The sequence below is a fragment of the Homarus americanus genome, unplaced genomic scaffold (assembly GCF_018991925.1).
Source record: "Homarus americanus isolate GMGI-L3 unplaced genomic scaffold, GMGI_Hamer_2.0 scaffold25483, whole genome shotgun sequence".
In the NCBI taxonomy this organism is placed as follows: Eukaryota; Metazoa; Arthropoda; class Malacostraca; order Decapoda; family Nephropidae; genus Homarus; species Homarus americanus.
In genome coordinates, this window is record NW_024726235.1 from 5731206 (window position 1) to 5803294 (window position 72089).

Sequence of the window (72089 nt, forward strand, 5' to 3'; positions counted from 1 at the left end):
AAGCTACTCATCACCTAGTAACTCCTTAGCACTGCACTGTACAACAATATATATATATACAGAAAACGCATTGTGAGTTTCTAACCTACCTCAATCTTGAGTGTGAGATATCTTACATGTATGTACGTATGTGAGCCTGTAGGGGTATGAGATATTGGTTCACACTCAGGATGGGATGGAGAATGGAAACTCACAAGGTGCTCACTGTATACATATTGTATTGGATGTACAATGCAGCTTGTTGCTGGGTAGGTAGCATGGTAATAAGCATTGACTGGAGAGAGCTGGGTGGTGAGGGTGCCCAGAGTGAGGGCACGCCGCTTGAGGGACGCCAAGGTCGCTGGCTGGAGCGTCAGCCGCATGCCTGGCGCGGAGGAGGAGGTGTTGCTTGCTGGTGGCACTGGGTAGAAAAGAGAGCTGGTCACAGCGGTGTCAGGCCTTATAAGGCGGGGCTAGGCGTGGGTAGATAGTTGACCCCCGCTCCGTGGACAGTGCCGGAGGCATAGACTGGGGGGATTCGAGAAGGTTCGGTGCTTGTAGGGGAGGAATCCACTTCAATACTCCTCTTCCACTCCGGGAGCAGCGAGAGGCTGGAGGTTGGCAGGGTTGCGTGCCACATGTGAGGCAGAACGGGCGGTGCATCCCACATGTGGGACATAACGGCGAGGGCGTGGATGAGCCGGCCGCTAGGGGTGGGGGGCAACTCTGTCTAGATACACGAGATCTGTGGGAGAAAAGAGGGAGAAGGAGGGTTGTGGAGGCGATGAATGTTGTGCTTTCCTTGCGACAGGTACAGAGTCCTCAGATGCGCCTGCTGGGGTGTGTGGGCCTGGGTCAGGAGCAGGGGCTGCGTTAGGAAGAGTGTCCATGACAGCAGCAGGTTGCATGATAGCAGCTGGGTCCACGACAGCAGCAGGGTGCAGGACAGTAGCAGAGGGGTACCTGAGGGAGAAAAGAGGGGTGTGTGGGTCCGCGTCAGGAGCAGGGGCTGCGTCAGTAGGAGCGGCAGGGGGTACTGCTGGGCCGGGGGCGGCGTCTGAGGCAGGGCGGGTGTGCTGGGGTCGGTAGGACGTGGTGCTTGGGGCAGGAAGAGTAGCGGCTGTCTGCTTAGAGTAGCAGAGCTGCTCTAGGGTGTCTAACCTGCGGTGTAGAAACAGTAGTTGTAGAGCCGATGAGAACTGCCTCTGCGTGGGTAAGCCAGTCTTCCATGTTGCTTGAAGACTGGGAGAGTGATCAGTTTCCCCTCATCCTGTGCGAGTGGTCACTCCGGGGGTCACCAATTGTAGGGTTATGAGATATTGGGTTCACACTCAGGATGGTATGGAGAAAGGAAACTCACAATGTGCTCACTGTATACATATTGTATTGGATGTACAATGCAGCTTGTTGCTGGGTAGGTAGCATGGTAATAAGCGTTGAGTAGAGAGGGTGGTGAGGGTGCCCCGAGGAGGGACACGCGGCTTGAGGGGCGCCAAGGTCGCTGGCAGGAGCGGGAGCCGCCGGGTTGGCGCGGAGGAGGTGTTGCTTGCTGGTGGCACTGTGTAGAAAGAGAGCTGGTCACAGCGGTGTCAGGCCTTATAAGGCGGGGGTAGGCGTGGGTAGATAGTTGACCCCCACTCCGTGGGCGGCGCTGGAGGCGTAGGCTGGGGGATTCGAGAAGGTTCGGTGCTTGTAGGGGAGGAATCCACTACAAGCCCATACAAAGAGATAATAGACAACCAAAGAGAATTGACAACTGGCCACATACTGTACACTACAATCTGTCAACCCAAGTTCTTTACTAAAGATTGCATATCCCCATAAATCGAGAGAATATACTTTAGTAATTCAAATACGTATCATCCAAAAAGGTTTCACGCCCATCACATCTTGGGGTACTTTTCGCTCTTGATAATGGAGAAATATAAATAAATATATTTACTTTAAGTTATAAAATTCTAATGAAAGGGAATTATAGATGATTGCTTTAGAAATCCAAATACTGTATTGGTAAGTAAATATTTATAATGGCGCTCCCTGACAAAAGAGACTTCAGGGCTTCAGCTACATCCGCCTAGGATGACAACTATTGTCCAGTCGAAGGGTCCTCCCACCCACCCTGCATGGTGAGGTACAGTATATAGATATTTTTAAATTAATGTCTCCGCCAGTTTTCGCAGTATTTTTACACGCATTTGAATTTGAATCGAATTATTGGTATTGCAGTTATAAATTTGCAGCATGGCGAAATTAAGACTGGAAATAGATGAATTTTCGTTTTAAAAATATTATTTTGGCGTTCAATATGTAATGTTACTAAAGTGACAATTTGTTGTTTTCTATACCAGGATTGTCATATTTTGTTAGGATATGAAATTTATATCATTATAAATGTTAGGAGTGCTTAGGGCATTCTGTTGGGGCCTACACCAATACTTACCTCTCGTTGTTTTTGGTAAAAGTGTAGATAACGGCTACTTGTATTCCAGTGCAGGATCCTCTGTGTGCCTATGGTGCAGCATAAAATACAACACCACCACCCAATTCCACAATTTATCCATTCTGTTTTAGAAGGTCTCCAATGTGATGGTTTCCTCAGTCAGACTGTTACACACTCAGTGTGAACGATGCCTTCCTTCTTGTAGTGTTGGCCAACTTTGGGTATAATATTTGTTTGTGTCCTCTTGGACCTGAGTATGTTGCAAAGTCCCTCCACAGTTGTACTAAACTCCTGACTTCAGTCTCATAGTAACCATTTAAAAATCTAAAAATCTTTTTTGTCTGTATCTGGGACGGTAATTATTTATGGCTTCACAGCCACTGACTTTTCAATGAAAACTAATTTAAAAACGCCACAATTATACTGTACTGAAGTCAAGTTCACTGGATGCGAGTTTCCCATCTGACATTTGTCACCCTTTTTGTATATAGCACATATCACTACTTTTTTCCATTCCTCAGACACTGTCCCCTCCTCAATCAGCGTTTAGATAATATTGCCAATGGCTCTGCTGTAGTGTTTGCTGTTCCGTCTTCAGTATAAACCTTGGGTGTAAATCATCTAGTCTAGGAGATTTGTTTATTTTTAACTCTTTCAACACCTATTTAAACTTTCTCCTTGTTTATTGTTAGTTTCCAAAGGATATTGTGCTAAAAACATAACTGAAGAACTTAGCTAGCATGTTTGCTTTTGCTTTGTCGTTGCCATTTTTGGCAGAATTAAAATTCCTTAAGTGCTCCAGTGAGAAAATTGGTAATGGTAGAGGAGACGGTTAGCACCCGAAAGACTTTATGGAATTGCACCAAAATTCTGGATGATACTGTACTAAACACAAAAATTTAAACGATTATACACAGAACCTAATAGAACCTGACCTAACTATGTAACATAACCTTACCTAAGCAATTTACTTGAAGCAGCATGGTGTAATTTTATGTTGTTTGTGGATGTAAGAGTACGATCGGTTGTTACAGTGAAACACATATTTCTTTTTCACTGTCAGTCTTTGCCTCATTTTGAACACTTGCCCATCCTACCAACTAGTCCATGTTAACTTGAACTCTTAGAGATGGTCTTCATCCTCTACAACCACAGATAACTTGTGATAAGACAAAGAACTACCCTTACATGATGCCACTACTGCATACCTGTAGTTAATTTACAAGATGGCTAGCTTGTCTCTCCCCTTGGAGAAGAACAATAAGTATATGAACATTCAGTTCACTTAGAATTCAATGCTATTGGAAAGAAACTGGAATTGTATCCAAACCCATAATATGGGATTTGAATCTAACTACTGTACTGGTAGTATATGAATTTTATCAAAGAATAGGTTTAAGAACCAGTTGCTATATTTATGGTAAAAATATAATATTTTTGGCCTACAAATTACATAGATACATAAAATTACTGCCATATGATCAGTTCTTCGCGTACTTTGCCCCTTAACTTCCCTCATCTTTCATGCCTTGCTCACTACAGGTGATTTATGATCGCTGATAGAGAAAAAACAACTTAAAATTACAGGGAAAAGTTGTATCACCGTTTACATTTTTTCATCCAAACAAAACCTGAGGAAAATATGAATGAATTCTATAAAGTCCTTCGGGTGTTAACCGTCTCCTCCACTATTACCAGAAATATTGTACGAAAACTTGGTGTTGGTTGATATTGAAGTTGAAAGATACAGTACCCTATTACGTATTAGTTTTCAAACCAATTTTTTTTTGCTTTTTATTTTTGCAATGTGAATGAATACTGTATACAGTATACTACTGTATATCCTGTAACTATGACAGAGCCTTATTTTTAATTGGAGCATTATACCAAGGGAGCCTTAATATGGGTAAACACTGCTTCTACTGAATGGGGTTTGAAGTTTGGCCACTATTAATTTTCCAAAACTTTGAAAGAGGAACAAAGTCTGCTTGGCCATGTTTTAGCAGGAGCAGATCCAGGGGGGTCTTGGGGGTCCGGACCCCCCTTTTCATCAGAAAATTCCAATATTTTTTTCTTTAATGCAGTATTGTAGTCAGGCATTTTTGTACAGTAAAAAGTAATTGTTAATGACCTTAGAATATCTTCTAATATCAAGTGTACAAGACTTCAAAATGGCCATGATATTGGTAAGATTTCCAAAAAAAATTTGGAGGGGGCTATCAGTGCCCCCCACCCCTCAAAAAAAAACAGCTGGGTGGGCTCACCATGATTCCCCACTCACAACTTCTTGGTACCCCCCCTCCCCCCTTTTGATATTCCTGGATCCGTCCCTGTTTAGCTCGTTGCGGGGTCTTCTTATAAGATATGTGAAATTTAAGGGACTAACTACAGGTAAAAGAAAAATGGGGTGACATACCTGTAGATGATTGCCTGTATTGTACTGTATATGTAATGAATTTCCTAAAGAACTGCATACCAAACTTAACATTCACATAATGTGCACTTTGTTACACTGTTGTATTTGTTTTCAGAAAATCTTTAAAGGCAGTCATCCTGATATTTCATTTAGTAAATTATCAGTTTTGAAATTTGAAACTACAATGCTCCTCTTTCAAGCATTTTGGATTACATGACTGGTACACTCAGTTTTATTTTTTCCACTGCAAAAGGATTCTGCCATATTTTGGACAATGTTCTCAGTGTTTTTTTTTTAAATGGGATTAGCCCATCCAGGGTACAGGTCAATGACCCAGATCAGGTCCTGGGGGGCAAAAATATAATTATAATAATAATAATTAATAAAAATTAAGTAGAAATATAATATAAAATATACTACTATAGGGTACTACTACTACTACTACTACTAACAATAATAATAATAATAATAATAATAATAATAATAATAATAATAATAATAATAAAGGATCACAAATAAATACAAAAATTAAAAAAATCAATGTTGAGAAATGATATGTGTACAGTATGTTGTGTTGTCAAAGTAAGAGGAGCAATTGAAACCCTTTAATTGTGTGTAAACTTTTGCAGAAAGTTAGATCAGCAACCTGGGGCTTGGTCACAATTTTTGTGATGCCATACGACAGCAGGGTCTCCCATTAGACAGTACATTATGCTTCCAATATCTTCCCATGTGGTAGTACCTCTCTGTTTGATAGCTGCCTATGACCTACTACCATGCAGTCCTGAGTATACTATATTACTGTATACAGCAGGGTCTCAGCCAACAATGGTTTATCCCACACAGATTTGATTGTATCTGCACATGGTTAAATCAATTTGAAAATACGCTTGTCAGCTAAGCAGCTCTGTAGCCCCGGCCACACACTTACTGGTACTGCTGCTCACTTCTCAAACAACGATACCAGCTGCCCATCTACCTTCTTTAGTGCATAAATTTGTTTGCAATGCTGAGCAGAGCGAGAATTCACATTACTGTACATTATAATTTTTCTCAATTTTTAAACTGTTTTTGCTGTGTACTCTAATGCGAGCAGTCTGCTAGTGGTAGTACAGTGAAGAAAGCATATAACAATGGCGATTTTGGGCATACTACAGCTGCCATTACAACTTAAATGAGTCAATCATATGCACTATTAATGCTTGTAAGAGAAATTTGTGTTTGCATAAAGGCTTCCTTTAATTGAAGATGGATAAGTTATTAAGTGTGTGGTTCAATGATCAAATAAACAGTAAAAGCTGTGTTGATGTTGTAGTTATACAGGAAAAACACTTAATTTATACAAACCCGTGATTGTCACTGAAGGTTTTGATTGCAGTGCATTAGACATACATCCTGTAATACATTGTAGGGGGTGACTTCAGTGAATATGACTTATGTGTCCATTCCAACTAAGTCACTTGGGTAGAGTATGTCTGGCTTGTGGTTGTGAGTTTGGGATCCACACTGCAGTGTTTTAGTGAAGGATTTTGGGGATGAAATCATGGAACTCCCATTGATTAAGAGGCGAAAAAATAATAGTGAATAAATACTGTACAGAGTGGAAAGTGGTGGAAGTGCAGCTCACTCCCTTCCGATATTACACATGAAAATAATATAATTGGAGTAAGAGTACGGTATATTGATGATTGCTGGAGATTTTATTTTTTGTACATTAGTGAAAAACTCAGACATAACTACTGTAGATATGTAATCTAAATAAACAAATGTGCATGGATATCTACTTCTCAAAACATTAAGCTTATCTGTAGTCATGCTGCTTAACATAAATTTTGTCCCCAATCATTGTCAGCAAAAAATTGCTGAGACAGAGAATTTACCAACTACTATTGTACAGTGTACATATTCTTAAGAAGGTTATCAAGATTGTTTTGTACTCTAATCCGGAGTCTAGTGTTCTATTTTTTCTATAAGATTTTCAGACATGTTGGTTAAAGGCACAATTTGGTACAGTACTTTACTGTACTGTGTTTAATTAATATTTACCGTATTTGCCGGCACATAAGACGCACCCCTATTTTACAAGGATATTTTGTGTAAAAAAAATTTTTAGTACGTTTCATCATACATTTGTTAAAAGTGATTTTAAAGTGGTTTTGTAGGGGAAAACATGATTTTGTGCATGTAAATACAATATACACTGGAATCAAGTAGGAAATCATATATAGTAACATTATACTAACCCAACTCTACCTCTGATCAGAGCAGCTGTGAGGCTTGTTTATATTTTGGTCAAGAGAAATACCTACAGGATGTGAAACTCGTATTTTTGGCTGTGATGTTTTGTGTTGCCGCGATTTGCCACCAGGGTGTAGCACCATCACTATTGGTTTGGCGTCATCGACTCATTGCAAATGGCTGAATAGCGGCTGAACATTCTGTTAACATTTCTTTAATCTTTCTGGGGGCATTTTTCATTTAGATAATAAACAAATGTTTTTTAAAGGTAACACAATCGTTAAATAATGTAAGACGTGTAATCTGGTGTGAGTTACGTGTGTTGGGGAAGGAGGTACAGTGAGATGTTGTTAGCTTCCCTCTGCTGTTAAGCCAATGTAAGCCATTATTTACGTCTTCGGAAAATTTGCCGTAAGTTTGTTATACAGGTAATAGATTGTGATAATTTGGCTTGTTTTTCAATATTTTATTATTAGTAATACAGTATAAGTATTGTATTAGTAACAATTTAGTTCTTAGTGGCCTGCTTGTCCCAGACTCCCTAGCTAGGCACCTCTGCTTACAGCGCTCGGCCTCCCATCCATAATACAGGCGCATTAGATGCAGGGTAATTTTTGATACATTTTTGTTTTTAAAAATGCGTCTTATGCGCCGGCAAATACGGTATCCTCTATTCAAATTTAAGATTCAAAGCTGTTACTGTACTAAAAACAGAGGGTCAGTTTTCCTTACCTTAGCCGAGTGTAACACAAGCACTGGTTATCATAAGTTTGGAATTTTGTGATTAATACTGATAGGATTAGATAACAGATAACAGGAACTATGAGACAATAGCTTCACAATAATGTACTTGATATGTACGATTGGCTTTTGGTTCACCGACTTTCATTGTGGGTGTTTTTCAGTGTCAGTTGACATTAATTCTTTTGCTCTTTGGAAGAACTATCATCTGTATATACAGTACTGTACAGTACTGTGCAGTATTATGAATGATTTTGCATTGAAGACTCTTATGGTCTTAAAGTGAAGTTGAAGTATAATATTTATCTTCTTTTATTTCATGGGCATTCATATTTACTGTACCATTAAATGCTAAACTTTTTATAATAGTGAATTTTATGAAACTAAAAAATCTCCAAAATGAGTGACTTTTTAAATGAGGTTTTTCCACCACTAGAAAACCAACCACTGGAAAACCCATCTTCTGTGTTAATGAATGAAATTACTCCCAGTTCATTTACAATAAAAATTGCTGAGAATAAAGAGGACGACAGCCATGGAAAAACCAACTGCCAAGACCAAATTTCTTCAACAATGCATAAAGTTCATCCCAATTCCAGTTTGTCAGAAGGTTTTGAGGCTAAGAGTGATAATTACTATATATCTCAAAATGCTTTTACTCGTTCATTAGAGAGCTTCAGGCCAAATGAATATCAAAGTAAAGTCCATATAGACTGGCACAATTATAATGAGATGTTACATGAGAAAGGGATGGAAGATGCAGACCATTGCAGGGAGTCATCAGGAAGTGGCTACCTTTCTTGCAATTCGCAGGGTGAAGAGGTAGTAGACGGCATCATGTAAGTCTTTTTTTTTTTTTTTTTTTTAGAACTTTCACTCTTATATTCTAACTTTAGTCATAATTGAACAGTTATTGAATAATTTAACAAATACATGTACAGTTGCCAGCAAAAGTTCTCCCACAGCCCTGTATAGCCAGTTTATGGGAGGACTTTTGCTGGTAACTGTACATTACTGTACATTTTCCCCATTCAACAGAGATGGGCTTCATAATGTTTGGTTTGTTTTCTTTATTTTCTTTATCACTATAAATTTTAGATGAGGTTTTATACAAATTAATAAATTTTAACAAAGATTTGGGTGAGAGTTGGTACATTTTATTTTCATGTTTGAGTTAAACTTTTCTCTACATTACACAGTTCTCCAGTATTAAAAGTGCACACTCTACTCTGCTTTACTAGTCAGTGGTGGGCACAGCTAAACAAAAAGTTAGCTTCGCTAACCGCTAATCCGCTAACTAAAAAGTTAACTTCGCTAACGCTAAACCACTAAACAGCTAAAAACATTAGCGGAAGCTAACACTAACCGCTAACTTTTATTATATGAATTTAGCTTCGGTTTGTTTGTTTTTGGCTCTAAAACCCTTAAAAACAGACCTAGAGAGCTGAAATTTTCATACATTGTCTTGTAGCTTAGACATAGAGCTTTCCAAAAAGGTATAGCATGCCAAGATCAGATGATGATCAAGGTGTACACAAATAATTAAATGAACAAATGAAATTAAACATTAGTTTACATTCAAGTTTCAACATATACTTTATAATCTTTATTTACTGTACGAAAAGACAGAAAGTATTAAACGAATCCAAAAACTATAGTACTGTATAGCATAGGTAGCAAATAGCATCATGCCAAGATCAGATGATGATCAACTTATCAAGGTGTACACTGTACACAATTTCACAAATAATTAATTTGCATTCTCATACAACCTATCGGCCTTATTCATTATTCATGTAAATATGCAATACCAACCACATACTCATTATACCAGTGCATTTTTATACAGTGATCCCTCGGTTAACGAGCGCCTCGGTTAACGAGATTTCGGTAACGATTTACCTTCCATAAGATTCTTAACTTCGGTTAACGAGCAATCCCTCGATCAACGAGTTTTTTACAAGCCGACTTCAACATGTTTTCGCTTGCATTTGGCGGTCCACCAGCAGTAGTATTAGTCCGCCAATGCAGTACAGTACTCGGTTTTAGGGCTTAAATTCCTTACTATTTTAGTAAATATCAAGAAGTTTATACTATTCAATAATTTTAAAAGTTTAATATTAACTTTTTTAGTCATTTTAACAATTATTGAACATAATTGAAGGTAAAGAAACTAGTTTCTGGCATGCCATCCAGCCTGTTAACACACCAGACAGGCGTTAGTCTCTCTCTGTTTTCAGTGGAGGTAACATCTTGCTTGAGACTCTCTTCAACTAAATGCTTTTTTTCTGTGTTCCAAGCAAATTATTGGTCATTTTGAAATTTATTTTACATATTGACAATATATAATGCAGTGCAGTGTTGATTTAAAGAAAATAATCTTGAATTACACCAAGAGAACTAAAATGTTATGGGTGAAATGGTGCCATGGGATGACTTCTCTTCTTCCTTCTCCTCCACCCCCATTCTAATTCCCATCATCATCATCATCCAGGAGCCTTCTACATACACACCTCAAAGTAAGTGTACTTTTCTACCTTTTTTGTTGAATTTAGGCAATTTTCGGTGAGCTGGAACCAATTACCCAAAAATCCATTGAAACAATGGTTTCGGTTAACGAGTTTTTCGGTTAACGAGCAACCTGCTGGAACAGATTGTGGTCGTTAACCGAGGGACCACTGTATAACTTATTATTGGTCTTAGTCATTATACCAGTGCATTTTTATATAACTTATTGTTGGTCTTAGTCATGTAAATAAACAGAAAATTTTGTTTGGCGCACACCTTGGATGACATCATGGTTGTGAACTTATGCAGTACTTAGCATAATCAAATATATTGACACAAAAAAATCCTAATTAAATTAACAAATGAATGAGAAATGAAATTATACAATAGTTTACAATTACATTCTATGATTCTTTCAACATACACTAACAGTCTTTATTTACTGTAAAAAAAAAGTATTAAACTAATAATCGAAAAATTCCATTCACTCCGGCTGCAGTGGCTGGGCCTTCTCCATTGCCTCGACGTGATGCTGGTTGCCCTTCATAAACATCAGCCTCTCAAAGTTGCCATCTGACAGGGTGGCTCTCTTGGCCCTCAAGATATCTTTGCACGTACTAACACGCAGTCAGCCAAGCGTGCCTGACTGGCTGTTGGAGACACGCGTCGTGGCGTCACACGCTTACAACAGACAGGAACAAACATGTATAAATTTTGTTAGCGGAACTAAATTTAGTGGAAGGTAATTGGTCCACTAATGGTTTCCAAAGTTAGCAAAAACGCTAATCCGCTAGCAAGAAAGTTAGCTTCGCTATTTAGCTGTTAGCGGAACACTGCCCACCACTGCTACTAGTAAAGTTTAAATATGTACATTGTCTGCTGGATTATTAAACTAACAAATACATTCAGACTGCTAGGGTAAGGCTTACAAACTCTGAGGGTTTCTTACTAAATCAACTTATCTGAGGGTTGCACTGAGAGGATTACAATACTGTATTTGGCTAAGATTTGATGCTCAGTTTGCTTAATTAAAATGCTAATGCATGCAGTCTGTGTGGCATAGATTGTGCAATTATTATAACCTTCTGTGAGTATTTTGACATAAACAATTTGTTTCAGTTTGGGTGTTCAGTACAATATATACTGTACTCTAGCATAGTCCTCAAGAGTTCTTTTCCAGCTTCTTCTGTTTATCTGTTTTTGTTAACATGAGTCACCTATGGAATTCATGATAAAAATTTAAAATATTGTAAACAGAACATGTACTGTAGTATTTAATAGATACATTGAAGTATCATATGTCAATTTAGTATGTGACATTTACATATTTTTACAGATTTGATATTAATCACATAATGTCACGCCCACGCTCAGAATCTATTGCATCTCTGGACTACTACCGTACACGTGATACTCATTTGCAGGTACGAATTGTTTTTCTTGTACATATCTTGTACTGTAGTTACCTTTTATGCTTCTTGCATATGTTCCATTAGTAGGGCACTGATCAAGAAAGATGATTAATGATATACAATATTTTCCCATTTTCTAGCTTATGTCCTTCACCAGGCAGCTAGTCATTATACAATCTGCATTCTGACAACTCCAGTTATTTAACCAGGGATGATATTTTAATCCAATTATAAAATATAACTTCTTGAAGTTGGATTCATTGAATCTTTTAGTACTGTATAGACTTGCTTGGGTTTATTAAAAAGAATTGAAGATGGGTCAATTACCATTTATTTCAGGTTTCAGCAAGAGAAGAACTGCAGAACCAGAGACAAGACAGTCCAAATAATGGAAGACAAATGCAGCAGTCACGAAGACTCCCATACTGGCTGTGGTTCATCATAGCTAAAAGTCTGGGCATCAAACTTTCTCCTGAAGACAAGCCAATTCTCGCCACAGTCCTGTATACCCTCACATTTATGAGTGCAATAAGTAATACATTACAGTACTTTTACAACATCAAAGAAAAAATTCTCTTGAAGCTTTTCTAAGGGCAGATCCAAGGGGGGGTCCTGGGAGTCTGGACTCCCTCATTTTCACCAGAAAATTTCAATGTTTTCTTTAATGCAGTATTATACTCAGGCATTTTTGCATTGCAAAAAGTATTTACTAGTGACTTCAGAATACACTGTCTCCTAATATCAAGTGCGCATGGCCTCAAAATGTCCATGATAATGGGTGAGCTCGCTGCGGTCATCATGTTCCCCCACCCACAACTTCTTGGACCCTCCCTTTTGATATTCCTGTATATGCCCCTGATTTCTTATCACCTAACATTGCACAGTCAAACCAGTATTAAGTACAGAACTGTAATAAAATTTGGTAACCTTGATAAGATTACAAAAATAATTAAAATTTGCTTCAAAGTGGATTACTTATACTCTACTCTGCATTTAATAGAAAATTCCAGATCTGTAAACAAAACAAAAATCTTTTACAATCATACGGTTTGGGGTTACTGAGATAATTTTCTGAAATTGCTCAACCCCTGGGCCATTTTTTCTTGAAGAAATTTTATTTATATATATATATATATATATATATATATATATATATATATATATATATATATATATATATATATATATATATATATATATATATATATATATATATATATATATATATATATATATATATATATTATATATATACATGCGCCCGTTAACGTCCTAGATACGTTCTTGGAAACGTGACGAAATGGACGTTGTCCGATCATCACATAAACTTTTTATTTATACTTACGTGTATGTGGAATACTATATACGTACATATACACTTTTACTCTTAAATCACTACTGTAATGTGATACAGGTGATTAATTTTTATCTCTTGTGCAAAATACATGACGTTTATATTAAAATTATTCACTGTTTTACAAGGATTCCAGCAACGCCGGGCAGATGGGGGAGAGAGAGGGAGGGAGCGAGCGAGCGAGGGGGCGTGGGGGAGGGGAGGTAGTACGTTTGACAGTTGGCACAGGCCCAGGTCTAACGCTGTATATTTATCAGTTCTTAGGTGACTAAGCTTCTCTCTTATAAAAAGCCAGTGAAATGACCTGGGTGAATATAATTAACATTGCTGGGATTCTTGTAACATACTGATTAATTTGAATATAAACATGCTATAATTTGCACTAGACAAAACAATTTTAGTACCGTAATCAAATTAGTACATGTGCACTCCAGCTTTGCACTAAGGTCATTTATTTCTATTACGTTTCTTTTAGTATGGTGTGTGCATGTAAATGGATGAAAATAAATGAAGAAATCTATGTAAATCTACCCAAAAATACAGTTGAAAAACTTTTTTATAAAATGTACTACAGTACTGTACACTAATGTACAACAATTTTTATCTCTTGAGCAAAATATATGACATTTATATTCAAATTATTGGCTGTCTTGCAAGGATTCCAGCAATGCAAATTATAATCTCCTAACTTTAGTCTGAGATATTATATAAGATAAAAACTGTAAGCCTAAAATTCTGGCTGGGGGTGAGGGAGGGGGCCAGCCAGTGAAGAGTTGGGGGGTTGAGGTGATAAGTTTGAGCCGAAGATCTCTGTGTGTTTATTTAACAGTCCTACTAAGCTTCTCTCATTTTAAATTGCCAGTGAAATGACCTTGGAGAATATAATTAACATTGCTGGGATTCTTTTAAGATACTGATACTGAATATATACATGTTGTAATTCGCACTAGACATAACAATTTTAGTACCGTAATCAAATTAGTACATGTGCACTCCAGGTTTGCACTAAGGTCATTTATCTCTTTTACGTTTCTTTTAGTATGGTGTGTGCATGTAAATGGATGAAAATAAATGAAGAAATTTATGTAAATCTACCCAAAAATGCAGTTGAAAAACTTTATATTATAAAATGTACTACAGTATTGTACACTAATGTACTACATTTTTATATCTTGAGCAAAATATATGACTCTTATATTTAAATTAATCTCTGTCTTGCAAGGATTTCAGCAGTGCAAATTATATTATCCTAACTTTAGTCTGAGATATTATATAAAATAAACATAAAGAAATCACCAATCTTTTGTCTGGGAACACAATGAGGGTGATAGCCAGCCGAGCGTGGGATGAGGGGGGGAGCAGGGGGGTGGTTGCGGGAAGTGAGGTGACAGTGTCTGGTGTTTGTTTATTTATTTTAGATACCCGGGTAAGATTTGACAGTTGGTGCTGAAGGCCTGCATGTTTATTTATCATTATTTATCATAATTTGCCACCAAAACAACCTGGGTGAATATAACTTACATTGCTGGGATTCTTGTAAGATAGTGATTTATTTGAATACCTGTATAGACAATCTATATTTGCAATAGACATAACAATTTTAGTACATGTACAGTACAGGTCCATTGTTAACCGAGGGACCACTGTATTGCAGTGTACTTGTACTGTACAATATTGACTAAATTCACTAGATAACGTACACAACTAATGGTTGGTAAAACTTGTCAAGTAAGTGAGTGTCAAGTCTGTCAGTATGAGTGGCACGTGTGAGTGCTTGTCCCCCATCATAGGAGTCCGTTTTCTCTCGCTTCAGGATGCCTGAGTCCGTTTTCTCTTAATCTTAGAGTGCAGTGCACCAGAGACTTCGTTATTCCTCAGTAATGACACAGAATTTGAAATTGCAACCCCAATTTCAACTGGGGTTGCAATTGTTGAGGCAACTAGATATGTCTGATTACAGCATTTGCGTTATTGTCAATTTGTAGGTGAAAGATTTTATCCTCAATAGATGTAGGTTAGCATTACACCTGGAGGCAAATGCTTACTAGAGCCTAAGGAAGGATATTCCTTTGACACATAATATCTGGCCAGTATGGGAAGACTCATCGTGTCTCCGTCAGGGGGTCGTGGAGTGGTGGTCCAGCAGGCGTCACTGAAGTGTTGTTTTTTTTTGGGGGGGGGGGCCACGGACGTTGTTCAGTTGGACGTTAACCGGCGCATGACTGTATATATATATATACAGTCAACCCTCACTTTACACGGTCCCACTTTCCACGTTTACACGGTGCCCTGCCAGAACCCAGGATGCTCACATTCTGCGGTGGGTGTACCCCTTTACACGGGTGAAGTATAATTTTTTTATTTAGCTCATAAAATTCATACAAATTATCCGGCCAGAATATAATTTACATTGCTGGAATTCTTACAATTTGATGATCATTTTGAATATAAACCTCATAGGTTTTGCATTAGACATACAAATTTTAGATATAATGTTTACTCTGAGTAAATATGTTATCTTTTGTGCAAAATATATGACATTTATATTCAAAATATTCCTGGTCTTACAAGGAATCCAGCAATGTCAATTATATTATCCTAACTTTAGTCTGATTTATTATTTATTACTAAAAAGGTAAACAGCCTGGTATTCCCACACATTTATCTAGTAGGGACGTTGGTGGGGGGTGGGGGGAGGGAGGGACCGGCGACTGACCACCCGGCATGTGTGAAGAATATTTTTTTTTTTTTATTAACTGAAGATTTTTATTTTAGCTCATAAAATTCATACAAATTACCCGGCCAGAATATAATTTACATTGCTGGAATTCTTACAATTTGATGATCATTTTGAATATAAACATCATATATTTTGCATTAGACATAAAATTTTTAGATATAATGTTTACTCTGAGTAAATATGTTATCTTTTGTGAAAAATATATGACATTTATATTCAAAATATTCCTGGTCTTACAAGGAATCCAGCAATGTCAATTATATTATCCTAACTTTAATCTGAGGTATTATTTAATACTAAATGTTAAAATCTAGTTTTTTCACCCACTCTTTCTCTTGAAGGGAGGGTTGGGACGGACTGACCATCTGGCTCGTTGGAAGAGGGGGGGAGGCAAGGTGGGGTACTTTGATTGACAGATAGTGTCGTGAAGAATATTTTTTTTTTATTAACTGAAGATATTTGTTTTAGCTCATAAAATTCATACAAATTACCCGGCCAGAATATAATTTACATTGCTGGAATTCTTACAATTTGATGATCATTTTGAATATAAACATCATAGATTTTGCATTAGACATACAAATTTTAGATATAATGTTTACTCTGAGTAAATATGTTATCTTTTGTGAAAAATATATGACATTTATATTCAAAATATTCCTGGTCTTACAAGGAATCCAGCAATGTCAATTATATTATCCTAACTTTAGTTTGAGGTATTATTTATTACTATACCTGGTTTTCCCCCCAAAATTTCTCAGAGAGGGAAGAGCCAGCAGTGTAGTGTGAGAAGGGGGGAGGGAGTCGTGTCCATTATTTGAATGGACATTAACTTGGCGACTGTATTTCTCTATTTCTCTTAAGTATTAATTGTGTGCATGTACCATCATAAAATTAAGATGTTATTTTTACTAGAACATAGGTATTGTGTTGGAAAAAGTGGAGTTTGGGGGTCAGCTGGTCTCTATTTCATTTAATCCCATATGTTATGTTATTCACTTTACGCGTTTCTCACTTTCCGCGGTACCCTGTGGGTTACATTAACCGCGTAAAGTGAGGGTTGATATGTATATATATATATATATATATATATATATACAATATGTATGTATGTATATATATATATATATATATATATATATATATATATATATATATATATATATATATATATATATATATATATATATATATATATATATATATATATATATATATATATATATATATATATATATATATATACAGTGAACCCTCACTTTACGCGGTTAATTGAACCCACGGCGGCCCGCGTAAAGTGAACAACATAACATATGGGATTAATTGAAATAGAGACCGGGCCGACCCCCAAACTCCACTTTTTCCCGACACAATACGTACGTTTTACTAAAAATAACATCTTAACTTTATGATGGTATTCACACACACATAATATAGAAGGGAACAATCAATAAGAGAATAATATACTGAAGGTTAGGTTAGAAAAAAACAAGGTTAGGGTTAACACTTACGTTAGTAGAAGAGATGGGTCGGCGTACGGGAATGGAGGCTGGTTCCGAGGCAGAGGGCAGGCTACTGGCCCTCAGGTGAGTCTTCATCACTGTCATCCACACTTACTAGTGCCTCCCTGACAAATCCCTCAAAGTCATCATCACTGTCTCTGTCACTATCACTGGCTTGGGCTGGCTGTGGTGGGTTGCGGGCGAAGAACTCGGTTATGCTTTGCTGACGGCTGGTGTTTATGTTGTCGTGATACACCTTGATGTAGGGCTCCATAGTCTGCAACAGCTGGGTAGTGAAGATTTCATACCTGTTAGCATCAGGGTCGTCGGAAAGGAGGAGCTTGACTTTCTCAATACACTCGATGGCACCCCTTACATTACTATCGGCGTTCTTCTTGGGATGACGCACCACCTGCCTCTTCACTGACGTCATCATCATCTACCATCTCGTCGGTAGTCACATCAGGATCCCTTATCACCTCCAGGATGTCGTCGTTGGTGGTCTCGGAGAAGCCTGCAGCTGTAACACTCTGCGCAGCTTCTCTGGCAAGGTCCACTGCTACTGCAACAGTCTGAACCTCACCAGTCACAGATTTACTCTTCCTCCCACCCGGAATACCTTGCAACACATGTCTCCATGCGTGACGAACAGTTGCTACAGACAGCTGATCCCATGCCTCCACCAAGAAGTCCACAGCTTTCTTGACATTGAATGTTCTCCAAAATTGTCTCACAAGTACTTCTTGCTCTGCCAACTGTTGATCCTCGTCGTCTTTGATCTTGCTATCGGTGTTGGTGTCACTCAGGTTATGCAACTCTTCCTTGGTGTTGGTGTAGTCGTTCAGGAGCTTGAATTTCTTGGCAGAGAATGCAGCTTTCACATTACAGATCAATTCTTGGTCCATGGGCTGTATTATAGACGTAGTGTTGGGAGAAAGGAAGACCACTTTTACGTTGGGGTGACGATCTAACAGTAGGGGCGAGTGTCCTGGTGCGTTGTCAAGCAGCAACAAAATCTTGAATGGAACATTGTGTTGCTCACAGAATTTCTTAACGTCAGGAACGAAACAGTCATCAAACCAGGAGAGGGACAGAGTAGAGAACATCCACGCCTTACGTGCGGTCAGCCAGTGGACATTTAGCTTGGTCATGTCCATGCTCTTGTAGGTGTGCGGCTTGCGTGCTGTGTGGATCACCGATAACTTGAGTTTACAGGTACCGGAGGCATTGGTGGTAAACAGGACGGTGATGCGCTCCTTCTGCAACTTCCGGCCCCGACACTTGCTGGCATTCTTCACAACGAAGGTCTTGGAAGGTAGCTTTTTCCAAAAAAGACCAGATTCGTCCATGTTATACACCTGGTCATCGGTGTACTGTCCTTCCTCCATAATCTCACGTAAAAACGGAGGAAATTCCCTAGCCGCAACACGGTCAGCACTAGCTTCTTCACCACCAATGTTAATATTGGTGACCTTGTTCCTCTTCTTAAACCTCTGTAACCACCCAGAGGAAGCATTAAAGGGTTTGGGCTCTGCAATTCCCATCTAAGTTGTTAAGTAGTGGTAGAAAGGCTTTTAAGTCCTCATTACATGGCCAAAGACATACAGTATTACATCATCTACATATTTAAACCAAACTGCTGATGGTGGTAAACTATTCCTTGTAGTTTCTTCTCAAAAATTTCCATATATAAGTTGCTCATTACTGGTGAAAGAGGATTACCCATTGTCATGTCAAATTTTTTAGCATAATATTCTCCATTTAATTCAAATTTACAATCCTTAATGCACAGTTTGATAAGTTCAATGAAAAACTTTTTTTGAGATGGGCAAGAATATTTTCCCCAGGGAATATGTGAGGAACTCGAGCAAATTATCAACTGGGACCTTTGTAAAGAGTGATGTTACATCAAAACTGACCAGTTTAAAATCATAATCAATATTATTCTTAATATTAGAGTTTGATATGTTGCTAACTCGGGGGTTTAGTAGAGAAACTAGCCATTTAGACAACTTACCGGTATAAGTGATTGATCCGAAAAAAATTTCATTGAACTTATGATGGGAAAGTACAGAAAGACAGTACAGTATATGAGAAAATGTACGATATATAAATGAAAAAAGAAATGCAGACATTGTACAGTATCATACACAATCTTAACATCTAGGATGGTTAGGTAGGGTAGAATTGTATTTTTGCATATTGACAAGAATTATAAACAAACCATAAAAAACTTGAATGGCTAAAGTTTGGGTTAGAGAAAATGCCTTTTAACAGAAATCCAATCAAGAGAGAGCTCACTGTGTAAGAGGTCACTTTTGTGATAAATCAGGAAATGGCCCTGAAATTAACTTTTATGGCTGAACCCTGACAGGTCAACATTTGGTCAACTTCTGGAATCTTTAATTGTACAGTAACTGGTTCACTAGACAGGTGTAGAGTGCACAGGCTGATATGATGTCACAGCTCCTTATCTTTTACCTCGGTGGTTGACTGTTGTTTCTGAAGATCCATTTTCAGGTATTTGGCTATAATGGGACTGCATTAAATATTAATGAATTAATCCTAGCCACTCATGTCTCGAGGTTATTATGGATTTACAACCCTTGGATTCAGTGCTATAATACAAAAGTTGCTTATTTCAGGCTTGGTAATGAAGCAAAATTTCAGTGTCAAATTTTACGGTAATCCTATTCAGCACGCTCCCAGCTTCAAGATGGCTCAGACATAGATGAAATTATATGTATAAATTTTATTTTAGTCTAAATTATTAATGATATTAATGAAGAATTAAGTCAAGCAGGAATGTTAAACCTATTCAGAGTACAATGAAGGAGCACTGGTACATAAATTTTGTCATCAAATTTAATTTCTTCCACAGCTTACTTCCTAAGTGACTGGTGGTTTACTGCTTCTGATATTGTGAGCGACTACACGAAAACAACGGTCATCGATGGCACTATCAGTATATTTTTTACTTTGCTTTGGGGAGCTCTCTCCTTGTATGCCAATAATCTAGCCTACAGGTGGGTACCATCTCACGAATTACATGTGAAAACATTGTCTCAATTAAAATTAGTTTTAGGTCAGTCTCTTTTAGATACAGTGGACTTTGTGAGACTGTATTAAAATTTTAAAGTAGTTATGCAATATAAGAAAATATTGATAGCCTAGTGTCAGTCAAAAGAAATTAGTGTTAATCACTCATCGCGACTACAAGTTGCAACCTATATTAACCCTCAGTATTGGTGGCTTGTACTCATTAGATATTTATAACTCATTTGCCTCAAGTTTACCACTACAGTATTGGCTGAGAGATAAGCAAATCTTAATGCTGCAGCAACTTGTGGAACCAGACCTTTCCTTGTCCTTCTTCAGCCGTGCTGGATTTCCAGTACAGTAAGTCCTCACTTAACGCCGGGGTTACGTTTCTAAAAATGCAACGTTATACGAAACAATGTTAAGCAGATCAATTTTCCCCGTAAGAAATAGATAAAATACGGGAGTTATGTTCCTGAGCCTCCCTTTGCCCCATGAAATATATTACATATACAGAAAATCATTGCCATTTCTTTAGAAAATAATGCATACATATACAACTACTACATTTGTATTGGTACTCACCGATGGGCGGAGGTGGTAGAGCGAGTGTGTGGTGGGTAGTGAAGCAGAGGAGGCGGATGGCGGGCGGAGGAGGAGGGTGGTGAGTCACTGAGGCTCTGCGCCGAGCCGAGAGAGGGTGATGCGCCGTAAAAAGAAGTCCGTGACGACGCAAAACGACGTAGTATCTGATCACCGGCACGTTAAACGAACTTTTGGTCTTTTAAGTTTAGCGACGTAGTACCGAAACAACGTTAAGTGCGGACTTACTGTACAGGCCTTAGTCCAGATGTCTCACATTTTCAAAGCAGTTGCTGTTTCCACCAGGTCACTACAGGCTTCTCTCCAGCTTGATATTATGTCCACTGTAGATACACAGCATGCATATCGGACTCACTTTCAGTTTCTCACTTGCTTCTTTTTACTTTTTCTGTAGTACCTGTAATTCAGTTTCTCCTCCTAAAATAATGTATGCCAATTAGTTTGAAAATAAAAGCTTATTCAACTCAGAGTCTACAGAAAGTAGCCAAGGTGGACATCCACTTATTGATTTGTTGGTTTTAAAATGTGGTTCCAGTCAGGATAATGAGGATAGGAAGGCCTCAGGATATGGGAGCTAGGTAAGCCAGGCAACACAGGGAGTGGCGCTGATCTATTCTGTGGCTCTGCTCAACATTAGACCGATTAATAATGACTGTTTTTTCCTCCGATGAATTTAAGGAGGCATTAATACTGTAAATCTTCATCACTAATTTATTAAAATTGCTATTGTGTATTGCCCTTGTCACCCAGGTACAGATAGGGACTTCATGGATCAATTTTGCTTGTTTTTTGAGACTTTTTTAGGAAAGAAAGGGCAACAGTTGGTCTGTGGTGACTTTAATTATTGGGTCAATAACCCATCTCTGAACTTTTTTCCTCTTGAGTTCTTGGAAATTCTCGATCTAAACAATTTTTCCAATCATGTGTCTTGTCAAACACATTTTTCTGTACACACTCTACTGTAGGCCTAGTTTTGTCTCCTGCTAACTGTAACCGTGTGTTAGATGTTGCAGTTGACCTGATTGATCCAGCAGTCTCTGACCATGCTTTAGTTGCTTTTGGTTTTAATGTCCCAAGACCCTCTTCTTACATTTAAACAATTACTTTGGGGAACTATAGAAACATTGACCAGACCATGATTGATCAAGAAGTCGATCATTCTTTGAACTGGATCGACTCCTTTATTATGTCCTTTGATGAGATGGTTAAATTACATACTGATGTCTTCCAGTCCATTTCAGACTGTTATTGTCCAGAGGTCACAAAGAGAATTACAGTACAAGATGACTCTCCATGGTATGACTCGTCTATTTGTTCTCTTCATAGGGATCGTAGAATTGCTGAACAAGAGTGGCATAGGTGGCAAATAGACCTTACTAGATCAGGGTATATAACTATGAATAGGGCTGTTGTTTGTTCCGTGAGGGCTTGTGCTTAACCAAAAATGTCACTGTTTATGTCATTGATGCAGGTACAGTACTGGTAATAAGATGGCTATACAGATGCCATCTCACAGGTCACTTCTTCATCCCTTCCTAACCATAAAATTGGGCATCACAGGCCACTACATATCTTTCTATTGGTATTCCTTTGTTATGTCTGTTGTTGCAGATTGTTCAGCCACAAGAAGTTTTTGGACATGTTGAGACTTCATTCTAAAACAATACTGAAGATGAATGCTTCCATTGTGTTGTTCGCACTCATGCTTCTTCTTGCAGTCTTTAATAATATTAATGCCTTCCCGAACTTCAAAGATGAAACTTGTCGAAGAGGTGAGTAAATTTACTTGTTACCATTCATTACTTGTTGGGTGTTTACTCATGTTTGGGGCTATAAGGTATTGTTTATGCACTAGTATCTAATTACCGGGCATTAGCTAATTGTAAACAAACCAATTTTAAATAGTTATTCATTATCAAGTTATTAATGTAAACTATTTTAACTATCAATATCAATCTTTATAATGTACCTGTTAGCAAACTAATATTTTTTTAAACCTTCCTAATTGTAGCAAATATTCAAAGAGGATATACAACTAGTCATAAACAAATTGAAATAAAGGAAAATTATTGCAGTGGATGGTATAATACCGGAGCAAAGGGTGAAAAAAATCCTCTTGTTTTCCAGTGGCCCTCGATGTGTTAGTCTGCAAAGTGAGGTATATTTCACGAGTCGTGTTGTCAGTGTTTGCAGTAATATGGAACTACCTAGTGGCTTTTGTTCTTGTTTCCACCTGCCGCACCCATGTCATAGGTATTGTGATTTTGTTTCCCTACATTAGATACAGTATTTCTATAATTGTTATATAGGTATTTGTGTTTATCCATTAAGTGCTTTGGAATTTTTGTCTGGAAAATTTTACATAGAACTAATTTCCCTTTACATAACCCATTTTTATAATGGAATGTTACAGTAAATAACAATGAGATATTTATATAGGCTGTTGAGTTGTAGTAGAAAATTTTATTGAACTAAATAGGATATGCTAACATATATTTACCTGTACATATACAGGGAAGCCCCGTTTTGTGATGGTTCAAATAACGACGATTTGTATGTAAAGCTATCTAATTTAGGGCCTAATTCAAGTTACACTGAAATTGTATTCGTATTTACGACAAAATCCGTACCCAAAAAAAATTTATACAGTACAGTAGAGTACAGTACAGTTAATATTAAATAATAAATAAACAATAATATAAAAATAAATAACATTTCATTTAAAAAAATACTCCATACAAGGTAAATGCACACGGAGGTTGGCGAGCTTCTGACCTGATGCTGCTGACGTATTCAGTAATTAGTTGATGACTTGTTGTACTGTACAGTTATGTGTGATCATACAGACAGTATATTGGCCCTCCATCAAAGTTGCACGTATATCGAGCAGTGGTCCTGCCCACCCTGCTATATGGCAGCGAGACATGGGTCACATACAGGAGGCACCAATGGTAATTATTTGTCTGCGATGTGCTGATTCACCTTACACTGCAATATTGGCAGACACATGTCCGTTGCAACTCGAGGCTTTCCTGTAATTGCTTTTTTATGTCACTTGTGGATAATTTTTCCATGAATGAGGTTATTTATAGCTGGGTTTCTTGCATTAAGATTATTAAATTATCCTCCAGTACATGTGCTAAGTTATAAAATTATCACCCATATCATTCTGAGAATTGGTTCAAATGATACATGTTTCCATTTGCAGGGATCCGCAGGTTTATGCAGGCACTAGAGCAGGACTCTCGTGTTTATGAATCAAGATATATGGGTTTAGCGCAACAGGCAAACACAGACAGGCCAGTACTAGAAGGTAATATATGACAAAATATAGTCTTGGTACTCTATTGCTGTGTCACATTGGCAGTATGTAAATTCATCCTCTACTATGAGGCTGATAGTGTGTCAGACTAGTCAGCCTACAATAGTTTCTCAACCACAATTCCTACAATAACTTCTTCCTTTGTTTTACCTTTCCCTAGCTCCAAAATACAGTACAGGTTGTACCTCTCTAGTCCGGCATTCTGTGGTCCGGAAACTCCCGTGGTCTGGAACAATTTTAGTTTGTCCAATAGGTAGATAGGCAGCTTTTTTTTTTTTTTTTTTTTATATACTTTTCTGAATTATTATTATTATTACAGGAGTATTAAATTTTTGCCTTTCAGGCCCCAATGTGGGTCAGTGACCTATGCCCAGGTGGGCTAATCCCTGTAAAAAAAAAGAACAACAAAGCCGCGGGAAATTAAGGTTTGTTTACATCCGGCAGTTCGGCTGCTCTCTCTCTCTCTCTCTCTCTGCTTGTCTATACAGAGTACAACATTTAACCCTTCAATATATATGAGCAGTAAAAAGTGTTGCTCTCATATTCTTATGTAGAGTAATGACGATATATTTTCACATGTGCGCACTTACATACGCACAGTCTCACTTTTTTTTTACCATTAATGGTTAGCTACTTATATTGTTCCATTTATTAACATTAAATAACATTACAGGTACTTCAAACAACCATATTATTTTTTTTACATTAATTTTACTACAGCTTCAATCAGGGTCTTATTTTCTTCAGTTTTATATGTAGAACCAGTCAGTCACTGGTTTTGTAAGCCTTAACATAAACAATGCCGGCAGCCGTCTCGTCTTCTCGTGTGTTTTAATATTCCACGTATTATTAATAAATTGTATTGTTAATTTTGCACACACAAACATTTATTCAATAAAAACAAATTCAGAAACATTAATTAAAATATATATGAACAGTAAATAAGTGTTGCTTTCATATTCTTACGTAAAGTAATGATGATATGTTTTCACGTGTGCGCACTTACATACGCGATCTCTTTTTTCTTTACCATTATCGTAAGCTACTTCTATTGTTCCATTTATTAACATTAAATAACATTACTTAAAACAACCATATTAATTTTACTACAGCTACAACCAAAGTCTTATTTTCTTCAGTTTTATATGTAGAACCAGTCAGTCACTGGTTTTGTAATCAACGAAAACAATGCTGTGTCATTTCCTCTTGTGTTTTAATATTTTACGTATTATTAATGAATTGTTTTGCTCATTTTGCACACATAAACATTAATTCAATAAAAAAGACATTCAGTAATAAACAATAATGAATCTTTTGTACATAAGAGAAATGACGCGGTTTACACGATTATGTACGTCGTCTGCACGTTGGCGGGCCGTTCAAACCCGTCGAAATTCAAGTTTCCGCTGTCAACATTTTTATTTATTTTATTTTTTTGTGTGTTCCAATAAAATACGTTGAATTAAAAACTCGCGAAATTTGAGAAGCTACTATACTACATTTAACCCTTCAATATGTTTTAAAAGAGACCATGATGCAGAGAAAGTGGTGTTAGTGCTTCCAAGCATAAGCACAAGTCACTGTCTATCCAGGAAAAGGGTGAATTTCCATGGTCCGGCAATTTCTATGGTCCGGCACCGGTCAGGTCCCGAGGTTGCTGGACTAGAGAGGTACAACCTGTACTGTACAGTATCTTCAACCACAGCAGAAGAATCCTTTTGGCTCTGGATATTTTTAATCCCACTTACTTTCCTTAACTACTCAACAGAATCCTCTACAACAGACGAGGCAGAAAATGCCATATACAGCATGTCCTTAAAATTTGCGGGGGGGGGGGGTCTCAAAATGGCTGCGAATAGCCAAATCCGCGAATATCATTTGCTGACCAGAGGAGGGTGGGTACATATTTACTCATGTGCAAATAAATGTATATTCTCTTTATGTCTTTACCCTTAGGACAATTATTTCTTTTACTTGTACATGTGTGTGTGGGTGTGTACACACAAAACACATACAAGTTCATAATAATGGGAAAATCCTCTCACAAATAATCAGAAACAAGACAACAAAATGTATCAAAATGTAGAAAAAAAAATGTTAGTCCACCCTCAAATCATCTCCATACTTTGTTCTTAAAGTTGAGCTGGTTGGGTTACCATACGGCAATTTTTTCCTCATAAAAATTACTGTCTCTAGAACGAATGGTATCTGAGCGCCAGCTGGGTTAATACGTAGATCAAACTTACAGAATTTCTTTCATAGTCATCTAGCCAACCCGGCATGGAAAATGCCGGCAACTTTTAAACTGTCTGCAGACATTCTTGGGTACATCCAGGGTGTCATATGCGAATAATCATGGACCGCAAATTAAAAATTTGCGAATTATAATGGCATGCTATACTCTATGATTGATCCGTCTCCTGGTAAACTAGAGTGCCCTATTGAGGAAGCAACCATTACTACTGCTTGTGATAAAAGTAACTGACATAAAGATGGAAAATTCTTTACCCACATAATATGTCCCACTCCTCCTCCTCTTGTTTGGTTAAGCAGTCCAGGAGCTTTTGTAATACCTTGAGTTAGCTGAGTTTGTGTTGCAAGAGCTACTTTGTTTAAGGGTAATAATTAGAAATGACAGATTTTTGTGATACCCCTTCCTTTTTTCCCCCGCTTATCAGCTTATTAGCTGTTTAGGCAATTGGTACAGGAGGAAACCAGACTCCGGGAAACCTGTGATGTTTGGTACAGTTCACTGGATATCACTTTTCTCACATGTGTCTGGGCCTAGCAGAATTTGAACCCACTACATATTGGTGAGAGATACACCTGTTACTGCTGTACCACCAACACATGCTTTAACAAGACTTTAAGCCTTTTAGGACACCAGTGTATCATGCTGGCAGTACAGGGGGACAAAGAAGGGTACTGGGTTTATCCAGAAGAAATTGCGGTGCAGTACTCATGGAAAAAAAAATAACCCAGGCAGATGTGGGAGGCATTGTAAGTTGCCTTGTGACCTGCTTGGCTTCAATCTACAACTGGAAAATAATTTTTTTCTTCTTTTCTTTTCAAGTATGAATAAAGATTTTATTTTCAGGTATTTACTACCCATTGGGCAGTTTTGGCTAGAGGAGTTTTGTCATCCTTAAGTTCTTCGATGATGTTAGACTTTTTGGCTTCAGAACCTTAACTTGAATTTCCACTCACTTATGAACACAGTATTGCATAGGTCAGGGGTGGGCAATTATTTTTGATGGAGGGGTCACTTCATGAATGGTGGCACACTTCGCGGGCCACACACTTAATGTAGATGCAAATGTATTATATTAACACAAAGTAAAGCCTTGTATTTGTAAATACAAATGCAGTGGCGAGCCACAGAAATAATTTGGCGGGCCAAATGTGGCCCGCGGGCCATACTTTGCCCACCCCTGGCATAGGTGCATTACCCATAAGGAGAGGAAGTTTCTTTTTTAACGATTTGGGGTCTCTGGATCAAAGGGTAAAGGTAATGTGTTGTTTAGTGGTAGACCCTGCTGCCATATGGCATCACAAAAATTGTGACCAAGACCCAGGTTGCGGATCTGACTTTCTGCCTCATTTGCATACTATTGCAGGTCTCAATTGTTTCTCTCACTTTGACAACACAACATACATATATCGTTTCTCACTCTTGATCTTTTTTTCTTTTTTTTATGGTTCTTTATTATTATTATTATTATTATTTTTTTTTTTTATTAAAACATTTTTGCCCCCCAGGCCCCGATGTGGGTTAGTGACCTGTGCCCGGGTGAGCTAATCCCTGTTTAAAAAAATAAAATAAAATTTTTAAATGCTATAGTATAATTTGGTGTCCTATGCAGATCTGTGTTTCCATGTACAAAAGAACTAGTTATTGCATAGGTATAGTAGGTTTGATGTCCATGAGTCAAGAGTCATGAATTTTGCAAATACTGTGCTGTACAGTATTTTGTTTATTTATATGACTGGAGTAAACAAAGTAAATTCAAAGATTTCATGGTTATGTAAGATATTGACATTGTTTTACTAATCCTTGCATCACCTTGACCTCAGAATATACTTGGTTTGATGAAGACTATTTGGATGAGCTGCGTGACCCAGGTGGCAGCGACATAGATTCTAATTCCGTCGCCCTCATTCCCCAGCAGGTATTGTTTATACAGTACAGTAGTCATTCTTATAATGAAATTTAGTTGATATGTAGTGCTTTTTTAATATTTGAAACCCTACATTAATTTTCTTCCTCTTTTAATACCCTGTTTATTTTTATGCCCCACTTGTATATTTCAGGGGGCACATGACTTGGACCATATCATCTGTTCATACTCTTCTACTAAACAAGATTGTCAGTTAGGTTACTCAAAAAATATTCATTCCTGAGCCCTGAGATTTTGTAAATAATATTGATGCATTCTTGAAATACAGTCATGCGCCGGTTAACTTCCGAACAACGTCCGATTGCATATACGTCCGTGCCCCCCGCAAAAAAAAACCACGTGACGCCTGCTGGACCACCACTCCACGACCCCCTGACGGAGACACGATGATCCTCCCCATACTGGTCAGATATTATGTGTTAAAGGAATATGCTTCCTCACTTAGGCTTTTCTAAGCATTTGCCTACAGGTGAAATGTTAACCTACATCTATTGAGGATAAAATCTTTCTCCTACAAATTGACAATAACACATTTCCTGTAATCAGACATATCTAGTTGCCTCAACAATTGCAAGTTACAATTGCGGTTGCAATTTCAAATTCTGTGGCATTACTAAAAATAGTAAAGTTTCTGGTGCACTCTAAGATTAAGAGAGAAAACGGAGGACTCAGGCGTCCTGATGTGAGAGAAAACGGACTCGTATGACGGGGAACCAAATAAAAAAAGCATAGCTACATTTTTTGTGGACTACAGTATTAAGCGTACCCTTTTCATCACTATGTAATAAACCTAGCCATGCCTATGTGTGTTTATGATATTTACCATAACATTATATACCGGTATATATTTAGTGGGTCTAAATGGTCGTAAAATGGGTGTCTGAACCAATTAGAATAAATCCCATAGGTTCTGTACTTTCGTTATCGGCGGGGTCCCAATTAGGCGCGATAACCAAGGGATGACTGTATATACTTGTGACACTGGCCAGTTGCTTCTGGTGTTATGGTACAGGGGTACCAAGTGACAGCACTAGGATCCCGCTTCCTCTATCAAGGAATAAACAATTAAAATTTAAATTGAAAAAAAAAAAACATTCAAATAAATTACTATCTTACAAGAATCCCTCCAATGTAAGTTATATTCACCAGGTCGTTTGGGTGGAAAATTATGAGAGGAGCTTAGTCACTCTTAAGTAATGATAAATAAACACGCAGGCAGGCCTTCAGCGCCAACTGTCAAATCTTATCTCAAATAAATAAACAAAACAAACGCCAGACATTCTGTCACGGTACTAAAATTGTTATGTCTAGTGCGAATTACAACATGTTTATATTCAAATTAATCAGTATCTTACAAGAATCCCAGCAATGTTAATTATATTCTCCCAGGTCATTTCACTGGCAATTTAAAATGAGAGAAGCTTAGTAGGACTGTTAAATAAACACACAAAGATCTTCGGCTCAAACTGTCAAACATATCACCTCAACCCCCCCACCCTTCACTGGCTGGCTGGCTGGCTCCCTCACTCCCTCTCCCCCAGCCAGAATTTTAGGCTTACAGTTTTTATCTTATATAATATCTCAGACTAAAGTTAGGAGATTATAATTTGCATTGCTGGAATCCTTGCAAGAATCCTTGCCAATAATTTGAATATAAACGTCATATATTTTGCTCAAGAGATAAAAAATTTTGTACATTAGTGTACAGTACTGTAATACATTTTATAAAAAAGTTTTTCAACTGTATTTTTGGGTACATTTACATAGATTTCTTAGTGCAAAACTGGAGTGCACATGTACTAATTTGATTACAGCACTAAAATTGTTTTGTCTAGTGCAAATTATAGCAAGGTTTATATTCAAATTAATCAGTATGTTACAAGAATCCCAGCTATGTTAATTATATTCACCCAGGTCATTTCACTGGCTTTTTATAAGAGAGAAGCTTAGTCACCTAAGAACTGATAAATATACACGCATTAGACCTGGGCCTGTACCAACTGTCAAACGTACTACCTCCCCTCCCCCCACGCCCCCTTGCGCCCTCTCTCTCCCCCATTTGCTGGCGTTGCTGGAATCCTTGTAAAACAGTGAATAATTTTAATATAAACGTCATGTGTTTTGCACAAGAGATAAAAATTAATCACCTGTATCACATTACAGTAGTGATTTAAGAGTAAAAGTGTATATGTACGTATATAGTATTCCACATACACATAAGTATAAATAAAAAGTTTGTGATGATCGGACAACGTCCATTTCGGTTAACGTCAAGTTTCCAAGAACGTATCTAGGACGTTAACTGGCGCATGACTGTACTTCAATAAATATAGTACAGTAGTTGTTTGATTTATCTACAATGCACAAGTCTAGTTGAAGTTGCATTTACATTTTTCTTTATAGGGACTAAATGTTAAGAACACAGTTCTGTATCTTACTGTTCTGCTTAAAGTCAGAGCAAATAAATTAGAAAGGGATAATGCTGATTGAAGTATTTAAGCTTGATTAAAGGAGTAAACTAATTAGTCAATGTAAACAGATTAAAGATTGAAAAATTTAATCCCATTTTATAGCCAAGGGGAAGAAAGCTGAAAGCTAATAATTTTTGTCTCTCCATGAATACATGCACTCCAGATTTGGGAGAGTTGGTAGTGGCCCCAGTTATAACTATATGAGGTAGAAGGAGTCTTTCTGCCCATAGCAACAGACTCCCTGAGTAATTCTTGATTGAATAGGGCCCAGCTGGAGTTAGGGGGAACATACTCATATGTATCCTTTAAAAGATATTAATAGAAAACAAGTGTTTGGAAAGGTTGATAGTTAACATATACAAGAAGGAAAGGAAGGAAGGAAGAAGGTCAGAAAAGAAGACACAATTAGGAGAAATAGTAAAAGATAAGGCAAGGAAAGCATTCATTAAAAGAATATTGTGGAGTTTGAGAAAGTGTGACAGACCACAAAATGGTGCAATAGTGTCAGTGTATCCACAGAAATGAACCATTAGTGAAAGAAAGAACTTCCCCTTAACTCCACTATAGTATTTCTTTGGGTAGTTGAGTCCAGTTGTTGTGTTGTGTCTTTAATCACTATTATTATTTTTGTTTGTTTGCAGAGGAATCAAGATGACAATGAGACCAGTGAGCAACGAGTATCATCCTCTGGGACAACGTCAATCACTGTACCAGTTTCTTCTCCTGTAGAAGGGAGTTTGCCATCTACATCAAGTACACAATCTTTTCAGCAAACTTTTTCAGTTCCTACAGAGGTGACTTGCCCCACCAAGGTGAAAATACCACACCCATTTAATTTAAACACATAATTACTGATTGTTAAGTTTATGTCTGTAGATAGATACAGTAAACCCTCAATATAACGGACCAATTGGGGGGAAAGGTGGTTCATTAAATCTGATGTATTAAATATTTAAGCCAGAAAATAAAGAAAAAATACAAGTATCAGTGATATCCCCGTTAGCCAGAACAATTGGTGCAGACCACTTCCGGAGACGAGATATTTTTGGCTAACCAGACGACTTTCTCAAACCTGGAAAAATTCCTTATCCCCGGAATCTTTTCGGGTTACTGGGAAAAGTTTCCGAGCGTCTAAACTACTGTAGACATCTTCCACAGACGGACACTAGCCTACTTCCCCAGAACGTGTCTAGGTGCTGGGGATGTTTACCTTGAGTCTAAACTACTGGAGTCCGTAAATGCAATTATAATTTAGAAACTCCATTTCTTTACTATCATAATCCAGAATAGTTTATCTAAAAGTTTGCTTAAATAAATATATTTAAAAATTCAAAATCTATATGATATGGGCGTGAATGAAACTGTGTGTTACAGCAATGACTGGTATTTTCCACTCCCATGGAGTTGTGGGGGATAACTGGATCTCGTGTAACTGACCTGATGCAATGTCAGGTGGAGGTGGGTGGGGGATTAGTGGTCTCGTATTACTGACCTGATGGAATGTCAGGTCACCCTTTCTTGGCCGGGGGATTAGTGGGTCTCATGACCTGAAGAGGTCTTGAATAAACACGAAACCTAAAGTAATTTTAGGGAGATTGTGATAAGTATAAATGAGCAAAGTTGTATCCCTTCAACATTGTGTTACATAACAATTTAAAACATGGAGTGAGAAAGCAGAAAAGTGTGGGTGATTAGAGATGGAGTGGAAATGAGTGTTGTCAAGCGCTCCTCAACAGCTGATATTAGTCACACACACACAGATGTGTCACACAATAAGACCCTCACTTCTCATGCTTGCTGTCTTAATTCTCTTGGTGTGCGTGCGTGCTTGCGTGTGTGTGTGTGTGTGTGTGTGTGTGTGTGTGTGCTGAGAGTGGGGGAGTCGAACTTGTTTTGGGGGTGAGGGGGCAAGGTCGTGTGGTCACTTCCACCCCCCCCCCACCTTCCTCACTCAAGCATGGCTAATTGTGATGGGGAGATGAATTTGATACCATAATAATCCTTAATAAATTCTCTCCAAGATGTTTCCAATAAGATATTCTTAAACGAAATATTTTGATATGATATAATGATGGGAATTCTATTCTTTTATTGAAAAAAAAGAAGTAAGAAATGTTGATACTGGAGTCAATAAAATCATTCTAATTTCATTAGACACCATTCTTTTAACAAAATAATCCTGAATACTTTATCAAAATGTTTAGTTAAATAAATACATTTAAAAAAGAAAATCTCTATATGATATGGGCCTGAATAGAGCTGTGTTACAGCAAAGACAGTGTGGTATTATTTTTCCAAGAGTAAACGAGGCAGGTCGCAGGAGCTGTAGTTTTTTACGCAAACTCCATTGTACGTATGCAATATTGTTCATACTGTAAACATAATAATGTACAGTCGGCCCTTAACATACATGGGGGTTAGGTAACAGAGATACCCGTGAATGTTAAAAATCCGTGTATTATTGCTGCCCTAAAAAAAACCCTGGCCCCCATGTCCTTATTTACCATATATACCCGTGTGTATGAATTTTTATGACCAAATTATTTGGCAAAAAATTGGGGGTCGACCTCTAAACGGTCATAGTTTCGTTAGGTTGAAAAATATTTACCAGTAAATACCAGTAAACAATGGAAACGACTCACCAATGCACCACCAGCTGTAAGTGTCGGTACAGTTGCCAGGGCAGATCTCTTGCGTCATCATAGCAAGCGCAAAGTAGCCAAATGCATGGTATGGTATGCACAGGACGATGTAAAACATAAAGTATTCATTTTTTAAAGTTTATTTATAGATACTGTACATAAATTTTTGTTCATTTCATTTGAAACGTCAAGCTTTGTTAATTAAATTTGAAACAAAAGAAAACTACGATACCGTATTTTCATTAAAATATTACATCACAAGTATATTTTACCTTAGCTGTGACTGAATGAATATATTTTCAGAAATAAATATGGAAATGTAATATTTTGGCTGAAATGACGTACATATTACAGTGGAAAGTGGGATAAAATCATGACGAAAACAATGACTTTCGCTTTCTTTCGTTGTTCAAAAGATTTTACCGTAATCGCTTTTCGAATGGTTTTCAGCTAAAAACTGTTGTACTGTATTACAATAATATTCTATCCTATCATTAGCCTCATAATCCCGCAACTGAAAACCATTCAAAAAGCGATTACGGTAACATCTTTTGAACGAAAGAAAGCGAAAGTCATTGCTATCGTCACAATTTTATCCCACTTTCCACTGTAATACGTACGTCATTTCAGCAAAAAATATTACATTTCCATATTCTCAGAAATAAATAGTAGTTTTGTTGAAACGTAATGTACAGTATTTAATATTAAAATGCAAGAAGAGCTATAAAAGCAATTAATACTGTACACCCGTAATGTACTGGGTGGCATCTCCACTCGTCCCTGCTCCCGCCTCCAGCGTCACCACTCCTCCCCGCTCTATCCCTCCACCTCCTCCACATCGTCACTACTGTTGTATTACAATAATATTCTATCCTAATTCACTTGAATAAATACTAAGATACCATATTTCTGAATATTTTCATTAAAATCCATCAAAATCATTTTCCTTGTCATCGTCTTCAGCACCAAACAGCTCCTCCCAGTCTTCTCCTTGAACAGGGCTAGAGGGTACGTGTTTTTCGAATCGTTTTCAGTTAAAAAACTGTTACATCACATGTATATTTTACCTAAACTGCGCCTGAATGAATATATTCTCAAAAATAAATAGTAGTTTTGCTGAAACGTGATGTATTTCAATGTAAAATAGGATAAAATACATGACGAAAACAAAAGACTTTACCTAACCTTCCGATGTTCAAGAGATGTTACTCGTTTTAATAGTTTTTGGTTAAAATACTGTTATATTACAATGATATTCTATTCATACTGTGCTTGATATACTACAATCACGGAAATTTAATATTTTTGCTAAAATGACGTACGTATTACAGTGAAAAGTGGGATAAAATCGTGACGAAAACAATGACTTTCGCTTTCTTTCGTTCAAAAGATGTTACCGTAATCGCTTTTCGAATGGTTTTCAGTTAAAAAACTTGCATTACAAGTGAATTAGGATAGAATATTATTGTAATACAACAGTTTTTTAACTGAAAACCATTCGAAAAGCGATTACGGTAACATCTTTTGAACGAAAGAAAGCGAAAGTCATTGCTTTCGTCACTTTCCACTGTAATACATACATCATTTCAGCAAAAATATTACTTTTCCATATTCTCAGAAATAAATAGTCGTTTTGTTGAAACGTAATGTATTTCAATGTAAATTAGGATAAACTACATGAAAACAAAAGACTTTACCTAACCTTCCGATGTTCAAGATATGTTACTCGTTTTTTGAATAGTTTTCGGTTAAAATGCTATTATATTAGTGATATTCTATTCATACTGTGCTTGATATAATACATTCACAGAAATGTAATATTTTTGCAACTACAATGCTGATGTCAACACAAGCATGTTTACAGCGAGACTGACTGAGTGAGGGGGGGTGGGGTGACGACGCGCTATGCGTGTGTGTGTGAGGTAGCGGGAGCGGGCGGTGTACAGTGTTCGGTGCCACGCGCGATTTGAATGTACTTCAATGTACAGAATATTCCTCCCGTGGGGCAATCCATGTATTTGCGAATCCGTGAATGCTAAATCCACGTATGTGAAGGGCCGACTGTATACTACTGTATATATTGTACTCACCAGCAGATCCTGTCATCTTTACTGTATATGAAGGGTACTGTACTCGTATTAATAAGCTCAAATTATTACAGTTTCTGTCCCCAAGTCTCTGTACCGTATACAGAACAAAACAAAGAATATATTTTAAATACTCTGTAACATTCGACATCATAATATTCTGACCACTGGGGTTAGTTATACAGACTTTTCCCTGTGAAAAAGCAATAATTTTGAGCAACATGTTACTGTATTCATTTTGTACTCAAATGTACTATGCTAAAGGACTAAAAATTTTATTGCTTGTGCAAAACCTATGAGATGGTTATCCTAAAATTAATCGCTATCTTGCAAGGATTCCAGCAATGCAAGTTATATTCTATGTCAATTCTAACATTTTATAAGAAAACTTTAAGCCTAAAACTACCTTCACCCACCCCTGCTGGCTGGAAGAGGGAGGGGGGGTGAGGTGTTGACAGCCAGGAGGGGAGTTTAATGCATACTACATAGTTGTTAGTGACTCAAGGATTATAAAAGGTAGAGGTGTTTAATTTTTTTGCTTATAAAATTTAACTGACTTGATTTAGGAGAATATAACTTGCATTGCTGGAATTCTTGCCAGATAGTGATTAATTAGAGTACGTATAAACATCCCTAATTTGCAGTAGACATAATAATTTTAGTAATTAACTTAGATCATTTGAGTACAGGTTGTGATAATTTATGTGGTTTCTCAGGAGTTGTGGTTGCAGTTGCGAAGCTTCGTGACATCACAAGTGTATAATTTTTTTTTTTTTTATTTATTTTTTTCCCCATTTATTGGGCACTCCCCTACATCCTTGTGTAAGGTGAAGCACAGAAGCATTTACAGTGCCCAACAGGGAAGCATGCTAAGTTCATGCTTGCCTTTATGTCTCATGAGTTAAGGGCGTAGAAGTCTGAAGAGTCAAGGGCGTAGAAGCCTGAAGAGTCAGTGTTTTTTTATGTCATCAAGTTATTGGAAGCTCCAACAACTTGTCCCTGAATACGAATTCGCAACTTTCGATTTACACCAGGTACCTACTTTACTGCTAGGTGAACAGGGACGAAGGGGACTAGGAAGAGTGTCCAAACAACTTCCGCCGGCCCAGGAATCCAAGTGTATAATGCGTCTCCATATGTCCTGGTTTATTCACTGAGCATTTGTCAAAGTGTAAAAATAGCCAAATTGAGCCATCATGTATTAATTAATTTTATAATAGAAATCATATAGTAAGATGTTATAAGACTGTGGCTTAGTAGTGCTGTTAATGTGTGTGGTGTGTAAGTGTCTTGGTATGTCAATTCACCACCTGACTCCGTCACCTCACCCTTTACCTCGTTATCTCAGCTCAGAATTACATTGATTTACTACTTTATTATTTTACTTTTTTAGTGCTGTATGTACATTTAAAAAATTTTTTTATTTGCACAGTAATAATACATAGACCATAAGCAGAAAAATCCAGCGTTACCTAAACGGTAGGTCTTCCCACCTACGCACCAACCACGTGAGGATGCAGCTAAACATGGTGCAGTCTTTCATAATGCCGGGAACCCTTGTCTCCAGGCCCTGAGCAGAAAGATTTTGAGTGATTTACTTGCAATTTTCTTAGATTTTCTGGTAATTGCACATTATTTTATAATCGATATTTGCTCCTGAACCCAGAAATAAAAATTTGGACAGATTTTTCAGATTTGTTTTCTAATTTTCAGAAAATGCTTCTAACTTTCAACCTCAGAATTTTTTCCCAAACCTGGAATTAAGGGAATTTCCGGAAAAATTATGAGCAAATTTCAATTCCGGCTATTGGAGAGTTCCGTGTTTGAGGGATTCCGGCTAACAGAGATATTACTGTATGGTACTAAATGTAGCTGTATTTACCTTTCTGAGGCTGAATCTGCAGTTGTTGCCTGGTGATGTTAAGGTGGCCAGTGCTAGGTAACTACTGAAACACTACACACTACTTTTTACACTTTATACATAACATAGCCCACTTAACAAATGTTCGAAAGGCCCACATGATTTGTTAAAGTAAAAATTCACTATATCGAGGTTTGTTATATCCGGGGTTTGCTGTATGTATAAATATATTCAGCCAGATCATTGAGAGGCTTCATGTAAGTGCATTTATTCACTGCTGCTCTTTCATAGACTCTTTCTTATCACCTTATATTGACAACCATACCATTTGATTGAGTGATTACAATTTCCTCACATATACTGTAGCACTATACGGTACACACAAATTCATAGAAAAAAGGTAGCTTATCTCTAGTAGTACTGGGCACTAGGAGTTGATAGTGATTATTGTTAACCTCAGCATAATATGTGGACATGCAGGTACACATTGAAATGAAAGAACTTTGAAGCCTTATAAATTTTTATTGAATAATTGTTAATACCTCCAGTATATCTTCAGATTAAAATGATGATCTATAAAGTGTATTTATATTTTCAAGCATTTCTTCCATAATAGAAACTATACTAACACACAAACTGTGTTTATGTATACGTATATTATAAATAAAGATATTAATATACAGTATTTTATAGTATAATAAATTAGATAAATGATTATAAACATTTAATTTACAGTAATTAATTATAAATCTATACAGTCTTTGGTAGCCTATCATCTTTTGTTTGTCCCGGACATGTATCTGCAGGTTACTGCCTCACCTGAGTGTAACGATTGTTTTGCCATTCTTAATCTGGCATACAATACAGTGGTCCCTCGATTAACAAGCACAATTGGTTCCACAGAGTCAGTCGTTAACTGAAAATTTCGTTCATTGAATCCATTATTTCAATGAGATATTGGGTAATTGGTTCTAACTCACAGAAAAGGTACATACAAAGTATTGTTCACCGGTAATGGAATTAACAAAACATTAAATATAAACTAAATACAGTACTGTACAATAATAAATAAAAAACAATAGAATACTGTATTTTAACTTAATTTGAGGTGAATATGTTGTATTACCGGCAGCTTTGTTTACATAGCAAACAGCTGATTGTAGAGGCAGTCGATGATGACATGCCATATTCTTTACAGAGTGCATTGGTTCTAATGCCTTCTTCATATTTCTTAATAATTTCGGCACTGAATACATTTATTATCAATATGTTAACTAAATTTCAGAATGGTCAATAATTTTAAAGTAAAAATGCAAAAATATTCAAGAGACCAACAAACTCGATGTTCACTCCACTGTAAACAAAGTTAAACTGAGAAGCGTTGGTGGGTGATTCAGTCAGCTGTTGGGTGCACAAAAATTGTTCCCTGTACTGTATATATTATCAATATGTTAACTAAATTTCAGAATGACCAATAATTTTAATATAAAAAGTACAAAAATATTCAACAGCACAACTTTCTTGATATTTACTCCACTGGAAACTAATGTAAACATAGGACCGATTACTGGACTGTATTGGCGGACTAGCCGATCAGCTGATGCACACGACAAAGCGTGTTTTTCGTAAGGCTGTCGTTAATAGAAGATGTACTCGTTAATAGAACTGAAAATCCTTATGGGGGGTAATTCGTTAACTGAAATCTCATAAATTGAACCGCTCGTTAATTGAGGGACCACTGTACTTTATTTCTGAATAATTTTCCCAGAAAAACAGTATCTCAGGCCATTCATATGACTTTCCACATGTACATGTGTCCAGTATTTCTATGTGTCACTGTAATCCTATACTGTATAGAGAATTATAGAAAGAGTTAATCAGATGCCTTTATTACAGGTGAGCATATCCAGTAGTAATACCACATCTGGGTCACATGTTAGACCAGTACCTCTGATGAGCAACTCTGAGATACTCTTTAAATATTGGAAGATTCAAGTGAGTGGTGAATTATTTTGTCATAATATAGGGGCTGTGGTATGGTACATAAGGGTTGTTGTAATATAATGGTGGTTCATTGCAATACCGTATAGGGATCAGAATATGAGAACTGCGGCTAGCCTGCCCGGTTTGAAATATACTAGTATATTATAGTATAGGGTATCAAATTTTTCATCTGTGAATAAGTGGGGTATGCTTTGCGAATATTGAGTAAGTATATTAAAATGTCAGTTGCGGATAAGCGGGTTTGCAAATAACTCTGTATTCCTATAGAATAGACAAATTTTGTTGACTATCAGCCACGTGGGAATACAGTACGGGTACAGTAATATTTTTTAACTTATATATTGGTATTATTTTTATTTATTCCTCACAGTTACTGGTACTGTATAAATTATTTTAAGAAAACTATGGCTTCAGGAGGAAAATACACACAAAAGTTTATTTCTGAAATATTCCCAACTGAAATGGGGGATGAGTCTTATATGCCATAAAAGACAGTAATTATTTTTCTAAAATGCTGATCCTAAATCCTGTTAGAGCTAGCTCACTCTTTCAACTGTCCATTGGCACCTCAATTTTATTTAGTTTTGGAGGGGGGAGTTAAGGCTTGTTTTGTCACTGAGATGCATATAACTACAGGTGCTCAACTTATGAACGAGTTATGTTCCTGAGGCTTGTTTGCAAGTCCAATTTTACTCTTGTAGATACCAAACATATTGTAAAAAATTTAAAGATTATAGATATTTAGTACAGCTATACCCTTTAATACAGTGACCCCTCCGTTAACGAACTCAATCCGTTCCAGAAGGTCGTTCATTAACCGAAAAGTTCGTTAACCGAAACCATTGTTTCAATGGGTTTTTGGGTAATTGGTTCCAGCTCACCGAAAATTTCCTAAATTCAACAAAAATGGTAGAAAAGTTCACTTACTTTGAGGTGTGTATGTAGAAGGCTCCTGGATGATGATGATGATGATGGGATTTAGAATGGGGGGTGGAGGAGAAGGAAGAAGAGAAGGCACACCCCATGGTGCCATTTCACCCATAAAATTTTAGCTCTCTTGGTGTAATTCAAGATTATTTTCTTTAAATCAACACTGCACTGCATTATATATTGTCAATATGTAAAATATATTTCAAAATGACCAATAATTTGCTTGGAAACACAGAAAAAAAGCGTTTAGTTGAAGAGAGTCTCAAGCAAGATGTTACCTCCAGTGAAAACAGAGAGAGACTAACTCCTGTTTGCTGTGTTAAGAGGCTGGATGCCGCGCATTAAACTAGTCACTTTACCTTCAGTTATGTTCAATAATTGTTAAAATGACTAAAAAATTGAATATTAAACTTTTAAAATTATTGAATAGTATAAACTTCTTGATATTTACTAAAATAGTAAGGAATTTAAGCCCTAGAACCGATTAATGTATTGGCGGACTGATACTAAAGCTGGTTGCCCGGTCAGTGCAAGCGAAAACATGTTGAGGTCGGTTCGTAAGAACTTCGTTAACCGAATTTTTTTTCGTTAACCGAATTGAAGATCCTTATGGAAGGCAGTTCGTTAATCGAAATTACGTTAACCGAGGTGTTCGTTAAACGAGGGGTCACTGTACAGCCTTTAAACTTGGCTCACTCTTCTCCTCTTAGGTAATGTTTGCTCTATCTGGAATTTTCTTCAAAATAATCCAGTCTCATCCACATTAAACACCTGTTCTGGCAGGTAACCCCCCCCCCCTCAGTGATGATGTTTGTATCTCTGAAAGTTTGTAAGTTGAACATTCTTAAGTAGAGGAGCACCTGTACTTTTACTTTAGGGTGTAAGTCCATCAGTTATTTATTTAAGATATTTTATTGAACTTTAAAAACCTCATTAAGAAACAGTGTTACAAGTACAATGCACTCTAAGACTAAAGTCTAGGGCAGCCACATAGAACCTACACATGTGACCTATGGTACTGTAGTGAGGAAAATCTTAAGCTAAAACTGTGATATGATTTATAAATAAAATAAGAAGTTTAATAAGTTTCACACAAATAAAATAAATAAAATGCTACAGTGAATTTAAAATCACATGCAGTTAAAAAATTCCTCATTGCCAGAACTCACTAGTTTCAGTTGCATGTAGCTGTCCACGACTGTAGTCCAAGAGTGTACAGGTATATTATTTTTACTCTTCAATTATTTACATCTCGCACTAAAAGCAGTGTTGTTGCAGGCACGTCTCAGGCTGTCATCTGTAGCACTACAAAGATGGATGATGTCAGTCATCTCCCTGGTGATAGTATGGTTGGCTATGAATCTTGTGTTATGGTTAACTTGCAATCCAACACTTATTGACCTTGCCAACTTCTTCCTGCCTCTATCCCTGCTTCCACTCCTGTCATCTGCTTATGCAGAGGTTAATCAGGAGGGGCTTCGGCTTTTGAAGGTGAATATAATGAAATATTAACTTTTTTCTAGCTAGTGTTCTCTAATGTAAAAAATTTTGTGATAAAAATATCAAAACATTACTTTAGCAAAGATTCAGATTTGTTGAACTCTGCTGGAAATGGTGAGAATAACATTAAAAAGTATTAAAGTTTTATAATTTTCCACAAGTCATTGTATTTCATCAGCTTCAATTAATCATAGGTAATTTTTTTAACTATTTGCTCTATTAACTATTTCCTCACTCATGACATTAATTTGAGGAAAATATTTTTTGCCGTTTTATTACAGCCCTTGACAGTATAGTAGAAATTTGGCAAAATTAAAACTGTTTTTAAAATGTTAAAACTGTGATAATTCAACTGAAATATCTTGATAGGAAGAAAATATCTGTATTGGGATTTAGTAGGTGGTGGGGATTAACCCAGAATCAAAAGTAGCATCAGTGGCTGAGATACTGTATCTCTTCTTGTTCCTGGAGAAATGTACAGTAAAAACCCCATAATTTGAAATAATGGGCTCTAACCCTCATGAATTATGAGATTTTATGAAATATGAGAGAGACACCTTCTCCCAAGGGGGAAAAAATAAAACAACAGTACTTTTCTGTTTTCTGCCCCAATCAAAATTTAAATGTTTCTAAGTACAGTACCAGATTTAGGGTTATCAGATATAATGGCTCAAACACTGGGCAATAATGGAAAAACAAGTGGAAAAGAGCTTGCACGGTAGACCATAGATGCACACTCCACGACTGACCAACGTGAGTTGACCGACACGCGTGACGCATACAGTATAATATGCATTTACGCGGTCAATTGAACCCGTGGAGGCCCGCGTAAATGAAATAACAGAACATGTGGGATTAATTGAAATAGAGACTGGGCCGACCCCCAAACTCCACTTTTCAGACACAATACGTATGTTGTAGTAAAAATAACATCTTAATTTTATGATGGTGTGCACACACAATTAATAATTAAGAGAAATATCAATAATATTAGGTTTTTTAACACGTTAGTAGAAAAGCTGGGTCGGCACACGTGGATGGCGGCTGGTTCCGAGGCAGAGGGCAGATTAGTTGCCCTCCGGTGAATCACTTTCACTTTCACTACTCGCAGAGGTTTGCAGGGCCTCCCAGACAAACCCCTCAAAGTCCATATCCTCACTGTCAATATCACTATCACTGACTTGGGCTGGCTGTGGTTGTGGTGGGTTGCGGGCGAGGAAGTCCTCAATACTACATTGACGACTAGCATTGATGTTGTCGAGATAGATCTGGATATACAGCTCCATAACTTTCGTCAGATGGTTATTAGACACTTCATACCGATGCTTGTCTGGGTCGTTGTCAAGGATGAGCTTAATTTTCTCCCCCAACTCGATGATTTCCTTCACATTATCCTGGCTTAGTCCAGGTAATTCAATGTTTCTCTCTGGTGGTGGGGGTCCCTCGGAAGCCATTGTGAGTTGTGAGGGGAATAGCGGGCACAAGAGAGAACTGTATACGCGGACTGAGAAGAATGAGACAGGCCCTGCTAGGTCAGCGACTTCTACCCTCTGGTGGCAGGGCACGTCATGTTACATTAGACCAATCACAGCTAGCGGCGGGGTACTTCTGTGTGTATATATATATATATATATATATATATATATATATATATATATATATATATATATATATATATATATACACACAGCGGTCAATTGAACCCACAGGGTACCGCGTTAAGTGAAATCCGCGTAAATGGAACAATAGAACATATGGGATTAATTCCAATAGAGACTGGCCCGACCCCCAAACTCTACTTTTTCCGACACAATACCTATGTTCTAGTAAAAATAACATCTTAATTTTATGATGGTACATGCACACAATTAATACTTAAGAGAAATACAGTCGCCAAGTTAATGTCCATTCAAATAATGGACTCAACTCCCTCCCCCTCTTCTCACACTACACTGCTGGCTCTTCCCTCTGTGTGAAATTTTGGGGGGAAAACCACTAGATTTTAATAAATAATACCTCAAACTAAAGTTAGGATAATATAATTGACATTGCTGGATTCCTTGTAAGACCAGGAATATTTTGAATATAAATGTCATATATTTTGCACAAAAGAGAACATATTTACTCAGAGTAAACATTATATCTAAAATTTGTATGTCTAATGCAAAATCTATGATGTTTATATTCAAAATGATCATCAAATTGTAAGAATTCCAGCAATGTAAATTATATTCTGGCCGGGTAATTTGTATGAATTTTATGAGCTAAAACAAATATCTTCAGTTAATAAAAAAAAATATTCTTCACGACACTCTCTGTCAATCAAAGTACCCCACCTTGCCTCCTCCCCTCTTCCAACCACGCCAGATGGTCGGTCCATCCCAACCCTCCCCCCCACCCCCCACCAACCCTCCCTACAAGAGAAATGTTGGGTGAAAAACTAGATTTTAACATTTAGTATTAAATAATACCTCAGATTAAAGTTAGGATAATATAATTGACATTGCTGGATTCCTTGTAAGACCAGGAATATTTTGAATATAAATGTCATATACGTATTTTGCACAAAAGATAACATATTTACTCAGAGTAAACATTATATCTAAAATTTGTATGTCTAATGCAAAATCTATGATGTTTATATTCAAAATGATCATCATATTGTAAGAATTCCAGCAATGTTAATTATATTCTGGCCCGGTAATTTGTATGAATTTTATGAGCTAAATAAAAAAAAAATTATACTTCACCGCGTATATGAGTAGATGAACCGCGTTAAGTGAAAGTTCGGTTATGGCGAGGCACCGCGTATATGAAAAATCGAGAAATCGCGTTAAGTGAAACCGCGTAAAGCGGGGTAATACTGTATATATATAAACAAAATAATAATAAAAAAATAGAAATAAAAAAAAATAATAAATAATAAAATAAATAAATAAATATTGAAGTGATAACCGTGGTAACACTATGAGATGTATGTATTACTACCATGCTATTGTACTATTCCAGATGGTACTAAATGTTACATAATACTTCCTTGAGATAAATGTATAGTATATATCAGATGCCTCAAAGAGAGCTCAGGTTTTCAACTGGCTCAGCCATGTTAATATTGTTATTATTATCCACTCTGTATCTGTATTTTTCTGGCTAAATAAAATGTTTCAATTCAGAAAAGATGGCTGGGCACACGGGGATGGGGGATTGGTTCCGAGGCAGAGGGAAGATTATTGGCCCTCACCTGTATCACTTGTATCACTACCCACCACAGAGGCTTGCAGGGCCTCTTTGTCAAACCCCTCAAAGTCCATATAAGTCCATATCCTCACTATCACTGACTTGGGCCGGCTGTGGTGGGTGGCGGGTGAAGAACTCCGTAATGTTTTGACGACTGGGCGACCTTGTGCGCACCCTGCCCGTGCCGCTTCCCGCGTATATGAGTAGATGCACCGCATGAAGTGGGAATTCCGGTTCTGGCGGGGTACCGCGTAAATGTAGAAACGCGTTAAAAAAAAACCCGTAAAGCGGGGTATTACTGTATACGTACTGTTGTATTTGTTGGCACTCAGGCAGCCGGTTGGTGGTTGCATCCCATGCCAACATGTGCGCCATATACATTTGTAAATATATATTTTATAACAGCAAAACATTACGAATTATGAGTAATTTCGAATTAGAGGGGCACGAATTATGGGGTTTTAGTACTGTACAGTACAGTCTCTGGGAATAGTTGGGTGAGTTGCGAGTGTGGATAGAGTGGATAGAGTGTACTGAATGAGGAAATATAATAATATCCCCCATTAGCCAGAATCTTTCATCCCCGGAACTTACCATTACCTGGAAAAAAAGTAATTTTTACCCTGCTTGATGTTGTGATGTATTTTAAATGTACATGTATATAACTGAATGGAATGACACTTATTTTATTTTACTATTTTTCATTTCAGTTTATTTGTCCTCTCGAGGGGAGATTGCAGATGCTTTATGTACTACAGAATTCCCCACTTCAGATGACAGTTTATGGCTTTACTGTTTCATACTCCACCATTTCCACTGCAGCTTTTGGTATTCTACTTGCTTTTGCCTCCAAGGTTCTCATTCAAGAAATATCTGGGCCGTTGATTTTAAAGAACTAGCCTTTGAGGAATAGTAAAATGAATGGCAGATTTTGATCTCTTTGGTAAGAGTTGACAGCCTCATTAGCCTAAGGAATAGCCACCTGAATATGTAATTTATATATCATACAGTATTTTATTTTTGAGAAAAAGTTCTCTGTTCACTGTGTTTACCCCACAACGGACATTTCTTGAAGTATTTTAAGAAAAGTACGTATTTTACATTGAAATAATTTCCTCTTTGTTTTTAATACCCATTTTATTCTGTAATATATTGTCCATACTGTTTTTAAGTACGATTTATTAATTATGCGTGATTGTATTATGTACTTTTATATGCACCTAATGTTGAAGGTACTGTACTTTGAAGATATGATTTCATCTATTCTTATCTCTTGTAAAATTATTTTTGTAATCTGTATATCAGGAACTCTAATGAAAATTATATACAGTATAGATTTATATTGGAAGTAGCTTTGATAGACTGTGATAAAGCATTTTAGTACTAAATATGCATGGTTAGTGAATGCTAATATTTTGTGTTGTACAGTATTAGTTCATACCCAATTTTTTCAATAACTGCAAATTGTTCATTTCTGATGTAAGTACAGGGGGCACCCCAAATTCGTGGGGGTTGGGTTCTCCAAATGGCTGCGAATCGCTAAATCCGCGAATAACATTTGCAGACGGGGTCATTTTTACTTGCGTACAAGGAAATGTACTGTATATTCTCTTTGTGTTTGCCCTTAGAACAATTATTTCTCTTACCTCTGGTATTGTATATGTGTGTGTGTGTAGACACACACACACACACACACACACACACAAAACACGTACAAATAAATAATAATAGGAAAATCCTCTCATAAATAATCAGAAAAAATTTATTAAAAATGTGACAGCCTACCTTCAAGTCTGTGCCCTACTAATAAAGTACTGTAATAGAGAATGGACTTGAGGGTAGACTCTCACATTTTTAATAAATTTGTTTCAGATTATTTGTGAGAATGTTTTCCCATTATTATTTATTTGTATGGGTTTTTTTTTTGTGTGTGTAGACACACACACATATTTACAATACAGGTAAAGAAAATTACTGTCTCTAGAATGAATGGCTCCCTGTCCCAGCCGCGAAAATGCCGGCAACTTTAAAACTACCCACAGACATTCTCGGGTACATCCAGGGTGTCATCCGCGAATAACCGAGAACCGAGAAGTAAAAATCCGCGAACTTGGGGGGCATACGGTACAGTATAAGTTTGTCTATTATGTATTTTTAGTCTGGAAGTTTACAGGTTGAAATCCAAGTCCAAAGAGACCCAAAATTTTGACAAATCTAAAAAGTTAATTACTAGTTTAAAAAAATACAAGTTTCTTTTGATTTTGCACAGAATATTAATAAAGTTCTGTAAACACTTGGAATGAAGTTACCCTGAAAAGAGTAAAATTGTGGTTAAATTCTTGACTGTACTTTGGTTAAGAGTAATCCAGCTACAGTTCTGGTTTCTTTAGGAAAATTGGCGTCCCAAAGGTATATGAATAAGCATGGGATGCGATTCTCATTGAGGCAGTAGCTACTGTAAACCCCCTGGTAACCTGTTTTTCAAACTGTTGGCTTGCTGACTATACAGTCTTCCTAATTTGGCTCTGTTAACAAACAGGGTTTCAGAATTGACCTTTTATTTTCACAAACCAAGAGCTCTGATTCAACAACTGGTGAGTTTCAGCAGTGCATTAAATGAATGATATATTATTAGCATTAAAAAGGTTGTATGATCAGTATGTTCCTAAAACTTACTAGGTACTTTAAATTACAGGTACCTGAAATATATATTTTGCAATTTAAAAACTGCTTCAGTGATCAACTGTCCTAAACATTCCAAAGTGACTAGTGTACATTATCTGCCTTAAAACCTATTACCAGGCTTCTTTTACAATATAGAGAGAGTCTAGGAGGCACATGTCCAAAAGAAAGCAGAACTGCCCAAGAAAATCACTTTGGGCCTCTTGAAAGACATGCTATACGAGGGATTTGTGCCACCTTGGTACCACAAATTAAGTGCCAGTAAAGCAAGAGGATTTAACAGACTGCAGTCTCTTCAGTGTGGAGCCTGTCTTAAGAAATCATGCATCTGTTACATTGCTATACAGTATTGTCAATTTTAGGCAACTTATAACACTCTCTGTGATTAGCTAGATGTAGTTGTTAACCACTAAGCATTTTATAGGTCTTTTACAGTGTAAACATATTATCTTTATCAATTACAAAAAGATTGTAAACATGTGCTTAATGCACCTTAATGCAACTATACATTTTTTATCAGATAAACTGCCATATCTGCCAGACATCCTTTTCAAAGAGAGAGGGGAGGTGGTAACTCAGCACATACTTCTTCATTTGAGACTGACTGTGTATGGGGTGGTTGGACATGATCAGTTTGGTAATAATTAAAACATTATTGAAGACAAAATAGGGAATCTGCCTTGGAGAGGGGGTTGCATGATGTACCAAACCCCCAGGGACCAGACTCAAGTAACTGTTTTCCACACTGACAATATCAACTGGGTAAAAAAAAATACAAATGTTGACTCCTTCATGCTCAGAAGATATTGAAAATGCATTTTACTTTAAGTTCAATTGATTCATTTTAATTTAAGTGCTTAACCTTTGTATTCCTATAAATGAAAAATGCTTCCAATTTACTGACTGCTATGAACACATTTAAGCATTCAGGCTTTCCTCCCTAGTTATTTGTATGTCAAATGACAGGAAATGGGTTAGGAAGTGAAGGATAAGATTCCACAGACTTGGAAATGGACTGTGCTGCCTCAGCTTGCCTCATATTATATTTTTCCCGTAAAATATAAAATATAATAATAAAATGATGCCTCTATCCATGTTTGACATGCACTAAAATGATAATAAAGTTATATATATTTTATATTTTGCTTACTATTCCAAGGTTATGTTTTCTTTGTTTTTGGAGAGGCAAGACAATGATTGACAGAAAAATAGTTATATTCAGTTTTGTACTCCCTCTTTACTCTTTTTTTTATTATAAAACATGAAAACAATAAGAAGTCTGTTCTTAAATTGTAATGTGCCAAGTGTTGAGTGGTGGCGCATAACATGGTGGTGTTTATTTTTACAGACCAGCTACAATTGGACTTATAATTAACTATTATTCCAATCTATAACAGTAGACTGAAATAATAGCTTTATGATTTATAAGCCCAATTGTAGCATCAGTAGAAAATATGTTGATCCTGAATACTGTCATCGAGAAGACTATCCTAATCCCCACCCTTTCTCAACTCAGGAAACAGGTCATGTGACCTGATTCCCAAGTTCTGTGTCTTTCTCCCTTGCTTTGTCACCTTTCCACCACCATCAACCAGAAACACACTTCACTCCAGCATAGGTGGCATGCCAGTAGCATGCCCCTACAATAAGTGTTGGATGAAAATCCAACTTTGCCACGTTCTCTGAGTGGGCCAGGAGACATCTTACACTCGGCATTTACTGTATTTTACACCACCTAATTTTGTTATTTCCACTTTTTTTTATAGTAGACTCGTGATTATTTAATACTGGATAGGTAAGTGAATAGAAAAATGGAATTCAATTTTTTTTTTATTTACTTACATGTGACAATTCTAAATGGAATGCAATTAGCAGAGGCCTCTGCTCCACAGCAAACATGCTGTGGTGAGTTTTACACATCGCTTAAATAAAATTACTTACATTTACGTAATTCTACACTTATTTTTACTATTTCTTGTACAGTACTCGGATATGTAGATATTATTCACCTAGGCAGTTTTTTGGAGTCGGCACTTGCCATATGCTGTTGGGTAAGGTGGTGATAGTGTTGGTAAAAGCAGACAGGGCACACACACACACAACCTCCTCATGCCTCCCTCCCTCCCTTCTCCCTCCCTTCCGTGCCTTGCTGCTACACTGCCTGTCATCCACTACCGCCCACCCACCCACATAACTTGCCCCTACCCTTATGCTACCGCCTGTCATGTTCTCATCACGCCCATATACACCCACAACACCCACCCAGTGGAGATGCCCACTTGGAGCACAGAATCCCCATTATTTTACTTCTCATGAATTTTTCCCATTACACCCACCTCTCTTTTTACGCAGGGGTTATGTTCTTGAAAACCACCGCTTAATTCAAAAACGCGTAATTGAAACACGATTTTCCCATAATAATACATGTAAATGGTGCAGGATACGATCAGTGCTGTCACTTAAACCAATCACACGGCCTACCTCCGACACACGCTCTCCTCTCTGAAGGTGGGTGATCACATTTAATTTCATGTCTATTGCGATTGTTTTTCATGCCTCTTTAGCTTTTGGCACCCCCAGAGGAGGCAGATGGACGTTTTCCAGACATGGTCAATGGGGAAAACAGCATTTAACACTAAAAAGGTATGTGATAAACACACAATGCAAATTAGAGCACAGAGAAAAAGTAGTGCTGGTGTGAACTTGGAAAGCGATATGCGGGAAGCTTGTTGGACGTCGTTACAGTTGTTGAACAGATTACTTCATTATCATCATTAGCAGTAATAATCTTTATTATTACATTATTATAGTAATTATGATTAATAATATCAAAATCGTTGATGTTGATATGACTGCGACTTTATAGTAATAACTAAAAAGCACCTCACCAGGCATCACACGTGACTCCACCGCCAAGCAACCAGGCGTTTACGTGCGGCAAATTTAATATGTCTTGAGCGCGTTATTTAAAAAATAGGTGCGTGTAAATTAGCTTTTGGTATCAATTGAACAATTGCATTATTCCAAAAACGCTTAAATCAAACGCGCGTAAGACGCAAGTTACCTGTACATTGAAGATCGCTAAACTGAACAATTGCAGATCGTTAAATAACCAAGTGTGTTAGAAATTTTAAATTGCTAAACTGAATCATCGTTAAGTGAATGATTGCTAAACAGTAGATACCTGTAGTTTAGAAGGAGCAATAATTTTATATTTTCACTTTAAGTAGTGGGCAAGGCATGAAGGATGTGGGAAATTGTGAGGTAAAATGATGTGAAAATCTGCTCATATGTCACAAAAATTATGCCTCTACATGCTTTATACGTGAAGAAATTAATTATTTACCGTAAAGACTCCTCCGAACAATCTGCCTTTGTTGGCGTGTTGTCATCTGCACTGCTTGTTTACAACTGACCCGCTCGGTATGAGTGTACTCTCACGTCCACAAAAAATTTAAAATTACACCATGGTGCTTCAGTAAAGTTTCTTTCATTGGTACCAGATAGCAAAATTAAGTACTTTTTATTTAATGTGGTGTGGGTCCAGGGCACTCGGCTAGGAAGTTAAGTAGGGTTAGGTAGGTTCCTTTGGTTGGTTAGGTCAGGTTCTATTAGGTTCTAGTAAATGTCACATTTCAAAATACACTGTACTTGTACTTAATATAATGATAAGAACATCTGCAGAAAAAAGTGAATGAAATTGAACAACTTCTTCTGGTGGTAGCTGTTTCCTCATACATTACCAAAATTTATAATGATTACACTCTCTGAGGCAGCAAACTCCCCATTCTCATCCCATCCTGTATCCCACATTTTTTTACTGGTTGCTAAGTTCAAATTTGAACACACAGGTAGCTCAAACATTAAATAAAAATGTATACAGTAGTTAATGGGGTGAGCTACCTGCAGGGAGTATGGTATACAGTAACTATGGTATTGCTTGCCTAACAAAGTTTGTAAGGTGCTACTATAATACAGTCTGCCGAGCTGGAGATGTGTCCACTGGAATATTTACACTGTAGCATCCATTAACCTCACCTAGGTTAGATTAAGTTAGGAAGATATATTAGATTAAGTTAGGTTAGGTTAGATTAAAATACATTAGATAAAGTTAAGTTAGGTTAGACCAACTCCAGCTCTGTAAACCACGTATTATAGTAGCACCACTATCCTTTACTTTTTACTTTTACTTTTATCCTCTTCGCCACTGAGTGATCAGCTCAATAGCCACTTGGGCGGTCGATTACCTCTCTGTTACTCATTGTTAGCAAGTACTGGGCTTGCACTGGTTCCTGAATGTATCTGAACCTGCTCCAGTGTTGGTCAAGTCTGGTCTTGAAAGAGACCACAACACTCTCTGGCAGATTGTTCCAAGAGTTCACAATTCTCACTCCGAAAAAGTTTGCCCTCACAGTTTTCTGGACTTGTGGCATCTTCAACCATGAGGTGTGACCCCATGCGGGGTGAGCGTCCACCATCTCCAGAGATGGGCACTCGACTGAGTAGTGCCCTCTGAGATGTTTATACACTTTAATTAGGTCACCCCTTACTCATCTGTAGCACAGTATCAACTCAACTTACGACATAATCGACTTACGACATAATCGACTTGCGACAACCCGGACATACAACAGCCATGGTCGTATAAAATGTTTTTCACATTACGTATTTTCGAGTCCCGACGTTAGTGATCGCGCCGTGTACTGACAAAATTTTCGTTAGTAATTCCCTTTAAAATGGCTGGCAAGCATAAAGGTGAGAGTTCTCGTGGTACTGAGAAGAAAAAGAGACACCCATATTAGAATTTCTATGTAGTATTTTCGCCTTTTCGACTTACGACCAATTCGACTTGCGACCTGGTCGTCGGGACGGAACCCTGTCGTAAGTCGAGGAGAGACTATAAGCTAGGCAAGGCTAGGTAGGGTGGCCACACCCAACCCCAAAAAGGAGGCCACTGTGTGTTTTTTTTTTAGTTTAACAAATTTATTGACAAAGCTTGTAGTACAGTTTGCCTATTCTGAGAATTCAGTCAGGTCTTGACACTGAGGGTGGTATCACTTCTCACTGCCACGCAGGACAGAGGTTCATACACAAAGAAATACATCATATTCATTAACAGCCAGTGGCGTAGCTAGAGTGTGTGCCGCCCGGGGCGGCCCTTGAGTTTGCCGCCCCCCCGTGCCCCCACAAAAAATACATATTGCACAGTGACTCACTCGTCTTGTCACGATGGAGACTTGTGCAGAACTGAAGTGAATTGCTTGTAACTGGTGGATTGGTCGGCTGTACATGAACTGATATGACCCGAGACTGCATGGTTTTGCAGCTACTGGAGACGTTAATCCTTCCCTTTGTATCGGCGGCAAGTTAATCCTCGTCGTGTCTGACCTAACACCTGACCCACACCACATGAGCTCACTGGCGTACTTGTTTGAAGTTGTTTCCTTAATCCTCAACAGGTTACAGGTTGTGTGTGTGGCGGGGGGCCGCATAGCAAGGGTGTAGCTCATGACGTGGCCGTGATGATGTGGGTCAGGTGTTAGGTCAGACACGACAAGGATTAACTTGCCGCCGATACAAAGGGATGGATTAACGTCTCCAGTAGCTGCAGATATGGGTGATGAGCAGACCCAAAAGTGCCGCCCGGGGCGGACCGCCCCACCGCCCCCCCCCTAGCTACGCTAGTGTTAACAGCTATAAATGTATAGAGGTCAGATTCATATGGGTAATGTCACTGTTCACTGCCATGCAGGACAGAGGTTCGTACACAAAGAGATGCATCATATTCATTGACAGTACATATACTAGGGTTGCCATACGTCCGTATTTTCCCGGACATGTCCTCCATTTACGTCTCGAAATCTTCATCCGGAAGTAATTTTTAAAATTCTTCAAAAGTCCGGAATTTCAGCTTCCATCATTTTCTCCACGGAAAGAAATATGAAACTGTAATGACGAGAGAGACTGTGAGAAAGGGGAGGTGGAAACAATAGAGATCTTGTTCAGTTTTCGTCAGCAAATAAGTCACGTGTACGCCTGTACTGTGTTATCAACTTAGCTGCTAGCAGTGTTTGGGCTAGCCTGTTGTACCATGTACTGCTTTTCCTTGTTCTTCAGCGATCTTAGTCTTTGTTGTGGGTTTGTCGCTTGTTGCCACAGCTAGTGCTTGCGATTTGTTGTACTTTTCCAGAGCATAAAACGGTCACGGCTGCATCAAGGTTACATAGCGCCAAAGTGTGCCGGGGGGGGAATTAGGGGCAGGATGTCTTTGGGAACGTCCTCTTTTTTCAATGTTCAGATATGGCAACCCTAGTCTAGAGTCAATGCTCATATATCTTTCAACTGGGTGCACCTACACGTCACTTCAGTATAGAACGAGGATATCAAAACAAAGTTTGTCTCGCATAATACCTGCAACTTGTCAAGCCATGTATGAAGTACTCAAGGAAGATTACTTGCAGGTGAGATTTGTAACACATAAAAATTCATTGAATAATGTTAGAATTATGGTATGCATAGACAGGAAGCTATGGGACTAGAGTGAGGAGAGCGGCAGGAACGAAGAACACACACGAATGTCCTCATTACATAATACATAAACAATCTCCCGTTTATTATCACGCCAATAATGTACATTGCATAAGCTTATTTGGTTATACACTGGACATCTGGACCGAGCTGGGAACATATACGTATCACATTTGCAGTACTTAAAGTCGTCGCTCATATCCGGCAGCAAACCACCAGGCAGGCTGACCATGATTTCGCTCGACGACGGGCATGGGCACTCCGCTGGTTTGCCTGCCAATTTTGCCCGATAACGGGCATTTAGCGCGTGCCCGCCGGGCACTGCTCGATCTTGTGGATGGGCCTTAACCTTGATGCAGCCGTGACCGTTTTATGCTCTGGAAAAGTACAACAAATCGCAAGCACTAGCTGTGGCAACAAGCGACAAACCCACAACAAAGACTAAGATCAAACACTGTCACTGCAGGTTAAAGACTGGCCAACCACCGGTCACCGTCACAGTTGTCAACACACGTAATTAATATAGCGAAAGTGGCTAGATTATGGTTGAAAATTGCTAAAATGCCTTAAATGCAGGACAAGAAAAACAAATGCTAGTGTAAAAAAACCATAAGAAAAAAATGGTATACTTTCAACATTTCATTTATGGCTGTAATAGCACTAAATAAAAAAATATATATATAATAATGCGCGTGGCTGAAGAACAAGGAAAAGCAGTACATGGCACTACATGCTTGCCCAAAAACTGCTTGCAGGTAAGTTGACAACACCGTACAGCGTACACGTGACTTAACAGCTGACGAAAACTGGAGATCTCTACGGTTTCCACCTCCCCTCTCTCAGTCTCTCTCTCTCTCTCGTCATTACAGTTTCATGTTTTTTCCCGTGGAGAAAATGATGGAAGCTGGAATTCCGGACTTTTGAAGAATTTTAAAAATTACTTCCGGATGAAGATTTCGAAACCTAAATGGAGGATATGTCAGGGAAAATACGGACGTATGGCAACCCTACTCTAGACGAGCCTCTGCAGATATACTCTCCTTCATATTGGTATCCTGTTTTTTTTTTATATATGGTTCCATTTACCCTAGAAGTTTGTCAAAGGTGTTGGGTCCATTCTCATGTAATTGGTGAAGTCTTGCTCATGTCCATCTTGCAGTTCACGTAAAATCGTGGCATGACTTCACAATACTTTTCTTCGACCTAACCACTCTTTGCACCATTCCCTTTTCTGCATTTGGTTCTTCTTTTTGCACATAGCAGCAATTATTATAGTACACAACGCTATGCTCTTCGCTTTAACTGTCCGGCGATTATTCAGCGACACACCATGGTGATCGTACCGCACCCGCCACTGCCAACCACCTACTCGCTACCGACGCTAGACTATGACTGCCGCCAACCACCCCCGGGTGTACAACAACACACAGGCGTTGCCCGGTAAACGGGCAAAGCCCGCCGGGCTCTGCTCGATCGTATGGACAGGGCTTTACATAGCGCCAAAGTGTGTGCCTGGCCGGGGGTGGGGGGAGGAGGTCTTCTGGAACGTCCTCCTTTTTGAATGTTCAGATATGGCAACCCTATGCTAATGACTATGTTTGGAAAATTATTGCCCATAGTTTCAAATATTTTAAAATAATGCTACGTCAGCATGATGCATGCCATGATAAAACACCAGAAATCCAGAATGAAGTTATAATGACCAGCAAAATCCTTTACAAAGAAAAAAATGATAGTGTTATTTAGTCAATCGTTTCGTTATCGGAACAGTAGGAAAACGTGGTGACGAGATGAATAACGCCTCAGCCAGTCAGCCCTCCCTCAGTATACACAGTCAGCATCACCAAGGTTAGTCTATAAGTTTAGTACTGCATGCGTTACACTGACGCACTCTTTATTGTGAATCCTTCATGGCTAACTGTCAGCTAAGTCACATTTAACAAGGTTGATACCACTCGAATGGAGGCTGTATTTTACAATGACTCAAGCCATTTTGCCATTAAATCCCTGTCTGCTTGGAGCCAAGTGATATTCTGAGGCAGTGCCAGAGCCTGAGTGTGGAGCCTTGCCTGCCGCCGTCCGTCACTTACCATAGAAATAACACTTATTTCAATAACTGTTCGTCTGTGAACGACCTAGAATATTACATAGTTTTACCTTTCAATCATCTAATAAACATAACCATGCTCCTTTTCGGGAATGCCTTAAACATGTAAATATTCACATATGCTGATGGGGTTGTGTGTGTAGGAGGTTTGTATTGTAGTGGAAATTTCCCCTACAACTACAACTGCCGTTTGTCGCTGACTTGCTGACCCCTTTTCGAATTCCCCAGCCAACGCCTCATGGTCTAAGGTCAACTATCAAGCCACGCCGACCCCCGCTATATAAGACCTCACCTCGCCGTGACCTGCCCTTCTTCTACCTACAGCCACGCAGCAAGCAACACCTCCTCTGAGCACGCTCCCAACCAGCTCTCTCTACTCCACGCTAGTAACCACACTGAAACTTCTCAGCACCAAGCTGCACTGTACAGCCAATATAATATGTATACAGAGAATGCATTGTGAGTTTCCTTTCTCCAACCTATCCTTAGTGTGAACCAACATCTTGAAACCCCACAAATGGTGACCCCCGGAGAATCGCACTCACACAGGATGGAGGAGAAACTGATCACTCTCCCAGTCTTCAATCACAACATTGAAGACTGGCTTATCCACACGGAGGCAGCTCTCATCGGCTCTACAGCTACAGTTCATACACCGCAGGTTAGACACCCTAGAGCAGCTCTGCTCCTCCAAGCATGCAGCTGCTCCTCTTCCTGCCCCAAGCACCACGTCCTACCGACCCCAACACACCCGTCCTGCCTCAGACGCCGCCCCCAGCCCCCAGCACAGTGTATCTACCCCCTGTTGGTACCATCAACGTTTTGGTGCTAACGCTAGACGCTGTGAGGCTCCCTGCAACCACACGGCGAAGCGACATCGACGGAGACGGGTAGGCGCCATAACCTCCACCACTATCAAACAGCACATCACACGCCTTACTTCTGTCCTTGACCACTTCAATCCTGCTGCCCATCACGACCTACTACAAACACTACGTCAGGCGGTTTCTGCATTCAAGGTTACTGCTCCACGCCAGCCTTCCAACCGCCCTGAACACATTCATCCCGCACCTCCTCCGCCAGTCTGCCCACCATTACCCTTTGCAGCACCACCTCGCCCACAACATTTCTGGGCACCCTCTTTTCTTCCTCAGGTACCCACTGCGCCTGTCTTGCACCCTGCTGCTGTCATGAACCCTCCTCCTGACGTGGCCCCTGCTTCTGACGCGGACCCACACACCCCACTAGGCGCTACTGAGGACTGTGTACCTGCCGCGAGAGAAGCACCACATTCCTCGCCTCCACAACCCTCCTTCTCCCTCTGCTTCTCCCACAGATCTCGTGTCTCTAGACAAAGTTGTCTCCCGTAGCGGCCGGCTCATCCACACCCTCGCCCGTTATGTCTCACATGTGGGATACAACCCTGCCGACAACAAGTCTCCTGCACCGCCCGTTATACCTCACATGTGGGATACAACCCTGCAGACAACAAGTCTCCTGCACCGCCTGGAGGGAAGGGGGAGTATTGTAGTGGGAATTTCCCCGACAACTTCAAACTACAACTGCCGTTTGTCGCTGACTAGCCAATGCCTTTTCGAATTCCCCAGCCAACGCCTCGTGGTCTAAGGTCGGCCACTAGCGCCGCCTAACAAAGCGGAGGTCAACTATCAAGCCACACCTACCCCCGCTATATAAGACCTCACCTCGCCGTGACCTGCCCTTCTTCTACCTACAGCCACGCAGCAAGCAACATCTCCTCTGAGCACGCTCCCGAACCAGCTCTCTCTACTCCATGCTTGTAACCACACTGCCACTTCCCAGCACCAAGCTGCACTGTACATCCAATACAGAGAGCACATTGTGAGTTTCATTTCTCCAACCCATCCTGAGTGTGAACCAACATCTCGAAACCCCACAGTATCAAAGATGTATGGAGAATAACTCGAGATCATGTAAACGCTATTATAAATTTTAAAATGCTTACACAGAAAATTTGGCATATTTTAAATTATGAGAGAAACACATAATATTATATACTGTATAAGTTTTCACAGCCACAATTGTTTTCATCATCCTTACTGCAATAACAACTGAGAAGCTGCGGGTATCGTTTGAAGTGTCCAGCGAGCAAAGGAAGAAACCTTTCCTTTGTTTTTTGTTTTTGTTTTGTTACGGGGAATAGCCCACCCGGGCACAGGTCATCGACCCCCAACGGGGCCTCGGGGGCGAAATAATAAGAGTAAAAAGAAATTAAAAATAGAAAAGAAAAAGATTATATTAATTTACACCACGAAGATGCATGAATTTCCGTTTTACACCAGTCGTTCTTACCAAGTTTACATAATATTCTTCGAGATTTCACTAAACATCTGTAGTGGACATCTCCCCTACAACTGCTATCCGCATTCCGATGCGCCGCCGTATCCTAGCAACCAAAAGAGCGATGACAGCAGATGGTACGGTAACTTAGCAACGAAACTAGTGACTGGCGACTTTCTCGGGTTTTCCCAACATGACTCATAGAGGACTCGCGGCTGCTGGGTATATAAGCTCTGTCTCTCCATTGAGATTCATTCTGACCATCTTCTTGAACAAGCAACACCTCCTCCTCCGCCGCTGCCTGGTAGCCCTCGCTTCTCCTCGCCTGCCTGGCGGTCCTCGCTCCCGCCAGCGAGCATGGCGACCCACCAGCTGTCCTTCTCTGAGCTTTCTCATTCTGGTCTCTCTTCTTGAACAAGCAACACCTCCTCCAGCAAGCTCCACGCTGTCAGCATTCATTCAACCAGGAGGCCAGCAACAGGCAACATCTTCTCTAACGAAGCTCCTGCACATCTACCTCCTTCAACACGCTACTCACCGAACGTCTCTACTGAGCAGCTCCTCACCACACGGCACCTCCAGCACCAGACTGTAAATCATATAACTTATATTATACAAGAAAACCACCTTAGAGTTTCCATCCATCCTGAGTGCTAGACAACGTTATAACACGAATTCCTACACATCAGTTAATTACATTGTTGGCAAATTATTGAACAGTGAATCTAAGACACATTTAATGTAAAAGAAATGGCAAGGAAGTTTAACTATACACACCGATGCTCATTTTGTTTATTAATGTGTTTCCAACAGCTTGTAGGGTTGTGAGACTAACTTTAAAATGTCAAAATCTGCCGACGGTCACATCCGGCCCACATTAAATAGGAATCAGTGGGACATTAGTTGAATAATAAATAAAACACTTAATCTGGCAGGGGTCTAGTTAAAATTTTTCCTGTAGCCTTTTTACCATTCATAAATGACTCACTGAGTAAACAACCACGGGCGTCTAACGTAAGAGGTAAGCATGTCTCTCGTTGAACAATAATGTCCATAGAAGAGATGACTTGCGACAGTAGGTCATCGTAATGGGTTATAATAGATATATTGACGAAGTGGGATTAAAAAAATAGACCCTTTCCTCTGATTTTTTTTGTATTTTTTCTTTCATTTTCTGCGTGAAGTTTTTATCTAGTGAGGGGAGTCGGGTTGCTTTTTGGTAACCTGTACATAAGAACATATGAATGAAGGAAACTGCAGCGGGCCCTTTGGCCCATACTGGGCAGTCCCATTTACACCCAACCCCTATTTCTCATATATCCATCCAACCTATGTTTGAGGCTATCCAGCGTGTATGATGGTTATCAGCATATATTGGCATCACGCGCACCTACAGTGATTTACTTGCATATATATATACATATATATATATATATATATATATATATATATATATATATATATATATATATATATATATATATATAATATATATAGTGTGTGTGTGTGTGTACAATGGAAACGAGGACAAGATAAATCTCGATAAAGCTACACAGGAAAGGGAAACACTGGAGCACCTTAGCTTTCGTCTTTATTCAAGACATCTTTAGAGGCAACTGAATTTGCAGGGACTGAGAGGGTGACCTACATAACAATAGGTCAGTCAATAACATGGTTTCCACTAATCCACACATCACCACACGAAAGAGATTATAAAAAATTAGCAACGTAACAAGTAGGGTCAAGTCAAATCAAGTCAAGTAAAAAACTTGAGACCCACTAATTTTAGAATTAGGGAAGGCTAAGCTAGTTTACGTTAAGAAAACTTCAATAATAAAATTGTCATTGGTTAAACATGGTCTAAAACGTTTTGGGCTAAAACATGAGGCGTCGAAACGTTCATTTTATAAAACATCCAGCCATGAATGTGAGAGGCGAAAACGTCCTTGATAAAATGCGCAGGAGCAACATCCCATACTAAAAAGTACAGTACGGGACAAAATCATCCAAGAGTACAATACCCAGCTCAGAATATTCTGTACAGTACATGTACCGACACTTATCTATGGAAGAATAAAACATCTAATAAAATATCTTCAATAAAACGTGAGAAAGGGAAACGTAGGTTTGTCTGTCCAAAAATGGGTGAGTTATGGGACGTGATGGACGATGTCGTAGACGGGGTTCGTCTTTCTAGTCAGGCTGTGGTGAGTCATATACAGTGCTAGTTCCTGCGTGACTCAGTGGTCAGTGTTCCTTGGTGCCTGGCCTCTTCTAAATGTTTAATAGTTCCTCCCTTAGTTAAGAAGTGATTGATAGGTTACTTGAAACTAGAGATTTGTGAATGACGAAAAGAGGGCGAGTGTAAGTGTAAATTGTATATTTAGAATTTGATTGGGGCTTCGCGGTGGCCTAAGTTTATGGGGATGATTTGTATTAAGATTTATCTGGAATTGTATGTTCACACACACACGGGTATATTATATATATATATATATATATAATATATATATGAATATTTGCACTACAGCTACTCATACTTTAATGGATTGCTAGCTTGTTGCAATTGCTTAGGGCTTAAGAACTTTAAGGTGTTTCCGTGTGCTTCATCATACTTTACTTTGATGACTCATTTTAACTGAACTTAATATACAGAGGGAATATGGTGTTTATAACAGCTAGAGAAAAGCCGGAGATGGATATGATTATTAACCATAAGTATATTTTTAATTAGAATCTATTCTGTAATGTGTGCATACGGTGGTTGTAATTACATTCTTGTAATGAACTTTATAAAAAAACTTACTATCTATATCCTATTTATAAAGAAATTAATCCATATCTCCAAATTCTGTAGTAATAATCATTATACAACATTCCATTCCTTAAATAGTGAAGATAAACTTCATTAATAAACGTCACTGCTGGGTTGCCAGGAACCACCAACTTGCCTCAGATGGCGCCCCATGGCGGCACCGACGCTCCTCTGGCTCAGTTTACAAACAATAGTGACGACGGGTGGGTGATGCCCAACTTCCTCCTGGAATATTCACTCGCTATCTGGATTTATGACTCCTCGGTGACCAGAATATCTCCTTAGAACCTCATTACGAAGGTCAGTATTTATTAGTAGCTGAATTGTATGGTACAGGTGAAATGTTTCCAGTGAAATATCGCAAGAAAAACTCGTGCAGATGGCATTTGTGTTGGCCAAATGAAGGCGATGACCAGCCCTTGCAGTATTCGTCTTGACTTCCTCCCTTGGATTTGATACTCTGTTTTGCTTAACTTACCTTTCTGGTCTTCTTAAAAGTCATACATAATGTATTCCATTCAAAACGAAGAGGAACTACTCCGCCGTTAGCCACCTGGGGAACGGTATATAGAACTGAGTAAGTAGCCTTGGTACACAGGCGATGCTGGGATGTGTTTACACTGTGACGTTTGCCACCGAATGAAGCATTTTCAGCTTGGGTTTTCAACCCAAGATATTCGGATTATGCAACTTAGAAGCATAAAATGAATCTATAGCAGCATAATCTGAGGAAAATTCAGCATTCATTTATCGTGTTTACTCACAGAAAGGATTTGACAAAGTACACACGTGCATATGCTATACCCGGTGCCATAATTTAGTCATATTATGAAACTGAACATTGGGGGAATGTAATGTAGTGTATATCAAGTTAACAAATGAAATAATTGATACTGTATTAAAATTAACGGATTGGGTAAATGATTTAACTCAAATATTTTGAATCGCACGATATCCGCAATAATTTTGCGATTTTATCTTATTAAATCTCTACTGTATAATCGTTAACATAAGAGATCATTTGTGTACTGTCTAAGATATGTAAATAATTCTATATGTAGATGCCTTTTCCAGGATAGAGCAACAAATTTATTCGAAAATCGGCTATAGTATACTGTAGGTTACTTATCAGAGCTACCACGTCGTCCAGGCCATTTACTCGTCATTCTTATTCACGTAGACTTTTTACCACATCACCCAGACCATTGACCACGTTATTCTCATTCACTTAGACCTATTACGTACTACATCACCCAGACTTTTTACTACACCACCCAGACCTTTTCCACGTCATTAATATTTACTTAGACCTTTTAGCACGTCATCTAGATCATTTACCTTGTCATTCTCAGACCTAGGCCATTTACCACGTCACTCATTCTCTACAATGCCATCCTTACATCATCATTACGTCATACCACGTCATGGTAACGTCACTGACGTTTCAAGTCGTCCCTTAATGTCCGCTATTCTTACGTCATGGACATTTTATGACGTCATTTCACGTCACGTACTGTGACGTCATTATCACGCCACTGTACTATATATCATGCCATTATAAGTCACTGACTTCATGTGCTATAATGTATATAACGTCTTTTTCACGTCACGGGCTATATTTTACACCATTCTCACGTCATGCATCACACTATCATGCTACTGGGCGAGCTATATATCACGTTATCGCGTCACAGTTTATATAAAGTATCACGTCATTCACGTCTCGGGATTTTTATCATTTTTACGTCATGAGCTATACGGTATTTCGTCATTTTCACGTCACTCAAACATTCTAACACGTCATTCTCATGTCACCTTCACCTTTTAACACGTCAATCTCATATAGCCCTGATCTTTTAACAAATCATTCTTTGTCGCTCTAAACTTTTAACACGTCATTCTCATGTCGCTCTAAACTTTTAACACGTCATTTTCATGTCGCCCTGACCTTTTAACCCGTCATTCTAATGTCGCCCTGACCTTTTAACCCGTCATTCTCATGTCGCCCTGACCTTTTAACACGTCATTCTCATGTCGCCTGACCTTTAACACTTCATTCTCATGTCGCCCTGCCTTTTAACACGTCATTTTCATGTCCCTGACCTTTAAAACGTCATTCTCATGTCGCCCTGACCTTTTAACACGTCATTTTCATGTCGCCCTGACCTTTTAACACGTCATTCTCATGTCGCCCTGACCTTTTAACACGTCATTTCATGTCGCCCTGACCTTTAACACGTCATTTTCATGTCGCCCTGACCTTTTAACACGCCATTCTCATGTCGCCCTGACCTTTTAAACGCCATTCTCACGTCGCTGACCTTAACACGTCATTCTCGTGTCGCCCTGACCTTTAACACGCCATTCTCATGTCGCCCTGACCTTTTAACACGTCATTCTCATGTCGCCCTGACCTTTTAACACGCCATTCTCATGTCGCCCTGACCTTTTAACACGTCATTCTCATGTCGCCCTGACCTTTTAACACGCCATTCTCATGTCGCCCTGACCTTTTAACACGTCATTTTCATGTCGCCTTGCTTCTTACCGTGTGACTCAAGCCAAGAGATCAACTTCTTCCTGTTCACCGTCTAGAAAAAACAGTTTAGTTTTGTTTTTTGTTGTCTGGGTGTTTCTTGACACCTTAGAGCAGATTAGTCTTGCATTCCTATTGTCAGAATATAGAAGCGTCCTTCATTTCATGTGTTTTAAATTTCAGTGGTTCATATAAGCTGATTTGAAAATCGACTTGTACTTACCTGTTACTGCTCGTATGATAGAATTTCGACCATTGAATAGAATCAGCAATTCATGGTCTTTGGAGCTAAAAAGGGCGAGCAATTTTAAATGAGTTAGTTCCTGGATACCTAAGCGACTTCAACTAGCTTCCTAACACTTGATATGTTTAGGCCGTCCCACTCCAGAAGCTACGCGAACCACACTATGTCGTCCTCACACCAGAAGACACGTATCTCATCTTATGCTGTGAGAGCCACACTCAGTTACGTTCCACCAGTCAAGACGGTCAGTTGTGCTCCGTGATGTGATAATGGTTCAGATGAGGAAATTTTACTGTTGACAATGGGACTATACAGGAAAAGGAAGAAATTGGCAGCCACACGAAACAAATAAGAAAAAAAATGGATAGTACAATCATCTTTATGTATGCATGCATGTACTGCATAGATTTTTACTCAATAAATTCCAGGGAAATAAATTCAGTGTTCTAAGTCTCGCATTGCGACCTGATGAGGGGTTGCTAGGTGAATTTTCCATTCTCTTCCTTCATATCATCGACTTTGTGGATTCCTTAATATATAATTTTTATTTTAAGGACTATTGAAAAAAAATATTCATACTAGTGTTTCCTTATTTTCCATGAGTGACATTTTTTTGTGGGAATTGGATATGCTGGTCTCTTATCCGGGTTAAAGCTGGCTGTTCATCTTTTTTGCCAAATTTTACACCTAGAATTGTATTTTTGTGGTCGCTTCCTCAGTTTGCATGAGTATCACCTTTACTTATGGGACACCGGTATCTTTTAGAGTTAGACACCCCAGTCTCTCTAATTTCATATTCCAAGATTTTATCAAATTTTTCTAAATCCTAAAAAAAAAAAGGCGAATTCACGTGAAGTAAATGAAAAATTTTTGGTTAAAATCTATCACGGACTCACGGTACCAATTTTAACCCAGTCGGACTATATTTAGGAGTCGATTTACCGATGGCAAGATTTATTCCACGGACTTGGAAACAAACCTGAGCTACAAACACACGGGCACTCCTTACGGTGACGTTCATCCAGTACGCTCCGCAAATGAAATGAGAGAGGCATTAGAAGAAGATTGCATGTATATGCAGATAGGGAGGAACGCCAGTTTTCCTTATTTATTGTGCACATATTTCTTTTTGACTGTGGGTCTGAAAATTGCACCCAGAAGTTGTATTAAAGCTGTAGCGGACTAAGAAAACAGAGTCGCAGGAAGGTTGAAATACCTGGAAGGCAAGTAGTTATGGGGCAGAATACAATTAAACAGGATTTTCGCTGAAGCTGAAAGAGTATTTGAGAGGCTGGTTATGTGGGGCTTATGTACTGCATGTCATTAAACAAAACTATCAGTTAGGTTCACTTTAATGATAATATTTTTTCCCGTTATCAGATGAAGAGTTCGCTAATTTCAGGGGCAGTTGGAGTCTGTCCAGACATCAGTTGAATAGTTAGACTGATCAGTGGCCGGCTTCGGAATGAAAACCCTGAATAATATTAACATGTAAGATAACAGTTGTAGTGCTGAAGCTTAGAATCATTTGTTTCACTTTAAGGAGCGTTACTTTCTTTGTTTTAGGGCAAAACTATTTGTGAAGTTGTTATCAGATTAATTTATTCTCGGCAAATTTAGAATATAATTAAAGTTTAGATAACATGAAAGTTGTGGGGGGAACGAGTGAAAAGTTTGTTGTGGTATGTAAAAACAAAGTTTTGAGAGACAGGGTGCAAGGTTAACAAGGAGGACATCAAGGGTAACCTGGCGTGGAAGGACGTCTTGGTGGTGTGCATGGACAAGGAACTGGTCTGGCTGTACATCCCTCAGTTTCAACACTGTCGGGTGGGGTAAAGGTGGCGGGTTCAGCTTATGGGAGGGGGGGAGTTGTAATTTTAGAATGAGCCTCAAGAAGACTGCGGTAAAAATATATTTTTTAATTAAAGTGGGAATATGATTTGGTAACATAAAGGTACTGAAAGTTTCACGGACCAAAGGACCAAATTGGCGCCAACATGTCCTCGCGACTCCAGTAACCTGTGTTTTGTTATTACCAGTTAAGAGAAAATTGACGCAAGTTAGGAAAGCGAGAATTTGTGCCCAAGACCTGAAAAGCCTTGTTTATAACAACTTACTCTGTATTGCAATAATTCTCTTGACCAGACACACAGCAGCATAAAATTTGTTGGAAAAGGTGAAGCAAGGAGTGTGTTAACTGAGAATTAGGCCCGTAGTGGTACTGTGAGAGCAACGCCATCACAAGCAGCTCCTGGCATTCCCTTTCACTCCGTTGTGGCTAGCTTTTCAAACTATGCCTGGGGACTGGGGAACATCACCTTCGTTATTAATTGGAGTGACAGTCTCTCATGGTCCGACCGGTATGTAGGGGACACCTTATCGTTCTGGAATTTGAAGGGGCTGGCCCAAGCTACACCTAGTGTAGTCCAGGTTTAACCTAGAACTTCGGGAATGATTGTGATACTGGGGTAATATGTGCTGCTGCAGGGGAATGGTATGGTTGATACTGGTAGTAATTTAATGTTGGGGAATCTTGTGTTAGATGCTTATGGGGAATGTTCTAGCTGAGGGTTGTTATTTTATATGGTTACCGGTAACGTTAATTAGTGGAACGGAGTTGAGATTGTGGTTCTTGAATTAGTAGCCTAGATGGTGAGGGGAGCGTGGTGGTTCGCAGGGTATATATACGGGCGTGTTAACCTCCTGCTGGGCTTGGGGTGTTAGTCACCTGCACTAGTGCTTCTTTAATTTTATTCGTTTCTTCTGCCCTTTGCCTTGTTTATCTCCTTCTCTTCGTTATTCTTTTCATATTGTTTACTTTGTTTATTCGTTCTCTTCTTCCCATTTACCTTTTATGTTGTTTATCCATTCATCGCCTGGTTACCTCTTGTGTTACACATTCATCTACTCTTCCTCTTCTTCGTCAATATACCTTTTATGTTCCTCTTATTTCATAGTTGTCTTTTGCTTCACCTCTCCATCTCTTTTCTTTGTTGATTCACCCTTGTTTTATTATTTCTCCTTGTTTTTATTCTCCTCATTACCCCAAGTTTGTCTCTGTGTATCATTGCTCCCTCTTTGTCTCTACTGTCCCTTCCGTTTATTTTTATCCTCCCTTCTTTTCCTGTCTTCTTTTCCTCGTCTGTTTTCCCCCTTCTCCTTTTCACTTATTCCCTTGATCTTCGTTTTTACTCACCACCTTCCTTCTTTCTTGGTTTTCCTTCCCTTTCTATTCTTTTTTCCCTCACTCTTCCATCCCACATTTTTTCTCTCACTTCTCTTTACCCTTCCGTGTATTCTACCCTTCCTCTGTCTCTGCTCTCACCCCGACGTGAAATATCTCTAGGGCGGAGTTATTTCGGATTCAGCCACCCTCCCCCGCTTCGGAGTTCCCGGGTTCATAGATGTTAATATTTACTAGGGTCCCGGATTCTCAGAGACGCGTGCCTTATAATTTCCCTGAACAGCTTAAGTGAGGCTTTTAGGGGTGACTTGAGTACGCTTCCCACTGAGAATCTGTTGGGCGGTTCAGGACGTTCGGAAAGCATGCTCGTGGGTCACTGGAACATTAAGATTACTCTAGTCTAGAGGTTTGGTGACAATGATTGTGATATAGAAGAGGGGAAGACCAGACTGGGTAATATTAGCATCTTAGTGTTAGAGTCTCATCCGTTTATTAACTTTCTTACAACGTCCAGGGTCCGTTAGTTGAATCATAAGAATACATTTTACAGGTGACTTCAGGGATAGAACAAAGGGATATTTCTTTAAACTATCTTATTAACTGGAGCTTACCTACCAGTAACAAAAAACAAAGGGGTAGATTCTAAACAACAAGGGACCTGTCTCGCAGTATTCAGTTAAACGAGATATCACTTTGGAAACCCGCCTGGATAGCACCAGCCAACACCTTCAGCGTTCCTGGCCCTGGACGTGTCGGCGTCTCACGACACTTAAGTTTCGTAACTTGATTATTCACATTTATGTGACTTCACTTTCTTTATTGTTCCTCCTTTTTTATAAGTAAACAACTTTGTGGTTGAAATGGGAGGCTTGGCGCTGAGACTCTTGACTTATATGCTATTTACCAACAGGTTTGTTTTTACAAACTACACTGCCAAATATTATGCTAACAATTGTGTTGTTGGGGGTTGTTATGGCATGGTGAGTGTGTGTGGTAAACATTGTAGGAAAAATAAACGATTACAGTACTAAGTGGTGTCATGTGCCTCTGATACCTTTAGTACCCAGGGTTGTGCTGGAGTACTATAATTGGTGCTACTATAGTAATGATAATAATAATTAACGGTTTATTGAAAAAGTTCTGCAGCCCGAAGGCTGAAAATATACATTGGACATAAATGACTTATTACATACAGTACATTGATATGGGGGAGTTAACAAAAGCCTTCATTAGAGAAATGAAAAGGAACATTCAGTGAACATACAGTGGAGGTTTACAGTGGAGGTCTCGTAGGTCATGTGCGCTGAGGTGTTGAACAGCAAACACATAATGTAGTAACTCCTTCACAGATGGAATTATGAGGGACCTCACGTGGTGTAATAACCTCTTCACAGATGGAGTTATGAGGGACCTCACGTGGTGTAATAACTCCCTCACAGATGGAGTATGAGGACACTGGTAGTAACTCCCCACAGATGGAGCTGTGAGGGACACATGGTGCGCACAGAGTTATGAGGGACCTCACGTGGTGTAATAACTCCTCACAGATGGAGCGAGGGACCTCACGTGGAGTAACTCTCACAGATGGAGTTATGAGGGACTCACGTGGTGCACAACTCCTCACAGATGGAGTTATGAGGACCTCATGTGAGTAACCCTCACAGATGGAGTTATGAGGGACCTCACGTGGTGTAATAACCCCCACAGATGGAGTTATGAGGGACCTCACGGTGTAATAACTCCCCACAGGAGTTATGAGGACCTCACGTGGTGGCACCTCACAGATGGAGTTATGAGGACCTCACGTGGTGTAATAACTCCCTCACAGATGGAGTTATGAGCCTCACGTGGTGGAGTAACTCCCTCACAGATGGAGTTATGAGGGCCTCACGTGGTGTAGTAATTCCCTCACAGATGGTGTTATGAGGGGCCTCACGTGATGTAGTAATTCCGTCACAAATGGTGTTAAGAACATAAGGAGTCTGCAATAGGTCGGTTGTTTGCATGGCAGCTACTGTCGAGAGTTACTACCATTTTCTGAATTAAGAACATAAGAACATAAGAATGGAGGAAACTGCAGCCTATTATTAGCTAATACTGGGCAGTCCCGTTTACACCCAACCCCTATTGCTCATATAAGCATCCAACCTATGTTTGAAGCTATTCAGCGTATTCTGTTAATGATGATATTTGGTAATTGTTCCATTCATCCACTACTCTGTTTCCAAACCAGTGTTTACCTATTTCACGCCTAAATCTAAATTTGTCTAATTTAAAACCATTGTTACGAGTTCGCTCCTGGTTGATAGTTTGAGTACCTTTGTAATGTCCCCTTTGTTTAGCCCCTGACTTCACTTATATACCTCATCAGGTCGTCCTCGCTCTACGTCTCTCGAGGAGTGCAAATTAAGATGCTTTTAACCTGTCTCTTATATTCAAGGTTCCTAATGCCCGATTAGTCTTGTCATTCTCTGAATTCTTTCCAATGATTCTATATCCATCCTGTAATACGGTGACCAGAACTGAACTGTGTAATCCAGGTGTGGTCTCAAGCGCTAAAGATACAGTTTAGGATTACCTCGCTGTCTTGTAACTAACACCTTTGTATGAACCCAAGTACTTTTATTAGCCTTGTTACGAGCAAAAACACATTGTTTACTTGGCTTAAGGTTCCTTACTTATCATTAATCCTAAATCTCTCGCAGTCGGATTTCTATGGCATCGTTGTTCAGCTGGTATCTGGTTTCTGTTTACATCTCCTATACTGAGTACTTTACATTTGTCCACGTTGAATTTCATCTGCCATTTTTCAGACCATTCGAAAAATTTGTTTAGATCTTCCTGTAGTTTTGGAGTCCTCGCCAGATTTAATAACACGTCCTATTTTAGTGTCATCAGCAAATTTACTTATGTTGCTGTCTATGCCGATATCTATGTCGTTTATGTATATAATAAATACTAATGGTCCAAGTACTGAGCCTTAGGACCCACTTTTGACGTTGTTCAATGGGACTTAGTGCCGTTAATGCTCACTCGCTGTTTCGTCCTGTAACCACGCCCCAATCGATTTAAGGATGTTACCTGATGCCATGAGCTTACCTTTCTAATTAGTCTTTCGGGGACTCTGTCGAAGGCTTTGCTAAAGTCGAGATATACCACATCATAATTGTGCCCCTCGTCCACCGATTCAAAACCGATGAAAAGAATGTTAATAGATTAGTTAGACAAGAACGTCCGCTTAGAAGCCATGCTGGGAATCATTGATCAATCGGTGCTTCTCCAGGTGATTTCGTATAGAGTTTGAAACATTTTATTTAGCCAGAAAAACACAGGTACAGAGTGGATAATAATAACAGTATATTAACGTGGCTGAGCCAGTTGAGAACCTGAGCTCTCCGTGAATCTGTCTAGCCTCCTTTTAAAACTTTCCAGCGTCCCAGCACTTACTACAAAGTTGCTAGCTTTGTTCCACCTGTCTACCACCCTATTTGTGAACCAGCTCCTTCCTATCTCCCTCCTAAACCTAAACTTATCCAACTTAAATCCGTTGCTACGAGTCCTATACTGCTCGGATATTATAAGAACTTTATCTATATCTCCTTTATTGATTCCTTTCACCCACTTTAACACTTCTATCATATCTCCCGCACTCTTCGTCTTCTAGGAATGCAAGTTTAGTTTCTCTAATCTATCTTGATATGGAAGGGTTTGTTCTCGGAATCATTTTCGTCATTCTTCGCTGCACCGACACCACGTGGTCTGGTGTCAGAGGATCTCACTCACTCAGTGGTGTCAGTCAGGTGTGATCCCAAGCCTCCTTATCGTGGACGGATTAACACATCGCTGCTTGTTGTTGGGTCTCATAGGCAGTTATCACTGGGTACCTGGGACCTCACCGTGAGGAAGTTAACTTGGGTATTACTCAGCTGTTACTGTTGCGTTGTTTTCACTGGCTTAAGCTCTGTTCAACACTGGTTCCACTCCTTTCCGAAATGAAATTGTAACTCTTGGCGAGAACTTGCTGATATTCCTGTGGGGAGGAGGGGTTCAGGGGAGGAAGTTGGGGGATGGGCCAACATACTGAAGTTGTTCTGGCTGCTGTCAGAGCAGCGCCAGGTACGTCTTGACCCTTCGGTGTTCTGCAGAGCTGGAGATGTGTCTCCTGGGATATTAACACTGTAGTTAGGTTAAGATATATTAGATTAAGTTAAGTTAGGTTAAGATATATTAGATTAAGTTAGGTTAGGTTAAATTAATAGACGCGACAGTATAAATATCTTGGTAGGCCAAACTCCAGTTCAGACCACGAACTATAGTTGCACCCTATAATTGTCATGTTAGTGTGTCTTGTCTTAGTATGTTTTTCATCTCAGTAATAAATATATAACTACAGCCTGCAATAATTTTTTTATGATAATTACTTGTAGTATCATTATTATCGCTTGAAGTGGATAGGTTTTTAAGTAAGTA

The 72089-nt window shown here is 38.7% G+C and overlaps 2 protein-coding genes across 6 annotated transcripts in view; both read left to right on the plus strand.

Annotated features, from left to right (window-relative positions):
- The first annotated feature begins 2024 nt into the window (after positions 1 to 2024).
- Positions 2025 to 47114, plus strand: LOC121865472. 5 transcript variants are annotated; one of them, XM_042364943.1, is made up of 12 exons: positions 2025 to 2110; positions 11659 to 11746; positions 12074 to 12266; positions 20212 to 20356; positions 22584 to 22744; positions 23100 to 23225; positions 24181 to 24285; positions 28369 to 28463; positions 31585 to 31755; positions 39430 to 39528; positions 41746 to 41958; positions 45915 to 47114. In XM_042364943.1, exons 1-12 carry the CDS (start codon positions 2103 to 2105, stop codon positions 46101 to 46103), a joined length of 1593 nt encoding a protein of 530 aa, XP_042220877.1. In that variant the 5' UTR covers positions 2025 to 2102; the 3' UTR covers positions 46104 to 47114. The 5 variants fall into 5 exon arrangements, with proteins under 5 accessions (XP_042220877.1, XP_042220878.1, XP_042220875.1 ...); XM_042364944.1 differs by having other exon boundaries at positions 2085 to 2105; XM_042364941.1 differs by lacking the exon at positions 2025 to 2110 and adding an exon at positions 7045 to 8653 and having other exon boundaries at positions 31585 to 31737.
- Positions 47115 to 61837: 14723 nt separating this feature from the next.
- LOC121865473 (E3 ubiquitin-protein ligase MIB2-like) overlaps positions 61838 to 72089 on the plus strand; it is a 93608-nt gene continuing 83356 nt past the window's right edge. Inside the window, exon 1 of the mRNA XM_042364945.1 lies at positions 61838 to 61955. The gene's annotated coding sequence lies outside the window, so the exon portion shown is untranslated. The remainder of the gene's footprint in view (positions 61956 to 72089) is intronic.

Coding starts and splice junctions, on each gene's coding strand:
- LOC121865472 (XM_042364940.1), top strand. CDS start 8,214: ATGAGTGACTTTTTAAATGAGGTTTTTCCACCACTAGAAAACCAACCA. Junction 12,267..20,211: donor CACATTTATGAGTGCAATAA/GTAATACATTAC, acceptor TTTCTTCCACAG/CTTACTTCCTAAGTGACTGG. Junction 23,226..24,180: donor CTGCCGCACCCATGTCATAG/GTATTGTGATTT, acceptor TTCCATTTGCAG/GGATCCGCAGGTTTATGCAG.